The sequence below is a fragment of the Vanessa tameamea genome, chromosome W (genome assembly GCF_037043105.1).
Source record: "Vanessa tameamea isolate UH-Manoa-2023 chromosome W, ilVanTame1 primary haplotype, whole genome shotgun sequence".
Classification (NCBI taxonomy): domain Eukaryota; kingdom Metazoa; phylum Arthropoda; class Insecta; order Lepidoptera; family Nymphalidae; genus Vanessa; species Vanessa tameamea.
In genome coordinates, this window is record NC_087340.1 from 442522 (window position 1) to 514610 (window position 72089).

At 34.4% G+C, this 72089-nt stretch overlaps 1 long non-coding RNA gene across 1 annotated transcript; it reads left to right on the forward strand.

Annotated features, from left to right (window-relative positions):
- The first annotated feature begins 29572 nt into the window (after positions 1–29572).
- On the forward strand, positions 29573–34516 carry LOC135194615 (uncharacterized). The gene is made up of 2 exons (XR_010309855.1): positions 29573–29724; positions 34335–34516. It is a non-coding gene; the product is annotated as an uncharacterized LOC135194615 (long non-coding RNA).
- Positions 34517–72089: the final 37573 nt, after the last annotated feature.

Below are 72089 nucleotides of genomic sequence, written 5' to 3' on the forward strand. Positions count from 1 at the left end.
ATTAGGTCATGGTACGAAAAGGCTTCAGTTCAGTTCAGGCTTAGTTGTCCGTGAATTTCAACATGCTCCAAGGATGAAACAAAGGATAGGTCAAGTTGGCTTGGGATGCAGTTGGGAAAGTAATGAGTGGCATTGGATGGGAGAAAATTTAAATTGGAGCTATTAATTATGTTCAATAAGCGCTTGGCACGAGCGTCATTTTTGATAAGGCAGGTATTGAAGTCGCCCATAATAATAGCATGGTTAACATTAGGCAAGGAATTTTCCAATAGACTTTCGAACGTGTCGAAGTAGTCTATGTGGAGCGAAGGACTGTAAAAAACACCGAGTAGTACCTTAATGTGTCCAAATATAACCTCAATGAGTATGTGCTCGGCGGATTCAGAGTATTGGGAATCGGATTTATTCAGGATAGTGAAAGGAATGTGGTTACGTAAATAAATAGCAACTCCTCCGCCTCCTTTTCCAGTTCGATCATTGCGGATAAGATGAAAGTTAGGTAATGAGAAGGAGGAAGAAGGAAGAGATGGCTCGAGGAATGTTTCGGAGATAAGGATAGCGTGAATATTAGAGTTGCCAAAGGAAGATAAGAGATCAGGATAGTGAGCTGGAATACTCTGCGCATTCAAATGAACAACATTAAAATTTTTTGGGAAAAGAGAGAAGGTTGAATCAAGAGAAGAGGAAAGCGGGATGTAAGTACTATGAAAACTGTCAGCCGAAGAGGAAAGTGATACAAAAGTGTTATCATCGTCCGAGTCAATATTCAGATCGATATTATTAATACTCATACTAAATAAATATAAATATAAATATATATATATAATAAATATATTTAAAAATAATATATATGTATATTTAAACAAATGTATATAACCCGTAAAAGCTAATTTTATCAGACAAAAACTTACACTTACCAGCACTAACACAAGTTGGTCATAGTTAAATGCATGAAATAGAACAAAAACAGTGCAAACAGCAACACCAAAGCATAGCAAAAACATCAAAAAAAAAAAAAAAACATTTAGGCACAAAAATCAATCAAAGGATAGATAATAATTAAATCTCCTCGCTAAGTAGTTAGGTATATTCAGCGAATATTTAAACAATATGACATTTAAACATTTAAACACACTGACAAGTGCTTAAAATGAAAACAAATAGGTATTGATAAAAAACAAATAAATTAAGTTACATTAATTTACAAAATATATATCTATGTTTTATCAAGAAATAACAGTAGATATATGGTATCCATATTTCTGCTTAAAACGGAACGCTTTTGTTTATGGCTCAATATTTGTTTACTCTGTAATCTCATTTGTCAGTTTGACCTTTGAGTTTGACAATCATTATAATGAATGTCGGTATCGGTAAATAAATAAAAGAATTGTGTTCGATAAATTATATCGCGAGTCGAAGTACTGAGATTTAATTATTATTACTCTATAATTCGAATGAGATCTCACAACATGCACACACCGAACAATGTGATTGTGACAAGTAACTAAGATAAATAAATAAAGAGATAAGCGGATAGAATTATTGCAACCGTAATGAAACAGATAAACAAACACCGCAGAAGCAAAATTAATATAAAACTATGACACAAAGATAAGGGATAATTAATAACATAAAACAAAAGAAAAGAAAGTATTACTTTTTGACGGTTCTTTTTGGCCTGATGTTGGAGATTTTCAAGTCTTTTGATGCCAGGGTGCCGCAGCTAGTAGAAGCAGTAGGAGTAGTGTTTACCTCTGTGATGTCGGTGGATGAAGTTAAGGACTTTAATTCAGCCATCGTAGAAATCCTCTTTTAGTGCCATGTGACTCTAAAACTACCACAGTGCCGTTCCTAGTCCAGCACTTTGTGATCCCGAATCGCTGACGAGCCGCAACAGAAACCTCATGACGTTCTTTAGTGAGGAATTCAGATATAGTAATACCAGTATTCCTCAAATTGGTTTTACTGAACCAGACCTTATTTCTAAGGTCAATATCTCGGAATTTGATAAGAACGGCACGTGGCTTGTCAGAGCTGGAGCGGCCGAGACGGTGACAACGGCTTATATCTTCCACTTTCAATTCGGGGATTTTTAGATGTTCAGAAAGAATCTTAACGGTACCTGACACCAATTTTTCTGATTTGCTTTCCTGAATGCCGTGGACAAGAAGAATTTTTCTACGGGATTTCATTTCTAACTCATCATACTTGCCAGCCAAAAGCCCAAGTTGTAACTGAAGCCCCTCTAGAGCAACCATAACAAAACTTCTCAAGACACTGAATTGAGCCGCAATATTGGAAGTAGGACTTGTGGCCGGGATGGAAGCACTTTGAAGATTTTTTTGAAACTCGGCCATTTTATTATCAAAGTGATCTCTGAGTTCAAATATTGTGTGTTTCAAGGACTCCATTGTTCTGCTGCTGTTGTATTGTTTGAACAATTGGAAGAATTTTATGAAAATTTTTATTGTGAATGCGATAGGCGTTTAGTGTAGACTATAATTGTTGTCATTAAAGGAATGTAATACTGGTAAGTGACAAGACTTTCACAGCATATTTCTCATTAATTTAATTAAATAAAACGAGAGCATTAAAAAATATGAGTTCTCTTATTTTACACCTACCCGCCTAGATATATTTTTTTAATGAAATAATAACTGTAAAAAATAGCACAATCGATGAGAAGTTAGCAATTTTTAGAGATCTGGCTGAGTTAATGTTTTCAGATGATAACGAGCAACCATCTGTACAAAGTTCGAATTCATTTTGGTTTCTAGTTTCTTAGATATATTTTTTTAGTGAAATAATAACTGTAAAAAATAGCACAATCGATGAGAAGTTAGCAATTTTTAGAGATCTGGCTGAGTTAATGTTTTCAAATAAGAACTAGCAACCATCTGTACAAAGTTCGAATTCATTTTGGTTTCTAGTTTCTTAGATATATTTTTTTATTGAAATAATAACTGTAAAAAATAGCACAATCGATGAGAAGTTAGCAATTTTTAGAGATCTGGCTGAGTTAATGTTTTCAAATGATAACGAGCAACCATCTGTACAAAGTTAGAATTCAGTTTGGTTTCTAGTTTCTTAAATATTTTCTTTAAATTAAAAAATAACTGTAAAAAAAGCATAATCGATGAGAAGTTAGCAATTTTTAGAGATCGTGCTCAGTTAATGTTTTCAAATGAGAACTAGCAACCATCTGTACAAAGTTCGAATTCATTTTGCTTTCTAGTTTCTTAGATATTTTTTTTAAATGAAATAATAACTGTAAAAAATAGCATAATCGATGAGAAGTTATCATATTTTGAGAGATCTGGCTCAGTTAATGTTTTCAAATGATAACGAGCAACCATCTGTACAAAGTTCGAATTCATTTTGGTTTCTAGTTTCTTAGATATATTTTTTTAGTGAAATAATAACTGTAAAAAATAGCACAATCGATGAGAAGTTAGCAATTTTTAGAGATCTGGCTGAGTTAATGTTTTCAAATAAGAACTAGCAACCATCTGTACAAAGTTCGAATTCATTTTGGTTTCTAGTTTCTTAGATATATTTTTTTATTGAAATAATAACTGTAAAAAATAGCACAATCGATGAGAAGTTAGCAATTTTTAGAGATCTGGCTGAGTTAATGTTTTCAAATGATAACGAGCAACCATCTGTACAAAGTTAGAATTCAGTTTGGTTTCTAGTTTCTTAAATATTTTCTTTAAATTAAAAAATAACTGTAAAAAAAGCATAATCGATGAGAAGTTAGCAATTTTTAGAGATCGTGCTCAGTTAATGTTTTCAAATGAGAACTAGCAACCATCTGTACAAAGTTCGAATTCATTTTGCTTTCTAGTTTCTTAGATATTTTTTTTAAATGAAATAATAACTGTAAAAAATAGCATAATCGATGAGAAGTTATCATATTTTGAGAGATCTGGCTCAGTTAATGTTTTCAAATGAGAACTAGCAACCATCTGTACAAAGTTCGAATTCATTTTGCTTTCTAGTTTCTTAGATATTTTTTTTAAATGAAATAATAACTGTAAAAAATAGCATAATCGATGAGAAGTTATCATATTTTGAGAGATCTGGCTCAGTTAATGTTTTCAAATGATAACGAGCAACCATCTGTACAAAGTTCGAATTCATTTTGGTTTCTAGTTTCTTAGATATATTTTTTTAGTGAAATAATAACTGTAAAAAATAGCACAATCGATGAGAAGTTAGCAATTTTTAGAGATCTGGCCGAGTTAATGTTTTCAAATGATAACGAGCAACCATCTGTACAAAGTTCGAATTCATTTTGCTTTCTAGTTTCTTAGATTTTTTTATTTTTTTTTTATTTATAAACACTTTATTGCACACAAAAGACAAAAGATACAGTGTACATAACATTACAAGAACATATAACAAAAAAGAGAAGCGTGCAAACGCGGTCTTATTGCTTAAAGCAATCTCTTACAGACAACCCTTTAGAGTAAGAATTTGTCTGTGGGAAACGGGATGGTGCAAACAAGCATGTTTTATTCTTAAACAACTAAAAATTAATCTTTAAATAATACAAATAATATATAACAAAATACATATATATAAGTTTAATAAATACATATGTATTATATATACCAAATAATTATATAAATAAAATTATATATATAGCAGAAAGTTATACTAAACATATAGAATAAAAATAAAACTTACGTACATAAAATATAATACTTAATAAATAAATACTAATAGTATGATAATATAGGAAATAGTATTTACGCAGATTGAATAGATAAATAATACTTATGTCACCTATTTTTAAATATATAAATTGACTCAGATTGACGAATATCGGTAGGTAGCGTATTCCATAGCTTTGCAGCTGTCATCGTAAAGGATTCGCTATAGAAGTGGGTATGAGCGACCGGCAGTGACAGTTTGTTGTCAGTGCGTGACCGCAGTTCATGTGGATAGCTGACGTCAGTACCCACAAAACAGAACCGTTCCTTCAAATACGCGGGAAGAAGAGGATTATAGAGGATAGAGTAAAGAAGAGATAACATGTGCAAGTTGCGACGATGTCGAATAGTAAGCCACTTAAGTTGCGCCCGATATTCGGAGACGTGATCAAATTTCCGTAGACCAAAGATGAATTTGATGCAAACGTTCTGTAACCTTTCTAGCTTATTGAGTTGGTCCTCAGTAATGTTTGTGTAACAACAATCTGCGTAGTCCAAAATAGGAAGTAGAAGAGTTTGACATAACGTGATTTTAGTCTTAATGGGCAGAAAGTGTTTCCAACGTTTTAACAAATGAAATGTGGCGAAAACTTTTCTACTGACTTCAGCAACTTGCACAGTCCAGGATAATGTATTATCGATAAGAAGACCAAGGTTTTTAACGGAACTGCTAAGTGACAAAGGCGTATTGTTAAAGATGATCGCAGGTAGGTTGGCGTAATCAACTTTAGTAAGTAGTTTGGAGCTGCCAATAATAATGACCTGCGATTTATCTGGATTTACAAGAAGCCCGCACGTCTTGCTCCAAGTACAAATTTTATGCAATTCCTGGTTCAGCCTCTCAATAGCCCCTCCGATACCTGTTAAGGGAGCAGAAACGTAGACCTGCAAGTCGTCAGCATAAAGATGAAAGGAAGACGAGAGGAGATGGGATACAGTATTAATAAAAATGGAAAATAAAAGTGGAGAGAGGACACTGCCTTGAGGAACACCAGATGAGAGAGATTGGAGGCTGGATAATTTATTATTAATCCGTACACATTGCTGACGACCAAACAGGTAGCTACGAAACCACTCACATGCATCGGAAGAGATATTAATCGACCGAAGCACTGCCAGCAGGAGATCTAAATCAACCGTATTGAACGCATTACTGAAGTCCAATAATGCCAGGATACTAACATGTCTGTTGTCCATGTTAAAACGTATATCGTCGCATACTTTAAGTAGGGCAGTAGTAGTACTATGACCTCTCCGAAATCCTGATTGGAAATCAGAGAGTACATTGTACTCTGCTAGATACTTTGTTAATTTAAGATGGACAATACGTTCTAACACTTTAGACAGAAATGGAAGGATAGATATTGGACGAAAGTGAAAGAAAGATATGGGATTTTTGTTTTTGGGAATAGGAAGGATATAAGCTAAACGCCAAGTGGAAGGGAATTCATTATGGTCAAGGGAGAAATTGAAAATGTGAAATAATATAGGGAGAACATAATCTAACACAGCAAGTATCATTCTACGTTTGATTCCATCACATCCCGTGGCATCGGATCTTATTGCAAGGATGTTGGCCTTAACGTCACTAGCAGTAATTGGGGAAAAGTGAAAAGAGGGTCTGTTAGGAATAGGCAAGGATCTAAAATGATTTAAAGTACTAATTATATCACTGTTGTTCATTAGGACAGTACTAGCAAAAAATCCGTTCAGAGCATTGAGATCAACAGTATGAGGGATCCTGGATGCTTGTCGTCCAATACCTAGAGATTGTAGGAATTTCCATGTCTGAGAAGAATTGCTGTTCTCAATCTTATCTTGTATATATTTACGTTGAGCATCTCTACATACTTTACGGCACCGATTACGTAAACTCTTATATTTCACGAGGTTGTCAATAGTTGGGTTTAATTTAAATTTTGATTTAGCTCTGTCACGCTTCTTCATTAACTTCCGAATGTCCTGAGATAACCAAGGTGCAGGTAGGTGTTTGAGCTTGATGGGACGGAAAGGAGCATGTTTATCGAAGAGATCATTTAGAGAGGAGTTAAAAAGTTCAAGTTTCTCATCGATAGTAGAAGCGTTTAAAATTGAGTCCCAATTGATAGCACTAAGATCCTGCATAAATTTTTCGTTGTCAAAATGTTTGAAGCTTCGACGCATGACCACAGTGGGTTTAACTTTCGGCGGACGTACTTTGTACGACAGATATATTAGGTCATGGTACGAAAAGGCTTCAGTTCAGTTCAGGCTTAGTTGTCCGTGAATTTCAACATGCTCCAAGGATGAAACAAAGGATAGGTCAAGTTGGCTTGGGATGCAGTTGGGAAAGTAATGAGTGGCATTGGATGGGAGAAAATTTAAATTGGAGCTATTAATTATGTTCAATAAGCGCTTGGCACGAGCGTCATTTTTGATAAGGCAGGTATTGAAGTCGCCCATAATAATAGCATGGTTAACATTAGGCAAGGAATTTTCCAATAGACTTTCGAACGTGTCGAAGTAGTCTATGTGGAGCGAAGGACTGTAAAAAACACCGAGTAGTACCTTAATGTGTCCAAATATAACCTCAATGAGTATGTGCTCGGCGGATTCAGAGTATTGGGAATCGGATTTATTCAGGATAGTGAAAGGAATGTGGTTACGTAAATAAATAGCAACTCCTCCGCCTCCTTTTCCAGTTCGATCATTGCGGATAAGATGAAAGTTAGGTAATGAGAAGGAGGAAGAAGGAAGAGATGGCTCGAGGAATGTTTCGGAGATAAGGATAGCGTGAATATTAGAGTTGCCAAAGGAAGATAAGAGATCAGGATAGTGAGCTGGAATACTCTGCGCATTCAAATGAACAACATTAAAATTTTTTGGGAAAAGAGAGAAGGTTGAATCAAGAGAAGAGGAAAGCGGGATGTAAGTACTATGAAAACTGTCAGCCGAAGAGGAAAGTGATACAAAAGTGTTATCATCGTCCGAGTCAATATTCAGATCGATATTATTAATACTCATACTAAATAAATATAAATATAAATATATATATATAATAAATATATTTAAAAATAATATATATGTATATTTAAACAAATGTATATAACCCGTAAAAGCTAATTTTATCAGACAAAAACTTACACTTACCAGCACTAACACAAGTTGGTCATAGTTAAATGCATGAAATAGAACAAAAACAGTGCAAACAGCAACACCAAAGCATAGCAAAAACATCAAAAAAAAAAAAAAAACATTTAGGCACAAAAATCAATCAAAGGATAGATAATAATTAAATCTCCTCGCTAAGTAGTTAGGTATATTCAGCGAATATTTAAACAATATGACATTTAAACATTTAAACACACTGACAAGTGCTTAAAATGAAAACAAATAGGTATTGATAAAAAACAAATAAATTAAGTTACATTAATTTACAAAATATATATCTATGTTTTATCAAGAAATAACAGTAGATATATGGTATCCATATTTCTGCTTAAAACAGAACGCTTTTGTTTATGGCTCAATATTTGTTTACTCTGTAATCTCATTTGTCAGTTTGACCTTTGAGTTTGACAATCATTATAATGAATGTCGGTATCGGTAAATAAATAAAAGAATTGTGTTCGATAAATTATATCGCGAGTCGAAGTACTGAGATTTAATTATTATTACTCTATAATTCGAATGAGATCTCACAACATGCACACACCGAACAATGTGATTGTGACAAGTAACTAAGATAAATAACTAAAGAGATAAGCGGATAGAATTATTGCAACCGTAATGAAACAGATAAACAAACACCGCAGAAGCAAAATTAATATAAAACTATGACACAAAGATAAGGGATAATTAATAACATAAAACAAAAGAAAAGAAAGTATTACTTTTTGACGGTTCTTTTTGGCCTGATGTTGGAGATTTTCAAGTCTTTTGATGCCAGGGTGCCGCAGCTAGTAGAAGCAGTAGGAGTAGTGTTTACCTCTGTGATGTCGGTGGATGAAGTTAAGGACTTTAATTCAGCCATCGTAGAAATCCTCTTTTAGTGCCATGTGACTCTAAAACTACCACAGTGCCGTTCCTAGTCCAGCACTTTGTGATCCCGAATCGCTGACGAGCCGCAACAGAAACCTCATGACGTTCTTTAGTGAGGAATTCAGATATAGTAATACCAGTATTCCTCAAATTGGTTTTACTGAACCAGACCTTATTTCTAAGGTCAATATCTCGGAATTTGATAAGAACGGCACGTGGCTTGTCAGAGCTGGAGCGGCCGAGACGGTGACAACGGCTTATATCTTCCACTTTCAATTCGGGGATTTTTAGATGTTCAGAAAGAATCTTAACGGTACCTGACACCAATTTTTCTGATTTGCTTTCCTGAATGCCGTGGACAAGAAGAATTTTTCTACGGGATTTCATTTCTAACTCATCATACTTGCCAGCCAAAAGCCCAAGTTGTAACTGAAGCCCCTCTAGAGCAACCATAACAAAACTTCTCAAGACACTGAATTGAGCCGCAATATTGGAAGTAGGACTTGTGGCCGGGATGGAAGCACTTTGAAGATTTTTTTGAAACTCGGCCATTTTATTATCAAAGTGATCTCTGAGTTCAAATATTGTGTGTTTCAAGGACTCCATTGTTCTGCTGCTGTTGTATTGTTTGAACAATTGGAAGAATTTTATGAAAATTTTTATTGTGAATGCGATAGGCGTTTAGTGTAGACTATAATTGTTGTCATTAAAGGAATGTAATACTGGTAAGTGACAAGACTTTCACAGCATATTTCTCATTAATTTAATTAAATAAAACGAGAGCATTAAAAAATATGAGTTCTCTTATTTTACACCTACCCGCCTAGATATATTTTTTTAATGAAATAATAACTGTAAAAAATAGCACAATCGATGAGAAGTTAGCAATTTTTAGAGATCTGGCTGAGTTAATGTTTTCAGATGATAACGAGCAACCATCTGTACAAAGTTCGAATTCATTTTGGTTTCTAGTTTCTTAGATATATTTTTTTAGTGAAATAATAACTGTAAAAAATAGCACAATCGATGAGAAGTTAGCAATTTTTAGAGATCTGGCTGAGTTAATGTTTTCAAATAAGAACTAGCAACCATCTGTACAAAGTTCGAATTCATTTTGGTTTCTAGTTTCTTAGATATATTTTTTTATTGAAATAATAACTGTAAAAAATAGCACAATCGATGAGAAGTTAGCAATTTTTAGAGATCTGGCTGAGTTAATGTTTTCAAATGATAACGAGCAACCATCTGTACAAAGTTAGAATTCAGTTTGGTTTCTAGTTTCTTAAATATTTTCTTTAAATTAAAAAATAACTGTAAAAAAAGCATAATCGATGAGAAGTTAGCAATTTTTAGAGATCGTGCTCAGTTAATGTTTTCAAATGAGAACTAGCAACCATCTGTACAAAGTTCGAATTCATTTTGCTTTCTAGTTTCTTAGATATTTTTTTTAAATGAAATAATAACTGTAAAAAATAGCATAATCGATGAGAAGTTATCATATTTTGAGAGATCTGGCTCAGTTAATGTTTTCAAATGAGAACTAGCAACCATCTGTACAAAGTTCGAATTCATTTTGCTTTCTAGTTTCTTAGATATTTTTTTTAAATGAAATAATAACTGTAAAAAATAGCATAATCGATGAGAAGTTATCATATTTTGAGAGATCTGGCTCAGTTAATGTTTTCAAATGATAACGAGCAACCATCTGTACAAAGTTCGAATTCATTTTGGTTTCTAGTTTCTTAGATATATTTTTTTAGTGAAATAATAACTGTAAAAAATAGCACAATCGATGAGAAGTTAGCAATTTTTAGAGATCTGGCCGAGTTAATGTTTTCAAATGATAACGAGCAACCATCTGTACAAAGTTCGAATTCATTTTGCTTTCTAGTTTCTTAGATTTTTTTATTTTTTTTTTATTTATAAACACTTTATTGCACACAAAAGACAAAAGATACAGTGTACATAACATTACAAGAACATATAACAAAAAAGAGAAGCGTGCAAACGCGGTCTTATTGCTTAAAGCAATCTCTTACAGACAACCCTTTAGAGTAAGAATTTGTCTGTGGGAAACGGGATGGTGCAAACAAGCATGTTTTATTCTTAAACAACTAAAAATTAATCTTTAAATAATACAAATAATATATAACAAAATACATATATATAAGTTTAATAAATACATATGTATTATATATACCAAATAATTATATAAATAAAATTATATATATAGCAGAAAGTTATACTAAACATATAGAATAAAAATAAAACTTACGTACATAAAATATAATACTTAATAAATAAATACTAATAGTATGATAATATAGGAAATAGTATTTACGCAGATTGAATAGATAAATAATACTTATGTCACCTATTTTTAAATATATAAATTGACTCAGATTGACGAATATCGGTAGGTAGCGTATTCCATAGCTTTGCAGCTGTCATCGTAAAGGATTCGCTATAGAAGTGGGTATGAGCGACCGGCAGTGACAGTTTGTTGTCAGTGCGTGACCGCAGTTCATGTGGATAGCTGACGTCAGTACCCACAAAACAGAACCGTTCCTTCAAATACGCGGGAAGAAGAGGATTATAGAGGATAGAGTAAAGAAGAGATAACATGTGCAAGTTGCGACGATGTCGAATAGTAAGCCACTTAAGTTGCGCCCGATATTCGGAGACGTGATCAAATTTCCGTAGACCAAAGATGAATTTGATGCAAACGTTCTGTAACCTTTCTAGCTTATTGAGTTGGTCCTCAGTAATGTTTGTGTAACAACAATCTGCGTAGTCCAAAATAGGAAGTAGAAGAGTTTGACATAACGTGATTTTAGTCTTAATGGGCAGAAAGTGTTTCCAACGTTTTAACAAATGAAATGTGGCGAAAACTTTTCTACTGACTTCAGCAACTTGCACAGTCCAGGATAATGTATTATCGATAAGAAGACCAAGGTTTTTAACGGAACTGCTAAGTGACAAAGGCGTATTGTTAAAGATGATCGCAGGTAGGTTGGCGTAATCAACTTTAGTAAGTAGTTTGGAGCTGCCAATAATAATGACCTGCGATTTATCTGGATTTACAAGAAGCCCGCACGTCTTGCTCCAAGTACAAATTTTATGCAATTCCTGGTTCAGCCTCTCAATAGCCCCTCCGATACCTGTTAAGGGAGCAGAAACGTAGACCTGCAAGTCGTCAGCATAAAGATGAAAGGAAGACGAGAGGAGATGGGATACAGTATTAATAAAAATGGAAAATAAAAGTGGAGAGAGGACACTGCCTTGAGGAACACCAGATGAGAGAGATTGGAGGCTGGATAATTTATTATTAATCCGTACACATTGCTGACGACCAAACAGGTAGCTACGAAACCACTCACATGCATCGGAAGAGATATTAATCGACCGAAGCACTGCCAGCAGGAGATCTAAATCAACCGTATTGAACGCATTACTGAAGTCCAATAATGCCAGGATACTAACATGTCTGTTGTCCATGTTAAAACGTATATCGTCGCATACTTTAAGTAGGGCAGTAGTAGTACTATGACCTCTCCGAAATCCTGATTGGAAATCAGAGAGTACATTGTACTCTGCTAGATACTTTGTTAATTTAAGATGGACAATACGTTCTAACACTTTAGACAGAAATGGAAGGATAGATATTGGACGAAAGTGAAAGAAAGATATGGGATTTTTGTTTTTGGGAATAGGAAGGATATAAGCTAAACGCCAAGTGGAAGGGAATTCATTATGGTCAAGGGAGAAATTGAAAATGTGAAATAATATAGGGAGAACATAATCTAACACAGCAAGTATCATTCTACGTTTGATTCCATCACATCCCGTGGCATCGGATCTTATTGCAAGGATGTTGGCCTTAACGTCACTAGCAGTAATTGGGGAAAAGTGAAAAGAGGGTCTGTTAGGAATAGGCAAGGATCTAAAATGATTTAAAGTACTAATTATATCACTGTTGTTCATTAGGACAGTACTAGCAAAAAATCCGTTCAGAGCATTGAGATCAACAGTATGAGGGATCCTGGATGCTTGTCGTCCAATACCTAGAGATTGTAGGAATTTCCATGTCTGAGAAGAATTGCTGTTCTCAATCTTATCTTGTATATATTTACGTTGAGCATCTCTACATACTTTACGGCACCGATTACGTAAACTCTTATATTTCACGAGGTTGTCAATAGTTGGGTTTAATTTAAATTTTGATTTAGCTCTGTCACGCTTCTTCATTAACTTCCGAATGTCCTGAGATAACCAAGGTGCAGGTAGGTGTTTGAGCTTGATGGGACGGAAAGGAGCATGTTTATCGAAGAGATCATTTAGAGAGGAGTTAAAAAGTTCAAGTTTCTCATCGATAGTAGAAGCGTTTAAAATTGAGTCCCAATTGATAGCACTAAGATCCTGCATAAATTTTTCGTTGTCAAAATGTTTGAAGCTTCGACGCATGACCACAGTGGGTTTAACTTTCGGCGGACGTACTTTGTACGACAGATATATTAGGTCATGGTACGAAAAGGCTTCAGTTCAGTTCAGGCTTAGTTGTCCGTGAATTTCAACATGCTCCAAGGATGAAACAAAGGATAGGTCAAGTTGGCTTGGGATGCAGTTGGGAAAGTAATGAGTGGCATTGGATGGGAGAAAATTTAAATTGGAGCTATTAATTATGTTCAATAAGCGCTTGGCACGAGCGTCATTTTTGATAAGGCAGGTATTGAAGTCGCCCATAATAATAGCATGGTTAACATTAGGCAAGGAATTTTCCAATAGACTTTCGAACGTGTCGAAGTAGTCTATGTGGAGCGAAGGACTGTAAAAAACACCGAGTAGTACCTTAATGTGTCCAAATATAACCTCAATGAGTATGTGCTCGGCGGATTCAGAGTATTGGGAATCGGATTTATTCAGGATAGTGAAAGGAATGTGGTTACGTAAATAAATAGCAACTCCTCCGCCTCCTTTTCCAGTTCGATCATTGCGGATAAGATGAAAGTTAGGTAATGAGAAGGAGGAAGAAGGAAGAGATGGCTCGAGGAATGTTTCGGAGATAAGGATAGCGTGAATATTAGAGTTGCCAAAGGAAGATAAGAGATCAGGATAGTGAGCTGGAATACTCTGCGCATTCAAATGAACAACATTAAAATTTTTTGGGAAAAGAGAGAAGGTTGAATCAAGAGAAGAGGAAAGCGGGATGTAAGTACTATGAAAACTGTCAGCCGAAGAGGAAAGTGATACAAAAGTGTTATCATCGTCCGAGTCAATATTCAGATCGATATTATTAATACTCATACTAAATAAATATAAATATAAATATATATATATAATAAATATATTTAAAAATAATATATATGTATATTTAAACAAATGTATATAACCCGTAAAAGCTAATTTTATCAGACAAAAACTTACACTTACCAGCACTAACACAAGTTGGTCATAGTTAAATGCATGAAATAGAACAAAAACAGTGCAAACAGCAACACCAAAGCATAGCAAAAACATCAAAAAAAAAAAAAAAACATTTAGGCACAAAAATCAATCAAAGGATAGATAATAATTAAATCTCCTCGCTAAGTAGTTAGGTATATTCAGCGAATATTTAAACAATATGACATTTAAACATTTAAACACACTGACAAGTGCTTAAAATGAAAACAAATAGGTATTGATAAAAAACAAATAAATTAAGTTACATTAATTTACAAAATATATATCTATGTTTTATCAAGAAATAACAGTAGATATATGGTATCCATATTTCTGCTTAAAACGGAACGCTTTTGTTTATGGCTCAATATTTGTTTACTCTGTAATCTCATTTGTCAGTTTGACCTTTGAGTTTGACAATCATTATAATGAATGTCGGTATCGGTAAATAAATAAAAGAATTGTGTTCGATAAATTATATCGCGAGTCGAAGTACTGAGATTTAATTATTATTACTCTATAATTCGAATGAGATCTCACAACATGCACACACCGAACAATGTGATTGTGACAAGTAACTAAGATAAATAAATAAAGAGATAAGCGGATAGAATTATTGCAACCGTAATGAAACAGATAAACAAACACCGCAGAAGCAAAATTAATATAAAACTATGACACAAAGATAAGGGATAATTAATAACATAAAACAAAAGAAAAGAAAGTATTACTTTTTGACGGTTCTTTTTGGCCTGATGTTGGAGATTTTCAAGTCTTTTGATGCCAGGGTGCCGCAGCTAGTAGAAGCAGTAGGAGTAGTGTTTACCTCTGTGATGTCGGTGGATGAAGTTAAGGACTTTAATTCAGCCATCGTAGAAATCCTCTTTTAGTGCCATGTGACTCTAAAACTACCACAGTGCCGTTCCTAGTCCAGCACTTTGTGATCCCGAATCGCTGACGAGCCGCAACAGAAACCTCATGACGTTCTTTAGTGAGGAATTCAGATATAGTAATACCAGTATTCCTCAAATTGGTTTTACTGAACCAGACCTTATTTCTAAGGTCAATATCTCGGAATTTGATAAGAACGGCACGTGGCTTGTCAGAGCTGGAGCGGCCGAGACGGTGACAACGGCTTATATCTTCCACTTTCAATTCGGGGATTTTTAGATGTTCAGAAAGAATCTTAACGGTACCTGACACCAATTTTTCTGATTTGCTTTCCTGAATGCCGTGGACAAGAAGAATTTTTCTACGGGATTTCATTTCTAACTCATCATACTTGCCAGCCAAAAGCCCAAGTTGTAACTGAAGCCCCTCTAGAGCAACCATAACAAAACTTCTCAAGACACTGAATTGAGCCGCAATATTGGAAGTAGGACTTGTGGCCGGGATGGAAGCACTTTGAAGATTTTTTTGAAACTCGGCCATTTTATTATCAAAGTGATCTCTGAGTTCAAATATTGTGTGTTTCAAGGACTCCATTGTTCTGCTGCTGTTGTATTGTTTGAACAATTGGAAGAATTTTATGAAAATTTTTATTGTGAATGCGATAGGCGTTTAGTGTAGACTATAATTGTTGTCATTAAAGGAATGTAATACTGGTAAGTGACAAGACTTTCACAGCATATTTCTCATTAATTTAATTAAATAAAACGAGAGCATTAAAAAATATGAGTTCTCTTATTTTACACCTACCCGCCTAGATATATTTTTTTAATGAAATAATAACTGTAAAAAATAGCACAATCGATGAGAAGTTAGCAATTTTTAGAGATCTGGCTGAGTTAATGTTTTCAGATGATAACGAGCAACCATCTGTACAAAGTTCGAATTCATTTTGGTTTCTAGTTTCTTAGATATATTTTTTTAGTGAAATAATAACTGTAAAAAATAGCACAATCGATGAGAAGTTAGCAATTTTTAGAGATCTGGCTGAGTTAATGTTTTCAAATAAGAACTAGCAACCATCTGTACAAAGTTCGAATTCATTTTGGTTTCTAGTTTCTTAGATATATTTTTTTATTGAAATAATAACTGTAAAAAATAGCACAATCGATGAGAAGTTAGCAATTTTTAGAGATCTGGCTGAGTTAATGTTTTCAAATGATAACGAGCAACCATCTGTACAAAGTTAGAATTCAGTTTGGTTTCTAGTTTCTTAAATATTTTCTTTAAATTAAAAAATAACTGTAAAAAAAGCATAATCGATGAGAAGTTAGCAATTTTTAGAGATCGTGCTCAGTTAATGTTTTCAAATGAGAACTAGCAACCATCTGTACAAAGTTCGAATTCATTTTGCTTTCTAGTTTCTTAGATATTTTTTTTAAATGAAATAATAACTGTAAAAAATAGCATAATCGATGAGAAGTTATCATATTTTGAGAGATCTGGCTCAGTTAATGTTTTCAAATGAGAACTAGCAACCATCTGTACAAAGTTCGAATTCATTTTGCTTTCTAGTTTCTTAGATATTTTTTTTAAATGAAATAATAACTGTAAAAAATAGCATAATCGATGAGAAGTTATCATATTTTGAGAGATCTGGCTCAGTTAATGTTTTCAAATGATAACGAGCAACCATCTGTACAAAGTTCGAATTCATTTTGGTTTCTAGTTTCTTAGATATATTTTTTTAGTGAAATAATAACTGTAAAAAATAGCACAATCGATGAGAAGTTAGCAATTTTTAGAGATCTGGCCGAGTTAATGTTTTCAAATGATAACGAGCAACCATCTGTACAAAGTTCGAATTCATTTTGCTTTCTAGTTTCTTAGATTTTTTTATTTTTTTTTTATTTATAAACACTTTATTGCACACAAAAGACAAAAGATACAGTGTACATAACATTACAAGAACATATAACAAAAAAGAGAAGCGTGCAAACGCGGTCTTATTGCTTAAAGCAATCTCTTACAGACAACCCTTTAGAGTAAGAATTTGTCTGTGGGAAACGGGATGGTGCAAACAAGCATGTTTTATTCTTAAACAACTAAAAATTAATCTTTAAATAATACAAATAATATATAACAAAATACATATATATAAGTTTAATAAATACATATGTATTATATATACCAAATAATTATATAAATAAAATTATATATATAGCAGAAAGTTATACTAAACATATAGAATAAAAATAAAACTTACGTACATAAAATATAATACTTAATAAATAAATACTAATAGTATGATAATATAGGAAATAGTATTTACGCAGATTGAATAGATAAATAATACTTATGTCACCTATTTTTAAATATATAAATTGACTCAGATTGACGAATATCGGTAGGTAGCGTATTCCATAGCTTTGCAGCTGTCATCGTAAAGGATTCGCTATAGAAGTGGGTATGAGCGACCGGCAGTGACAGTTTGTTGTCAGAGCGTGACCGCAGTTCATGTGGATAGCTGACGTCAGTACCCACAAAACAGAACCGTTCCTTCAAATACGCGGGAAGAAGAGGATTATAGAGGATAGAGTAAAGAAGAGATAACATGTGCAAGTTGCGACGATGTCGAATAGTAAGCCACTTAAGTTGCGCCCGATATTCGGAGACGTGATCAAATTTCCGTAGACCAAAGATGAATTTGATGCAAACGTTCTGTAACCTTTCTAGCTTATTGAGTTGGTCCTCAGTAATGTTTGTGTAACAACAATCTGCGTAGTCCAAAATAGGAAGTAGAAGAGTTTGACATAACGTGATTTTAGTCTTAATGGGCAGAAAGTGTTTCCAACGTTTTAACAAATGAAATGTGGCGAAAACTTTTCTACTGACTTCAGCAACTTGCACAGTCCAGGATAATGTATTATCGATAAGAAGACCAAGGTTTTTAACGGAACTGCTAAGTGACAAAGGCGTATTGTTAAAGATGATCGCAGGTAGGTTGGCGTAATCAACTTTAGTAAGTAGTTTGGAGCTGCCAATAATAATGACCTGCGATTTATCTGGATTTACAAGAAGCCCGCACGTCTTGCTCCAAGTACAAATTTTATGCAATTCCTGGTTCAGCCTCTCAATAGCCCCTCCGATACCTGTTAAGGGAGCAGAAACGTAGACCTGCAAGTCGTCAGCATAAAGATGAAAGGAAGACGAGAGGAGATGGGATACAGTATTAATAAAAATGGAAAATAAAAGTGGAGAGAGGACACTGCCTTGAGGAACACCAGATGAGAGAGATTGGAGGCTGGATAATTTATTATTAATCCGTACACATTGCTGACGACCAAACAGGTAGCTACGAAACCACTCACATGCATCGGAAGAGATATTAATCGACCGAAGCACTGCCAGCAGGAGATCTAAATCAACCGTATTGAACGCATTACTGAAGTCCAATAATGCCAGGATACTAACATGTCTGTTGTCCATGTTAAAACGTATATCGTCGCATACTTTAAGTAGGGCAGTAGTAGTACTATGACCTCTCCGAAATCCTGATTGGAAATCAGAGAGTACATTGTACTCTGCTAGATACTTTGTTAATTGAAGATGGACAATACGTTCTAACACTTTAGACAGAAATGGAAGGATAGATATTGGACGAAAGTGAAAGAAAGATATGGGATTTTTGTTTTTGGGAATAGGAAGGATATAAGCTAAACGCCAAGTGGAAGGGAATTCATTATGGTCAAGGGAGAAATTGAAAATGTGAAATAATATAGGGAGAACATAATCTAACACAGCAAGTATCATTCTACGTTTGATTCCATCACATCCCGTGGCATCGGATCTTATTGCAAGGATGTTGGCCTTAACGTCACTAGCAGTAATTGGGGAAAAGTGAAAAGAGGGTCTGTTAGGAATAGGCAAGGATCTAAAATGATTTAAAGTACTAATTATATCACTGTTGTTCATAAGGACAGTACTAGCAAAAAATCCGTTCAGAGCATTGAGATCAACAGTATGAGGGATCCTGGATGCTTGTCGTCCAATACCTAGAGATTGTAGGAATTTCCATGTCCGAGAAGAATTGCTGTTCTCAATCTTATCTTGTATATATTTACGTTGAGCATCTCTACATACTTTACGGCACCGATTACGTAAACTCTTATATTTCACGAGGTTGTCAATAGTTGGGTTTAATTTAAATTTTGATTTAGCTCTGTCACGCTTCTTCATTAACTTCCGAATGTCCTGAGATAACCAAGGTGCAGGTAGGTGTTTGAGCTTGATGGGACGGAAAGGAGCATGTTTATCGAAGAGATCATTTAGAGAGGAGTTAAAAAGTTCAAGTTTCTCATCGATAGTAGAAGCGTTTAAAATTGAGTCCCAATTGATAGCACTAAGATCCTGCATAAATTTTTCGTTGTCAAAATGTTTGAAGCTTCGACGCATGACCACAGTGGGTTTAACTTTCGGCGGACGTACTTTGTACGACAGATATATTAGGTCATGGTACGAAAAGGCTTCAGTTCAGTTCAGGCTTAGTTGTCCGTGAATTTCAACATGCTCCAAGGATGAAACAAAGGATAGGTCAAGTTGGCTTGGGATGCAGTTGGGAAAGTAATGAGTGGCATTGGATGGGAGAAAATTTAAATTGGAGCTATTAATTATGTTCAATAAGCGCTTGGCACGAGCGTCATTTTTGATAAGGCAGGTATTGAAGTCGCCCATAATAATAGCATGGTTAACATTAGGCAAGGAATTTTCCAATAGACTTTCGAACGTGTCGAAGTAGTCTATGTGGAGCGAAGGACTGTAAAAAACACCGAGTAGTACCTTAATGTGTCCAAATATAACCTCAATGAGTATGTGCTCGGCGGATTCAGAGTATTGGGAATCGGATTTATTCAGGATAGTGAAAGGAATGTGGTTACGTAAATAAATAGCAACTCCTCCGCCTCCTTTTCCAGTTCGATCATTGCGGATAAGATGAAAGTTAGGTAATGAGAAGGAGGAAGAAGGAAGAGATGGCTCGAGGAATGTTTCGGAGATAAGGATAGCGTGAATATTAGAGTTGCCAAAGGAAGATAAGAGATCAGGATAGTGAGCTGGAATACTCTGCGCATTCAAATGAACAACATTAAAAATTTTTGGGAAAAGAGAGAAGGTTGAATCAAGAGAAGAGGAAAGCGGGATGTAAGTACTATGAAAACTGTCAGCCGAAGAGGAAAGTGATACAAAAGTGTTATCATCGTCTGAGTCAATATTCAGATCGATATTATTAATACTCATACTAAATAAATATAAATATATATATATAATAAATATATTTAAAAATAATATATATTTATATTTAAACAAATGTATATAACCCGTAAAAGCTAATTTTATCAGACAAAAACTTACACTTACCAGCACTAACACAAGTTGGTCATAGTTAAATGCATGAAATAGAACAAAAACAGTGCAAACAGCAACACCAAAGCATAGCAAAAACATCAAAAAAAAAAAAAAAAACATTTAGGCACAAAAATCAATCAAAGGATAGATAATAATGAAATCTCCTCGCTTAGTAGTTAGGTATATTCAGCGAATATTTAAACAATATGACATTTAAACATTTAAACACAATGACAAGTGCTTAAAATGAAAACAAATAGGTATTGATAAAAAACAAATAAATTAAGTTACATTAATTTACAAAATATATATCTATGTTTTATCAAGAAATAACAGTAGATATATGGTATCCATATTTCTGTTTAAAGCGGAACGCTTTTGTTTATGGCTCAATATTTGTTTACTCTGTAATCTCATTTGTCAGTTTGACCTTTGAGTTTGACAATCATTATAATGAATGTCGGTATCGGTAAATAAATAAAAGAATTGTGTTCGATAAATTATATCGCGAGTCGAAGTACTGAGATTTAATTATTATTACTCTATAATTCGAATGAGATCTCACAACATGCACACACCGAACAATGTGATTGTGACAAGTAACTAAGATAAATAAATAAAGAGATAAGCGGATAGAATTATTGCAACCGTAATGAAACAGATAAACAAACACCGCAGAAGCAAAATTAATATAAAACTATGACACAAAGATAAGGGATAATTAATAACATAAAACAAAAGAAAAGAAAGTATTACTTTTTGACGGTTCTTTTTGGCCTGATGTTGGAGATTTTCAAGTCTTTTGATGCCAGGGTGCCGCAGCTAGTAGAAGCAGTAGGAGTAGTGTTTACCTCTGTGATGTCGGTGGATGAAGTTAAGGACTTTAATTCAGCCATCGTAGAAATCCTCTTCTTAGTGCCATGTGACTCTAAAACTACCACAGTGCCGTTCCTAGTCCAGCACTTTGTGATCCCGAATCGCTGACGAGCCGCAACAGAAACCTCATGACGTTCTTTAATGAGGAATTCAGATATAGTAATACCAGTATTCCTCAAATTGGTTTTACTGAACCAGACCTTATTTCTAAGGTCAATATCTCGGAATTTGATAAGAACGGCACGTGGCTTGTCAGAGCTGGAGCGGCCGAGACGGTGACAACGGCTTATATCTTCCACTTTCAATTCGGGGATTTTTAGATGTTCAGAAAGAATCTTAACGGTACCTGACACCAATTTTTCTGATTTGCTTTCCTGAATGCCGTGGACAAGAAGAATTTTTCTACGGGATTTCATTTCTAACTCATCATACTTGCCAGCCAAAAGCCCAAGTCGTAACTGAAGCCCCTCTAGAGCACCCATAACAAAACTTCTGAAGACACTGAATTGAGCCGCAATATTGGAAGTAGGACTTGTGGCCGGGATGGAAGCACTTTGAAGATTTTTTTGAAACTCGGCCATTTTATTATCAAAGTGATCTCTGAGTTCAAATATTGTGTGTTTCAAGGACTCCATTGTTCTGCTGCTGTTGTATTGTTTGAACAATTGGAAGAATTTTATGAAAATTTTTATTGTGAATGCGATAGGTGTTTAGTGTAGACTATAATTGTTGTCATTAAAGGAATGTAATACTGGTAAGTGACAAGACTTTCACAGCATATTTCTCATTAATTTAATTAAATAAAACGAGAGCATTAAAAAACATGAGTTCACTTATTTTACACCTACCCGCCTAGATATATTTTTTGAATGAAATAATAACTGTAAAAAATAGCACAATCGATGAGAAGTTAGCAATTTTTAGAGATCTGGCTGAGTTAATGTTTTCAAATGATAACGAGCAACCATCTGTACAAAGTTCGAATTCATTTTGGTTTCTAGTTTCTTAGATATATTTTTTTAGTGAAATAATAACTGTAAAAAATAGCACAATCGATGAGAAGTTAGCAATTTTTAGAGATCTGGCTGAGTTAATGTTTTCAAATGATAACGAGCAACCATCTGTACAAAGTTAGAATTCAGTTTGGTTTCTAGTTTCTTAAATATTTTCTTTAAATTAAAAAATAACTGTAAAAAAAGCATAATCGATGAGAAGTTAGCAATTTTTAGAGATCGTGCTCAGTTAATGTTTTCAAATGAGAACTAGCAACCATCTGTACAAAGTTCGAATTCATTTTGCTTTCTAGTTTCTTAGATATTTTTTTTAAATGAAATAATAACTGTAAAAAATAGCACAATCGATGAGAAGTTAGCAATTTTTAGAGATCTGGCTCAGTTAATGTTTTCAAATGAGAACTAGCAACCATCTGTACAAAGTTGGATTTCATTTTAGTTTCTAGTTTCTTAGATATATTTTTTTAGTGAAATAATAACTGTAAAAAATAGCACAATCGATGAGAAGTTAGCAATTTTTAGAGATCTGGCTGAGTTAATGTTTTCAAATTATAACGAGCAACCATCTGTACAAAGTTCGAATTCATTTTGGTTTCTAGTTTCTTAGATATATTTTTTTAATGAAATAATAACTGTAAAAAATAGCACAATCGATGAGAAGTTAGCAATGTTTAGAGATCTGGCTGAGTTAATGTTTTCAAATGAGAACTAGCAACCATCTGTACAAAGTTCGAATTCATTTTGGTTTCTAGTTTCTTAGATATATTTTTTTAGTGAAATAATAACTGTATAAAATTGCACAATCGATGAGAAGTTAGCAATTTTTAGAGATCTGGCTGAGTTAATGTTTTCAAATGATAACGAGCAACCACCTGTACAAAGTTCGAATTCATTTTGGTTTCTAGTTTCTTAGATATATTTTTTTAGTGAAATAATAACTGTAAAAAATTGCACAATCGATGAGAAGTTAGCAATTTTTAGAGATCTGGCTGAGTTAATGTTTTCAAATGATAACGAGCAACCATCTGTACAAAGTTCGAATTCATTTTGGTTTCTAGTTTCTTAGATATATTTTTTTAATGAAATAATAACTGTAAAAAATAGCACAATCGATGAGAAGTTAGCAATTTTTAGAGATCTGGCTCAGTTAATGTTTTCAAATGAGAACTAGCAACCATCTGTACAAAGTTCGATTTCATTTTGGTTTCTAGTTTCTTAGATATATTTTTTTAGTGAAATAATAACTGTAAAAAATAGCACAATCGATGAGAAGTTAGCAATTTTTAGAGATCTGGCTGAGTTAATGTTTTCAAATGATAACGAGCAACCATCTGTACAAAGTTCGAATTCATTTTGGTTTCTAGTTTCTTAGATATATTTTTTTAATGAAATAATAACTGTAAAAAATAGCACAATCGATGAGAAGTTAGCAATTTTTAGAGATCTGGCTCAGTTAATGTTTTCAAATGAGAACTAGCAACCATCTGTACAAAGTTGGATTTCATTTTAGTTTCTAGTTTCTTAGATATATTTTTTTAGTGAAATAATAACTGTAAAAAATAGCACAATCGATGAGAAGTTAGCAATTTTTAGAGATCTGGCTGAGTTAATGTTTTCAAATTATAACGAGCAACCATCTGTACAAAGTTCGAATTCATTTTGGTTTCTAGTTTCTTAGATATATTTTTTTAATGAAATAATAACTGTAAAAAATAGCACAATCGATGAGAAGTTAGCAATGTTTAGAGATCTGGCTGAGTTAATGTTTTCAAATGAGAACTAGCAACCATCTGTACAAAGTTCGAATTCATTTTGGTTTCTAGTTTCTTAGATATATTTTTTTAGTGAAATAATAACTGTAAAAAATTGCACAATCGATGAGAAGTTAGCAATTTTTAGAGATCTGGCTGAGTTAATGTTTTCAAATGATAACGAGCAACCACCTGTACAAAGTTCGAATTCATTTTGGTTTCTAGTTTCTTAGATATATTTTTTTAGTGAAATAATAACTGTAAAAAATTGCACAATCGATGAGAAGTTAGCAATTTTTAGAGATCTGGCTGAGTTAATGTTTTCAAATGATAACGAGCAACCATCTGTACAAAGTTCGAATTCATTTTGGTTTCTAGTTTCTTAGATATATTTTTTTAATGAAATAATAACTGTAAAAAATAGCACAATCGATGAGAAGTTAGCAATTTTTAGAGATCTGGCTCAGTTAATGTTTTCAAATGAGAACTAGCAACCATCTGTACAAAGTTCGATTTCATTTTGGTTTCTAGTTTCTTAGATATATTTTTTTAGTGAAATAATAACTGTAAAAAATAGCACAATCGATGAGAAGTTAGCAATTTTTAGAGATCTGGCTGAGTTAATGTTTTCAAATGATAACGAGCAACCATCTGTACAAAGTTCGAATTCATTTTGGTTTCTAGTTTCTTAGATATATTTTTTTAATGAAATAATAACTGTAAAAAATAGCACAATCGATGAGAAGTTAGCAATTTTTAGAGATCTGGCTGAGTTAATGTTTTCAAATGAGAACTAGCAACCATCTGTACAAAGTTCGAATTCATTTTGGTTTCTAGTTTCTTAGATATATTTTTTTAGTGAAATAATAACTGTAAAAAATAGCACAATCGATGAGAAGTTAGCAATTTTTAGAGATCTGGCTGAGTTAATGTTTTCAAATGAGAACTAGCAACCATCTGTACAAAGTTCGAATTCATTTTGGTTTCTAGTTTCGTAGATATATTTTTTTAGTGAAATAATAACTGTAAAAAATAGCACAATCGATGAGAAGTTAGCAATTTTTAGAGATCTTGCTCAGTTAATGTTTTCAAATGAAAACTAGCAACCATCTGTACAAAGTTCGAATTCATTTTGGTTTCTAGTTTCTTAGATATATTTTTTTAGTGAAATAATAACTGTAAAAAATAGCACAATCGATGAGAAGTTAGCTATTTTTAGAGATCTGGCTGAGTTAATGTTTTCAAATGATAACGAGCAACCATCTGTACAAAGTTCGAATTCATTTTGGTTTCTAGTTTCTTAGATATATTTTTTTAGTGAAATAATAACTGTAAAAATAGCACAATCGATGAGAAGTTAGCAATTTTTAGAGATCTGGCTGAGTTAATGTTTTCAAATGATAACGAGCAACCATCTGTACAAAGTTCGAATTCATTTTGCTTTCTAGTTTCTTAGATTTTTTTAAATTTTTTTTTTTTTTTATTTATAAACACTTTATTGCACACAAAAGACAAAAGATACAGTGTACATAACATTACAAGAACATATAACAAAAAAGAGAAGCGTGCAAAGGCGGTCTTATTGCTTAAAGCAATCTCTTACAGACAACCCTTTAGAGTAAGAATTTGTCTGTGGGAAACGGGATGGTGCAAACAAGCATGTTTTATTCTTAAACAACTAAAAATTAATCTTTAAATAATACAAATAATATATAACAAAATACATATATATAAGTTTAATAAATACATATGTATTATATATACCAAATAATTATATAAATAAAATTATATATATAGCAGAAAGTTATACTAAACATATAGAATAAAAATAAAACTTTCGTACATAAAATATAATACTTAATAAATAAATACTAATAGTATGATAATATAGGAAATAGTATTTACGCAGATTGAATAGATAAATAATACTTATGTAACCTATTTTTAAATATATAAATTGACTCAGATTGACGAATATCGGTAGGGAGCGTATTCCATAGCTTTGCAGCTGTCATCGTAAAGGATTCGCTATAGAAGTGGGTATGAGCGACCGGCAGTGACAGTTTGTTGTCAGAGCGTGACCGCAGTTCACGTGGATAGCTGACGTCAGTACCCACAAAACAGAACCGTTCCTTCAAATACGCGGGAAGAAGAGGATTATAGAGGATAGAGTAAAGAAGAGATAACATGTGCAAGTTGCGACGATGTCGAATAGTAAGCCACTTAAGTTGCGCCCGATATTCGGAGACGTGATCAAATTTCCGTAGACCAAAGATGAATTTGATGCAAACGTTCTGTAACCTTTCTAGCTTATTGAGTTGGTCCTCAGTAATGTTTGTGTAACAACAATCTGCGTAGTCCAAAATAGGAAGTAGAAGAGTTTGACATAACGTGATTTTAGTCTTAATGGGCAGAAAGTGTTTCCAACGTTTTAACAAATGAAATGTGGCGAAAACTTTTCTACTGACTTCAGCAACTTGCACAGTCCAGGATAATGTATTATCGATAAGAAGACCAAGGTTTTTAACGGAACTGCTAAGTGACAAAGGCGTATTGTTAAAGATGATCGCAGGTAGGTTGGCGTAATCAACTTTAGTAAGTAGTTTGGAGCTGCCAATAATAATGACCTGCGATTTATCTGGATTTACAAGAAGCCCGCACGTCTTGCTCCAAGTACAAATTTTATGCAATTCCTGGTTCAGCCTGTTAAGGGAGCAGAAACGTAGACCTGCAAGTCGTCAGCATAAAGATGAAAGGAAGACGAGAGGAGATGGGATACAGTATTAATAAAAATGGAAAATAAAAGTGGAGAGAGGACACTGCCTTGAGGAACACCAGATGAGAGAGATTGGAGGCTGGATAATTTATTATTAATCCGTACACATTGCTGACGACCAAACAGGTAGCTACGAAACCACTCACATGCATCGGAAGAGATATTAATCGACCGAAGCACTGCCAGCAGGAGATCTAAATCAACCGTATTGAACGCATTACTGAAGTCCAATAATGCCAGGATACTAACATGTCTGTTGTCCATGTTAAAACGTATATCGTCGCATACTTTAAGTAGGGCAGTAGTAGTACTATGACCTCTCCGAAATCCTGATTGGAAATCAGAGAGTACATTGTACTCTGCTAGATACTTTGTTAATTGAAGATGGACAATACGTTCTAACACTTTAGACAGAAATGGAAGGATAGATATTGGACGAAAGTGAAAGAAAGATATGGGATTTTTGTTTTTGGGAATAGGAAGGATATAAGCTAAACGCCAAGTGGAAGGGAATTCATTATGGTCAAGGGAGAAATTGAAAATGTGAAATAATATAGGGAGAACATAATCTAACACAGCAAGTATCATTCTACGGTTGATTCCATCACATCCCGTGGCATCGGATCTTATTGCAAGGATGTTGGCCTTAACGTCACTAGCAGTAATTGGGGAAAAGTGAAAAGAGGGTCTGTTAGGAATAGGCAAGGATCTAAAATGATTTAAAGTACTAATTATATCACTGTTGTTCATTAGGACAGTACTAGCAAAAAATCCGTTCAGAGCATTGAGATCAACAGTATGAGGGATCCTGGATGCTTGTCGTCCAATACCTAGAGATTGTAGGAATTTCCATGTCTGAGAAGAATTGCTGTTCTCAATCTTATCTTGTATATATTTACGTTGAGCATCTCTACATACTTTACGGCACCGATTACGTAAACTCTTATATTTCACGAGGTTGTCAATAGTTGGGTTTAATTTAAATTTTGATTTAGCTCTGTCACGCTTCTTCATTAACTTCCGAATGTCCTGAGATAACCAAGGTGCAGGTAGGTGTTTGAGCTTGATGGGACGGAAAGGAGCATGTTTATCGAAGAGATCATTTAGAGAGGAGTTAAAAAGTTCAAGTTTCTCATCGATAGTAGAAGCGTTTAAAATTGAGTCCCAATTGATAGCACTAAGATCCTGCATAAATTTTTCGTTGTCAAAATGTTTGAAGCTTCGACGCATGACCACAGTGGGTTTAACTTTCGGCGGACGTACTTTGTACGACAGATATATTAGGTCATGGTACGAAAAGGCTTCAGTTCAGTTCAGGCTTAGTTGTCCGTGAATTTCAACATGCTCCAAGGATGAAACAAAGGATAGGTCAAGTTGGCTTGGGATGCAGTTGGGAAAGTAATGAGTGGCATTGGATGGGAGAAAATTTAAATTGGAGCTATTAATTATGTTCAATAAGCGCTTGGCACGAGCGTCATTTTTGATAAGGCAGGTATTGAAGTCGCCCATAATAATAGCATGGTTAACATTAGGCAAGGAATTTTCCAATAGACTTTCGAACGTGTCGAAGTAGTCTATGTGGAGCGAAGGACTGTAAAAAACACCGAGTAGTACCTTAATGTGTCCAAATATAACCTCAATGAGTATGTGCTCGGTGGATTCAGAGTATTGGGAATCGGATTTATTCAGGATAGTGAAAGGAATGTGGTTACGTAAATAAATAGCAACTCCTCCGCCTCCTTTTCCAGTTCGATCATTGCGGATAAGATGAAAGTTAGGTAATGAGAAGGAGGAAGAAGGAAGAGATGGCTCGAGGAATGTTTCGGAGATAAGGATAGCGTGAATATTAGAGTTGCCAAAGGAAGATAAGAGATCAGGATAGTGAGCTGGAATACTCTGCGCATTCAAATGAACAACATTAAAATTTTTTGGGAAAAGAGAGAAGATTGAATCAAGAGAAGAGGAAAGCGGGATGTAAGTACTATGAAAACTGTCAGCCGGAGAGGAAAGTGATACAAAAGTGTTATCATCGTCTGAGTCAATATTCAGATCGATATTATTAATACTCATACTAAATAAATATAAATATATATATATATATATAATAAATATATTTAAAAATAATATATATGTATATTTAAACAAATGTATATAACCCGTAAAAGCTAATTTTATCAGACAAAAACTTACACTTACCAGCACTAACACAAGTTGGTCATAGTTAAATGCATGAAATAGAACAAAAACAGTACAAACAGCAACACCAAGGCATAGCAAAAACATAAAAAAAAAAAAAAACATTTAGGCACAAAAATCAATCAAAGGATAGATAATAATGAAATCTCCTCGCTTAGTAGTTAGGTATATTCAGCGAATATTTAAACAATATGACATTTAAACATTTAAACACAATGACAAGTGCTTAAAATGAAAACAAATAGGTATTGATAAAAAACAAATAAATTAAGTTACATTAATTTACAAAATATATATCTATGTTTTATCAAGAAATAACAGTAGATATATGGTATCCATATTTCTGCTTAAAACGGAACGCTTTTGTTTATGGCTCAATATTTGTTTACTCTGTAATCTCATTTGTCAATTTGACCTTTGAGTTTGACAATTATTATAATGAATGTCGGTATCGGTAAATAAATAAAAGAATTGTGTTCGATAAATTATATCGCGCTTTTTTCGCTTGCGTTAGCGTTGGTTAACACACGTGTTAAGAGATTTTGAGTGTTTTCGTTTTGTTTTGTAGTATATTTTATTGTTAATAGTGCTTTAGTTGGTAGTTGGGTTAAGTGGTGTTAGTAATATTTGTAAATGTTGTGAGTATTTAACGTGTTTTAATATTTTTTAGCTTCTAAGTTTTATAATGGAGGTTGATCCTCCTCCTGATCCCCCTGATCCAGGTGGCTCAATAGAGCCTGTTCCCGATACTCTATCTCCTCCCTCTGTACCTGTTTCCCGAAAACGCCTCGGTAATGATTCCATTAATTCCGATTCCAATGTCAAAAAAACCATAATTAATCCTAGTTCAGCAAATCCCTCAATACAAACGATTTACACTCATCCATCCTTCTCTGAAGGCCCTAAAATGTATTCCGACGATGACAAGGGTCCTTTCATCGTTCATGTGTCCCGGGAAGTATCTGACCCAGCTTCAGGAACTACTATACGGGCAATTAAATTCGGACAATTCCTGCACACTCATAAAATTAAGAGTATTATTAACGATGGTGTTAAGAACATAGGCCGTAACAAAATTTCAATTGAATTTTCAACAGCTCAAGCAGCAAACACCTTTCTAGTTAATCCTATTGTTGAAATGTGCAAGTATAAAGCTACTGTACCGACTTTTAATGTAACTAGAATGGGATTGATTAAGGGTATTCCCGTGGACTGGTCGATGGAAGAACTGGCAATGTCACTTGAGCTTCCCACTGGATGTGGTGAAGTTATGAAAATAAGACGCCTGAATAGAAAGACAATTGCTGACAGTGTAACTACATGGGTTCCTACCCAATCTGTTGTAATTACATTGAGAGGTCAAATACTTCCTTCAAAAGTGTATTCCTACCATACGTCCCTTCCAGTAGAAACTTATAAACTTCCCACTATCCAATGCCTTAATTGCTGCCGTTATGGTCATATTAAAACTCAGTGTCGATCTCAACCTAGGTGTTTTAAGTGCTCCAAATCCCACACAGGTGAGTCTTGTAGTGTAAGTAAGGATAACGCCACTTGCTTACATTGCTCTGGTAACCATTTTACAACAGACAAGGATTGTCCAGAGTTTTCTCGCCAACAATCGATCAAAATTGTTATGTCTCAGGACAACATTTCATACATTGAAGCATCCTCTCGGTTCCCTCCTGTACGTAGATCCTATGCAGAGATTGCAAAGGAGATGTTTACCCCTCCCACATATTCTCCAATTCTCCCTAGTCAACCTATCCCTTCAACTACCAGGTCCTATCGGAAGACTGTTATCAGTACTCCTCGCCCAAGATCACCTCTTGGGAAAGGGTATGATAAACAGGCCCATCAATCGATCGTTAGTAATTGTCCCTCTACTGCTCCTAATGGTTGTGCTCTCAACCAAAACACTCCTAACCCTCTTAATAACAATCCCAACTTCTTAGAAATGCTAACTAAGATACTTCTTAGTATTATCTCAACATGTAATGATATCCCCTTACCGTCCAACGTTGCTCAAGACTTATGTCAGTTATTCTCCATCCTTCACAATGGCCCCAATCAGCTTCCTTCAATGGAACTGCAAAAGCGTCCGGCCTAAAAAACATGAACTCCTCTCTCTAATAAACCTCCATAAACCTGTCATTATTGCCATCTCTGAAACATGGTTGATCCCTGGATCCCGATTCCGGGTCCCAGGCTTCTCCTGTTTGAGGGATGACAGAAGTGATGGTTATGCTGGGAGTGCCATTTTCGTTCGGCACTCCCTTCCCTTCTCCCAAATTCCTTTATCCCTTCCCAGCCAGCATGTTAATGCTGTTGCTGTTAGAGCCCTTAACATCTCTTTTCTTTCCCTGTATATTCCTCATCCCAATCCAGCTTTAATTCCTGATATATCTGCCATCATTTCCTCTCTCCCTAGTCCTATCCTAGTCATGGGGGATTTTAACGCCCATCACACCGCCTGGGGTTCACATTTCTGTGACCCATTTGCTCTCTTGTTGATGGACATATTTGATGATGCAAACCTCTGCATCCTCAATAATGGCTCACCAACATTACGCCTTAATTCTGTTGACCCTTCCTCAAATACTCCTTCTGAGTGGCTTAACAATTTCGCTGATAAGCTTGCCCCCCCATTTGTCCCTTATGAGGACAGTTTTCTAAATTCTACGCCAGCATCCACATCCACTTTGGATGAAATGGATGCCCCCTTTTCTTTTTCCAAACTTCAATGTGCGTTAAATGGTTTATCTGATTCTACTCCTGGGGAAGACGGCGTTCCTTACTCTTTTATTTGTAAAAAAAATGTTTTTTAAACATAATTAACTCGGTTTTTATCAAAGGAATCGTCCCGCAATCTTGGAAGACACAAATTGTTATCCCGATCCTTAAACCGGGTAAGAACCCTTCGGATTGCAACTCATATAGACCGATAGCTTTATCATCAACTTTGGCAAAGATCACTGAACATCTGTTGAAGAACCGCCTGGAATGGTTAATGGAAAGCAGAAATATACTTGCTCCCTCCCAATTTGGCTTTCGGAAGGGGTTGAGCACCATTGATAATCTAAGCATACTCACAACAGACATTCGAATTGCCTTTGCTAAAGGAGAGTACCTTGTGGGAATCTTTCTAGATATATCTTCTGCATATGATAATGTACTTCTTCCGTTACTCAGGCAGAAAATGCAACAGCTGAGTATTCCACCGAGGATAGTTCATCTCATATGTAATCTGTTAACTTGCAGATCAATAACGGTTAGACACCAACATCTCTCTCTTCCCCCCAGACTTGTCTGGAAAGGTCTTCCTCAAGGCTCAGTACTCAGTCCTCTGCTTTACAGCATATACACCCATGATCTCGATTTGTCTGTTAACAATTTTTGTAACATTCTCCAGTATGCTGATGACACTGTTTTGTATTATAGATCTAGCTCCATTGAAAATTTAACATTTCGATTAAACTCTGCTTTGCATTACCTATCCCAATGGCTCTCTGACCATGGCTTATCGCTATCGATAGCCAAAAGTCAAGCAGTGGTATTTACTAAAAAAAGACGTATACCTACCTTTAATTTGTTTTATGAGGGTCAGCGCATTAACTTTGTAGACAAAACAAAATTTCTTGGTATTATTCTCGATCACCGACTGAACGGAATTTCACACTCTGACTATTTAGCCAAGAAATGTGAAAAATCAATTAATGCCCTTAGAGCAGTATCTGGAGTTTGGTGGGGAGCTCACCCTTATACATTGAAGCTGATCTATAACGCAATAGTTCGTAGTCATTTGGACTATGGACTGTTTGTTCTAGATCCATTCAATAAATCAGCTTCAGAAAAATTAAACAAAATTCAATTTAAATGTTTGCGCATAATCTTGGGTGCGATGAAATCCACTCCTACTAATGCTCTGCAGGTTGAGTGTGTTGACCCTCCTCTACATATAAGGAGGCAATACTTATGTGACCGCTTTATCATCAAATTGTTACAGCTATTTTCCCATCCTCTATTGGCCCGATTAAACAAATTATCCCACCTTTACAACCCAGACAGACCGAAATCTTCATTCCTATTAAACAGTTTCCTCAAGTATACCAACCTCCCTCATCCCCTTACCACTTTTCCCTCTAATCCTCTTTTTTCCACCTCCTTTAAAGCTCTTATTTATAATACCCCCGTTATTACAAACCTTGGTCTTATAAAAGGTTCCCCTGATACTAGTGTCCAATTTCAAAAAATGTTTCATCAAAATTGGCCAAATCACCTCCCTATATATACTGATGCCTCTAAACTCTCACCGACCGGCTGCGTTGGCGCAGCTTGTTGGATACCGAAATATAAAATAGCCCTTTTATTTAAATGCCCCCCTGAAACCTCTATATTTTCCGGTGAGGCCATTGCTTTACTGGAAGCTATTATGTATGCCCAGTCACACAACATACAACAATCAGTTATTTTATGTGACTCATTAAGCTGTCTGTTGGCCATTAAAGAAAATCCTTTTCGTAGCAAATTAAGACTTTCTATCGTTTTTAAGATCAGAGAGGCTCTGTTGTCCTGTCACCAACAAGGCCTTCAGGTTTAGCTGGTCTGGATTCCAAGTCATTCCGGTATTATTGGAAATGAGATGGCTGACTCGTATGCTAAGATTGCCATCCAATCTGGTTCATCTGAGCATTTTGTCAATTCCTCTCGAGACCTGCTCACTCTTGCGAAAGCTCAAATGGTTAAATCCTGGAATGCTTTTTGGATTTCATCAAAATCGGTTAAAGGTAAGTATTATTCGGCGTTACAACCTGAAATTCCGAGGCGACCTTGGTTTTCACTTCACAGGCACGCTGACCGTTGGGTCACATCCACTATCTGTCGGTTACGCCTCGGCCATTCTTGCACACCTACCCACCTAGCAAAGATAAGAGTTCGAGATCACTCGCTGTGTGAATGTGGCCTAGACGAAGGTTCCGCTACCCACATCCTGTTCCTTTGTCCTAAACTTCTTCATCCCATTTACGACGTTCTCCCTCCTAAAGTTCCTCGTCCTATAAATGTTGAATGTTTGTTGACGTTTGTGTTTAGTCCATTTTGTTCTTTTTTGTGTAAATATATTAAATGTAATAAAATTAAGTTGTGAATAGTCCAATTGAGTGATATATCTTATTATATATAGTTTAGAATACTAACAATTATTTGTAATTTATCCTATTATTAACCCTTAATGTTTGTGTTGTTCTAGGTTACGGATTAACAAGGAAATTACTACTACTATACTTGGCTTTAAAATTTAATTGAGTTTGTTATCTCACCCATACCGATCAATCTCATTCGTGTCTTCTCCATCCTACGTGACATTGGCGAAATAATCTGTGCCCTGTCGGCACAACTAAAAGCCATTAAACTAAGAATTGAATTGAATAACATAAAACAAAATAAAAGAAAGTATTACTTTTTGACGGTTCTTTTTGGCCTGATGTTGGAGATTTTCAAGTCTTTTGATGCCAGGGTGCCGCAGCTAGTAGAAGCAGTAGGAGTAGTGTTTACCTCTGTGATGTCGGTGGATGAAGTTAAGGATTTTAATTCAGCCATCGTAGAAATCCTCTTCTTAGTGCCATGTGACTCTAAAACTACCACAGTGCCGTTCCTAGTCCAGCACTTTGTGATCCCGAATCGCTGACGAGCCGCAACAGAAACCTCATGACGTTCTTTAGTGAGGAATTCAGATATAGTAATACCAGTATTCCTCAAATTGGTTTTACTGAACCAGACCTTATTTCTAAGGTCAATATCTCGGAATTTGATAAGAACGGCACGTGGCTTGTCAGAGCTGGAGCGGCCGAGACGGTGACAACGGCTTATATCTTCCACTTTCAATTCGGGGATTTTTAGATGTTCAGAAAGAATCTTAACGGTACCTGACACCAATTTTTCTGATTTGCTTTCCTGAATGCCGTGGACAAAAGAATTTTTCTACGGGATTTCATTTCTAACTCATCATACTTGCCAGCCAAAAGCCCAAGTTGTAACTGAAGCCCCTCTAGAGCACCCATAACAAAACTTCTGAAGACACTGAATTGAGCCGCAATATTGGAAGTAGGACTTGTGGCCGGGATGGAAGCACTTTGAAGATTTTTTTGAAACTCGGCCATTTTATTATCAAAGTGATCTCTGAGTTCAAATATTGTGTGTTTCAAGGACTCCATTGTTCTGCTGCTGTTGTATTGTTTGAACAATTGGAAGAATTTTATGAAAATTTTTATTGTGAATGCGATAGGCGTTTAGTGTAGACTATAATTGTTGTCATTAAAGGAATGTAATACTGGTAAGTGACAAGACTTTCACAGCATATTTCTCATTAATTTAATTAAATAAAACGAGAGCATTAAAAAACATGAGTTCACTTATTTTACACCTACCCGCCTAGATATATTTTTTTAATGAAATAATAACTGTAAAAAATAGCACAATCGATGAGAAGTTAGCAATTTTTAGAGATCTGGCTGAGTTAATGTTTTCAAATGATAACGAGCAACCATCTGTACAAAGTTCGAATTCATTTTGGTTTCTAGTTTCTTAGATATATTTTTTTAATGAAATAATAACTGTAAAAAATAGCACAATCGATGAGAAGTTAGCAATTTTTAGAGATCTGGCTCAGTTAATGTTTTCAAATGAGAACTAGCAACCATCTGTACAAAGTTCGAATTCATTTTGGTTTCTAGTTTCTTAGATATATTTTTTTAGTGAAATAATAACTGTAAAAAATAGCACAATCGATGAGAAGTTAGCTATTTTTAGAGATCTGGCTGACTTAATGTTTTCAAATGATAACGAGCAACCATCTGTACAAAGTTCGAATTCATTTTGGTTTCTAGTTTCTTAGATATATTTTTTTAGTGAAATAATAACTGTAAAAAATAGCACAATCGATGAGAAGTTAGCAATTTTTAGAGATCTGGCTCAGTTAATGTTTTCAAATGAGAACTAGCAACCATCTGTACAAAGTTCGAATTCATTTTGGTTTCTAGTTTCTTAGATATATTTTTTTAGTGAAATAATAACTGTAAAAAATAGCACAATCGATGAGAAGTTAGCAATTTTTAGAGATCTGGCCGAGTTAATGTTTTCAAATGATAACGAGCAACCATCTGTACAAAGTTCGAATTCATTTTGCTTTCTAGTTTCTTAGATTTTTTTATTTTTTTTTTATTTATAAACACTTTATTGCACACAAAAGACAAAAGATACAGTGTACATAACATTACAAGAACATATAACAAAAAAGAGAAGCGTGCAAACGCGGTCTTATTGCTTAAAGCAATCTCTTACAGACAACCCTTTAGAGTAAGAATTTGTCTGTGGGAAACGGGATGGTGCAAACAAGCATGTTTTATTCTTAAACAACTAAAAATTAATCTTTAAATAATACAAATAATATATAACAAAATACATATATATAAGTTTAATAAATACATATGTATTATATATACCAAATAATTATATAAATAAAATTATATATTTAGCAGAAAGTTATACTAAACATATAGAATAAAAATAAAACTTACGTACATAAAATATAATACTTAATAAATAAATACTAATAGTATGATAATATAGGAAATAGTATTTACGCAGATTGAATAGATAAATAATACTTATGTAACCTATTTTTAAATATATAAATTGACTCAGATTGACGAATATCGGTAGGTAGCGTATTCCATAGCTTTGCAGCTGTCATCGTAAAGGATTCGCTATAGAAGTGGGTATGAGCGACCGGCAGTGACAGTTTGTTGTCAGACCGTGACCGCAGTTCACGTGGATAGCTGACGTCAGTACCCACAAAACAGAACCGTTCCTTCAAATACGCGGGAAGAAGAGGATTATAGAGGATAGAGTAAAGAAGAGATAACATGTGCAAGTTGCGACGATGTCGAATAGTAAGCCACTTAAGTTGCGCCCGATATTCGGAGACGTGATCAAATTTCCGTAGACCAAAGATGAATTTGATGCAAACGTTCTGTAACCTTTCTAGCTTATTGAGTTGGTCCTCAGTAATGTTTGTGTAACTACAATCTGCGTAGTCCAAAATAGGAAGTAGAAGAGTTTGACACAACGTGATTTTAGTCTTAATGGGCAGAAAGTGTTTCCAACGTTTTAACAAATGAAATGTGGCGAAAACTTTTCTACTGACTTCAGCAACTTGCACAGTCCAGGATAATGTATTATCGATAAGAAGACCAAGGTTTTTAACGGAACTGCTAAGTGACAAAGGCGTATTGTTAAAGGTGATCGCAGGTAGGTTGGCGTAATCAACTTTAGTAAGTAGTTTGGAGCTGCCAATAATAATGACCTGCGATTTATCTGGATTTACAAGAAGCCCGCACGTCTTGCTCCAAGTACAAATTTTATGCAATTCCTGGTTCAGCCTCTCAATAGCCCCTCCGATACCTGTTAAGGGAGCAGAAACGTAGACCTGCAAGTCGTCAGCATAAAGATGAAAGGAAGACGAGAGGAGATGGGATACAGTATTAATAAAAATGGAAAATAAAAGTGGAGAGAGGACACTGCCTTGAGGAACACCAGATGAGAGAGATTGGAGGCTGGATAATTTATTATTAATCCGTACACATTGCTGACGACCAAACAGGTAGCTACGAAACCACTCACATGCATCGGAAGAGATATTAATCGACCGAAGCACTGCCAGCAGGAGATCTAAATCAACCGTATTGAACGCATTACTGAAGTCCAATAATGCCAGGATACTAACATGTCTGTTGTCCATGTTAAAACGTATATCGTCGCATACTTTAAGTAGGGCAGTAGTAGTACTATGACCTCTCCGAAATCCTGATTGGAAATCAGAGAGTACATTGTACTCTGCTAGATACTTTGTTAATTGAAGATGGACAATACGTTCTAACACTTTAGACAGAAATGGAAGGATAGATATTGGACGAAAGTGAAAGAAAGATATGGGATTTTTGTTTTTGGGAATAGGAAGGATATAAGCTAAACGCCAAGTGGAAGGGAATTCATTATGGTCAAGGGAGAAATTGAAAATGTGAAATAATATAGGGAGAACATAATCTAACACAGCAAGTATCATTCTACGTTTGATTCCATCACATCCCGTGGCATCGGATCTTATTGCAAGGATGTTGGCCTTAACGTCACTAGCAGTAATTGGGGAAAAGTGAAAAGAGGGTCTGTTAGGAATAGGCAAGGATCTAAAATGATTTAAAGTACTAATTATATCACTGTTGTTCATTAGGACAGTACTAGCAAAAAATCCGTTCAGAGCATTGAGATCAACAGTATGAGGGATCCTGGATGCTTGTCGTCCAATACCTAGAGATTGTAGGAATTTCCATGTCTGAGAAGAATTGCTGTTCTCAATCTTATCTTGTATATATTTACGTTGAGCATATCTACATACTTTACGGCACCGATTACGTAAACTCTTATATTTCACGAGGTTGTCAATAGTTGGGTTTAATTTAAATTTTGATTTAGCTCTGTCACGCTTCTTCATTAACTTCCGAATGTCCTGAGATAACCAAGGTGCAGGTAGGTGTTTGAGCTTGATGGGACGGAAAGGAGGCACTGGTTGAATAATCCTTTGAAGTAATGAAAGCTGTTAAAGTCATTTATTCTTACCATGAGTCTAAATGCATAAAACTGCATACACGATATTGTTTTAGATCTAGCAGCAGTATTCTGCTGTGGAATATTTATACAGTATCCGTCACTTCCAAAGGGGAACAGTAAAGGATATTGAAGTGGGTCGTACGATCTATGAGTTTCAGAAACTCGTTGAAGTCGGCCTTCTCTATTATTCAACACAATATCTCGGGAACCTTTATCTTCATCTATTAAAAGAACAGCTACTTCATCTACTATTGGCGCATTATACCGACCTCGATGCTCGTTAGGAGGTTTCACATCAGCATGAATAATAAGTTTCAAATCATGCGTTGATCTATTTTCGAGATTGTATTTAAAACTCTGAATATACGTATTATGATCGTGAAGATATGTTTGGAGAGCGTCGATAAGATCAATTTGCAAGGTTGGGTTTATGTTTGAGCGCAAGGATATCTGATCTGCATGAGACACAAAATATATTTGCAAAAATTCGGCTTGTGCACCTTCAGCTGGAAGTAAATTACCGATCAAATGATAAACTTGTCCCTGGATTTTGAAAGTAGGCATAAAGTTTCCCTCACGAATTTCTTTCGCACCAAATGAAGTCATTTGAAAAAGTGTATTATACTGCCTTGAGTGATTTAAGAAATGCTTTGAGGATGGATTTGAGCCTGATATCAGTTCTTTAAAAACTGACGTTGGTTCTGGAATTTTAGGTATATTCACTTTGCCACCACTACAACACCGTGCCCGACACGTCCTTTTAAGAGCTCCCCCCTCCCAAACAAATAGATAATATATATTCACTATCATAAAAAGTAATTGTTCTTTGTCATCAGTGTAAATCTTAAAGGTCGCCATAAAATTTAATAATTACCAACATCTGTGTTTTTATTGCTTATTGTTATACGGTCAATTATGACAACCCTTTTCTTAAACATAAAAGAAATATTGTACAATAGTGTACGATTGCGAATATTTTTTTTGTTAACAATTCGATGCAGGTGTATCGACATCTGGATGTAAGACAAAAGAAAAAGTCAATTGTAAATAAATAAATCACAAACAAAATTCATACTCTGCCAAAACAAACAAAACGTTCAACAGGAAATGTAATAGTAAATCTGAATGACTTTTCTTTGTCTTGGATTAGGAGAAAAGTTCATGAATTGTAATACCTGACGGTAGACATGTTTGCTTAAACACTCAATTTTGATTCCAATTTTCTGTCATTATATAGGACCACTATGTACGTATAGGGTTTAAAAAAACATCAAGAAGAAGTGTATTTATCGATAGACCAGATTTACAAATTTGGAGTATATCATATATTTACAAACCTACCTTGACTGACACCGCCTCCAAAAATAACAATAATTTTAACTATAATATATTATCGTAATAACTTTGCTGACTTTTAAATAGTCTAAATATTTTTAATTTCATTTTACATAGTATAAATCTAAAAAATATTGTGATCATTGTTTGTTATTCATAGGTTTGTGTTAAGTTAGATTTAAAGTGGGTAGGTACATACTTATCTCCTTGCGTGGAAACACAGAACGTACCTACATATTGGTAAGTAGAATAAGTTACTTGATTATTAAGTTGTAGAATAATAAGCAATTATTTTTTACTTTTTAGAGCATATTATTTTTTTTCTCTTTTGAAGTCGGTTTTTTTTTGTCAAAATTTTTGTTTCTAAAAGATTCGGCCGATTATCGCTAACGTGCTCCTTAGAATTGTTCCGTTCCCTTCCGTACCGTTACTTTGTCATGGATCCTATGCTCAGAACCTTACCAAACTTTCACCATAGTACCCTTGAAGTATATCCTTTATAATAAAAAAAGAATCATTAAAATTGGTTGGCACAATTTCGAGTTATTCACCTATTTATCGCGCACATACATAATGCACATTTAAGACTTATATCGTTTTCATAGGGATACCATCATCGTAACAGGATAAAATTAAAATGGGGCCCCACGGGAAGCACTACCTTTCAAACAAAAAAAAATTATCAAAATCCAGTGAAAAGTTATGAGGTAACAGACATATAAAAAAAAAAATACAGACGAATTGATAACCTCCTCCTTTTTGAAGTCGGTTGAAAACAAACAATATTAACTTAAACGTAATAAGATAAACAAACCGAACAATAAGAAGTTTAGATTGTTTCTCCTTTGGTGTTATTATTTCATAAGGTGATTATAGTACAACCGTGTTGAATATGCTTGAACGTAATAGAAATTACTTGAAATATTGAACTACTAATTTATTTGTGTAGTCATTTTAAACGATATTCACCTATTTGCTTATTTGCATAATTTATTTTCTCAGTGATGATTAATCTGCATCGGTGAAAGTATCGCTCGCCAATTTGAACTTTTTTACGTGTGTAATGTAATTTTTATACCTTATTTATACCGTGAAACGTTTGAATTGTTTACTTGCAAAGTACGAAGGAATGTTCATTGAAATTTTATCTTATATCGTAAGTTAAAACTACAGCAGATTATGATTTAAATGTAATCGATTTTAAACGATAAAAAATAATGAGCAAATAAGCTGATAACAAAACCTAATTTTGATAAATAATTTAACTATTAAGAATGTTAATTTTTTTAAGTCGTTATGTGCATTGCTACTTCGCAGAACTACACCCGCGGGTGAGAGTGGCGAGCGCGGCGGCGGGGCTGACCCGCCTCCCCCTCAGCCGCCGCCGCGCCCCGCCTGCTAGCACACTCTTAACAAAGAGACATATAGTGTCACGGACTTTTTTTTTATTATTAAAAGAGGAATATATCTTTCATACACATTTTTTGAGTAACTTAAAACGTTTATGCTGCGCACGCATCGAAAGTCCATAAATGTGAATATTTTTCCCCGTTTTTGCAACATTTATCACTGTCGCTGCGCTCCTATTGGTCGCAGCGTAATGTTATATAGCCTAAATCCTTCCTCTATAAATGAACTATTCAACAAAAAAATAATTTTTCAAATCGGACCAGTAGTTCCTGAGATTAGCGCGTTTAAACAAACAAACAAACAAACTCTTCCGCTTTATATATTAGTATAGATGTTTAGTATAACTTTCTGCTATATATATAATTTTATTTATATAATTATTTGGTATATATAATACATATGTATTTATTAAACTTATATATATGTATTTTGTTATATATTATTTGTATTATTTAAAGATTCATTTTTAGTTGTTTAAGAATAAAACATGCTTGTTTGCACCATCCCGTTTCCCACAGACAAATTCTTACTCTAAAGGGTTGTCTGTAAGAGATTGCTTTAAGCAATAAGACCGCCTTTGCACGCTTCTCTTTTTTGTTATATGTTCTTGTAATGTTATGTACACTGTATCTTTTGTCTTTTGTGTGCAATAGTGTTTATAAATAAAAAAAAATAAAAAAATCTAAGAAACTAGAAAGCAAAATGAATTCGAACTTTGTACAGATGGTTGCTCGTTATCATTTGAAAACATTAACTCAGCCAGATCTCTAAAAATTGCTAACTTCTCATCGATTGTGCGATTTTTTACAGTTATTATTTCACTAAAAAAATATATCTAAGAAACTAGAAACCAAAATGAATTCGAACTTTGTACAGATGGTTGCTCGTTATCATTTGAAAACATTAACTGAGCCAGATCTCTCAAAATATGATAACTTCTCATCGATTATGCTATTTTTACAGTTATTTTTTCATTTAAAGAAAATATTTAAGAAACTAGAAACCAAACTGAATTCGAACTTTGTACAGATGGTTGCTCGTTATCATTTGAAAACATTAACTCAGCCAGATTTCTAAAAATTGCTAACTTCTCATCGATTGTGCTATTTTTTACAGTTATTATTTCATTAAAAAAATATATCTAGGCGGGTAGGTGTAAAATAAGTGAACTCATGTTTTTTAATGCTCTCGTTTTATTTAATTAAATTAATGAGAAATATGCTGTGAAAGTCTTGTCACTTACCAGTATTACATTCCTTTAATGACAACAATTATAGTCTACACTAAACGCCTATCGCATTCACAATAAAAATTTTCATAAAATTCTTCCAATTGTTCAAACAATACAACAGCAGCAGAACAATGGAGTCCTTGAAACACACAATATTTGAACTCAGAGATCACTTTGATAATAAAATGGCCGAGTTTCAAAAAATCTTCAAAGTGCTTCCATCCCGGCCACAAGTCCTACTTCCAATATTGCGGCTCAATTCAGTGTCTTCAGAAGTTTTGTTATGGGTGCTCTAGAGGGGCTTCAGTTACAACTTGGGCTTTTGGCTGGCAAGTATGATGAGTTAGAAATGAAATCCCGTAGAAAAATTCTTCTTGTCCACGGCATTCAGGAAAGCAAATCAGAAAAATTGGTGTCAGGTACCGTTAAGATTCTTTCTGAACATCTAAAAATCCCCGAATTGAAAGTGGAAGATATAAGCCGTTGTCACCGTCTCGGCCGCTCCAGCTCTGACAAGCCACGTGCCGTTCTTATCAAATTCCGAGATATTGACCTTAGAAATAAGGTCTGGTTCAGTAAAACCAATTTGAGGAATACTGGTATTACTATATCTGAATTCCTCACTAAAGAACGTCATGAGGTTTCTGTTGCGGCTCGTCAGCGATTCGGGATCACAAAGTGCTGGACTAGGAACGGCACTGTGGTAGTTTTAGAGTCACATGGCACTAAGAAGAGGATTTCTACGATGGCTGAATTAAAATCCTTAACTTCATCCACCGACATCACAGAGGTAAACACTACTCCTACTGCTTCTACTAGCTGCGGCACCCTGGCATCAAAAGACTTGAAAATCTCCAACATCAGGCCAAAAAGAACCGTCAAAAAGTAATACTTTCTTTTCTTTTGTTTTATGTTATTAATTATCCCTTATCTTTGTGTCATAGTTTTATATTAATTTTGCTTCTGCGGTGTTTGTTTATCTGTTTCATTACGGTTGCAATAATTCTATCCGCTTATCTCTTTAATTCAATTCAATTCTTAGTTTAATGGCTTTTAGTTGTGCCGACAGGGCACAGATTATTTCGCCAATGTCACGTAGGATGGAGAAGACACGAATGAGATTGATCGGTATGGGTGAGATAACAAACTCAATTAAATTTTAAAGCCAAGTATAGTAGTAGTAATTTCCTTGTTAATCCGTAACCTAGAACAACACAAACATTAAGGGTTAATAATAGGATAAATTACAAATAATTGTTAGTATTCTAAACTATATATAATAAGATATATCACTCAATTGGACTATTCACAACTTAATTTTATTACATTTAATATATTTACACAAAAAAGAACAAAATGGACTAAACACAAACGTCAACAAACATTCAACATTTATAGGACGAGGAACTTTAGGAGGGAGAACGTCGTAAATGGGATGAAGAAGTTTAGGACAAAGGAACAGGATGTGGGTAGCGGAACCTTCGTCTAGGCCACATTCACACAGCGAGTGATCTCGAACTCTTATCTTTGCTAGGTGGGTAGGTGTGCAAGAATGGCCGAGGCGTAACCGACAGATAGTGGATGTGACCCAACGGTCAGCGTGCCTGTGAAGTGAAAACCAAGGTCGCCTCGGAATTTCAGGTTGTAACGCCGAATAATACTTACCTTTAACCGATTTTGATGAAATCCAAAAAGCATTCCAGGATTTAACCATTTGAGCTTTCGCAAGAGTGAGCAGGTCTCGAGAGGAATTGACAAAATGCTCAGATGAACCAGATTGGATGGCAATCTTAGCATATGAGTCAGCCATCTCATTTCCAATAATACCGGAATGACTTGGAATCCAGACCAGCTAAACCTGAAGGCCTTGTTGGTGACAGGACAACAGAGCCTCTCTGATCTTAAAAACGATAGAAAGTCTTAATTTGCTACGAAAAGGATTTTCTTTAATGGCCAACAGACAGCTTAATGAGTCACATAAAATAACTGATTATTGTATGTTGTGTAACTGGGCATACATAATAGCTTCCAGTAAAGCAATGGCCTCACCGGAAAATATAGAGGTTTCAGGGGGGCATTTAAATAAAAGGGCTATTTTATATTTAGGTATCCAACAAGCTGCGCCAACGCAGCCGGTCGGTGAGAGTTTAGAGGCATCAGTATATATAGGGAGGTGATTTGGCCAATTTTGATGAAACATTTTTTGAAATTGGACACTAGTATCAGGGGAACCTTTTATATGACCAAGGTTTGTAATAACGGGGGTATTATAAATAAGAGCTTTAAAGGAGGTGGAAAAAAGAGGATTAGAGGGAAAAGTGGTAAGGGGATGAGGGAGGTTGGTATACTTGAGGAAACTGTTTAATAGGAATGAGGATTTCGGTCTGTCTGGGTTGTAAAGGTGGGATAATTTGTTTAATCGGGCCAATAGAGGATGGGAAGATAGCTGTAACAATTTGATGATAAAGCGGTCACATAAGTATGCCTCCTTATATGTAGAGGAGGGTCAACACACTCAACCTGCAGAGCATTAGTAGGAGTGGATTTCATCGCACCCAAGATTATGCGCAAACATTTAAATTGAATTTTGTTTAATTTTTCTGAAGCTGATTTATTGAATGGATCTAGAACAAACAGTCCATAGTCCAAATGACTACGAACTATTGCGTTATAGATCAGCTTCAATGTATAAGGGTGAGCTCCCCACCAAACTCCAGATACTGCTCTAAGGGCATTAATTGATTTTTCACATTTCTTGGCTAAATAGTCAGAGTGTGAAATTCCGTTCAGTCGGTGATCGAGAATAATACCAAGAAATTTTGTTTTGTCTACAAAGTTAATGCACTGACCCTCATAAAACAAATTAAAGGTAGGTATATATGGGCGCTCGGCAGTGCTGCCATCTGTTGTCAATATATGTAACAAATCGAATAAAACTTATAATCTGTAAAGAGACATCTATCAGCTAATTTGGGACTTAATAATACAGGAAATATTATTATCTACTCTTAGCAATAAAGTAAGCAAAATGTAGAATAATAAATTGTAATTCATATTTTAGAATCAATCTTAGATAATACTAAGTTATATTTCTTATTTTGGAATGTAGAATGTATCAAGCAAGTAATTAACATTTGTTTTGTACCTATGGCGTTAAACCTATGATTTCCGGACAGATTTATTATAATAAGTAAGGAATTAAATAAATTAAGATTTAATAGAAGTTTTGGTTATGGCAATTATTAACTAATACTGTTTAAATAATTTAGAAATATAAATATGATCTATTTTTGTCATAAAATTTGTTTTAATAATTTTGAAATATAAATATGATTTGTTTTTGTCAAGAAAGGCGTAAATTTGATTTGTCCGGTATATTTTTAATATAGATAGTGATAAATAATTAAGCTAATTACAATATATTTGGATTTTTAATTAAGATCAAAAATAATTTTATATTATTTTTTTATTATTATAAGCCATTAATAGTTATTATGTTTGTAACAAAATAAATATGGTCTTGTTGTTGATATAAAAAAGGATGTCGTAGTTTAGTTAGTAGAAAAGGAAGTAAGTGCAGGCGGGCATTCCTCGGACAATTGTAGAACCAATCACTATACAATTATTACTATTAATAATAAATTTATTAATGCAAAACAAAAAGTGTTTTTCTGGATTTCTACATGAATCCCGGGGAGAATTCTGGCGAATCGCCGACAGCAGCGGTGGGATCACAGACCGGTGATTCCGGACTACCACGTCAACCAGAGCCGACTTTTACCATGGAAAAGGCCACGAGTCTTTTCAATTCTGATACGAAACGAACGGCTGCCAGCGCCGGACCATTGCCGCCACGTCACCGTCATGATTTTTACTTGCCGCTATTCGACCCCGACGAAAGATCTCATGATATCAGAGATTGGTGCGCCCACGTGGACGAGACGATGTCGAAATTCAACATACCTACATGCGAGGCTTTCATGAAAGCTATTTTACAACTAAGAGGAAGGGCAAAGACTTAGGCTGACACGTGGTCGCTCAGTGCTACCACGTGTGACAAAGTGAAATGTAAACTAATTCAAACTTTTGGCAGGGAGTTCCGGTACGCAGACAACGTTCAGCAGTGGAGAACCTTTACTTCTGATCACGCATCGAGTTATGCTGAATACGCCACATAAGCGTGGACGTTGTTCAAACGAGTCAGACCTGAGGCTTCGGATGCGGAGGTGGTTGTGGTTGATGCTGTGGTTACAGGTATTTATTATATCCAGAATATATTCGCTCAGACCTATTGCGTTATACGCCTGAATCATTGCATAAATTAATTTTCATTTTAAAAACTTAACGTAAACTAAAACTAGGACCGTCCGTAAAGTCAATTAACGATATTCATGATAATAAAAAAAAAAAAAAAGAAACCACGTGTTGCTGAATACAGTGTAACTAAAAGGGATTGTGTTATTAAATGCTATAATTGTAATAAGACTGGTCATATTTCTCGCGATTGTAAGGAAGTGAGGATTGCCCCTAAGGTCAATCCAGTATCAATGCAAACTACCAGTGATCACTCTAATAAATCAGTTCCATCTAGTAATTCGAATGGCTCTAAAAATGTTGAGTGTGTGTATTGCCATCGTCCAGGTCATGTTGAAAAGAATTGTTTTCACCGACAGAATGATGAGCGCTTCAAAATACTAAACAAATCCGTTAATTATTGTTAATTAGTTAATTATATTATTGCCAATCTTTAGAGCGCAGTCTGATCAGAGTAGATATAGGTAACAAGACTTATTCGTGCCTTTTCGACACGGGTGCCGATTGTCCATTAATGTAAAAGTGTAGATGTTACCTTTTCGGGTATTGGTGGGTCTCCAATAAAAGCAAATAAAAGTATAACCTTTATAGTAAAAATAGACAATATTTATGTAGAACTAGAACTTTATGTAGTCGCTGATACACAGACAAAAATTGACGTCCTAATCGGATTCGACCTTTTAAATGTACCAGGTCTTAGCGTTATATTAAAGAAAGATAGCATTTCTCTAAAGCGTGAGTCCGTTATTAATACGGCTCTTCTTAGTAGTGACCTGACCTTAAATCTTGATGCTGATATAAGCGATCCCCGAGAACTTAAAACATTACGGGAAATACTTTGTAAGTATAAAGACAATTTCACCAGTGGGAATCGTGTTTCACAGGTGACAACTGGTTCTTTAAAAATAAGATTAAAGAATCTAGACTAAACTAAAATTGTACAGTGACGACCCTACGGGTTTTCGCCTGTGGAACGTGAAATAGTTAAACGAGATAGTTCAAGATCTTAAGGTTAATGGCATCATACGAGCCAGTTCATCCCCTTTCAGTAGTCCCATTTTACTCGATTAACAAAAAAAAAGGGATTGGTCTGACAGACTAGATTTTCGCGAGCTAAATGCCAATATCGTTAAATCATTTTCCGTTTCCGCTTATAGCTGATCAGATTCATAAGTTGGAGAAAGCACGTTATTTCACTTGTTTAGATATGGCCGCGGGTTTTCATGGAATCTGCATTTCACCATATTCAATAGAAAAGACTGCTTATTTTTGAGTCCCCGACGGACAATTCGAATACTTGCACAAGCAGACTATTTCAGTCGTACCCCCATAGATATAAAAAAAAAAAAAAAAGACACTCGATCTGTCAATTTCATTCTACCACTAAAGTCGCGCTTGCGTAACCCTGGAAATTGCTAAATAACTCGCTTGACCACAATTAGTTACTCATTGAGCAGAAACGCGATCCAGTCCTAAGTAAAATCGTAGAGCAATTAAAAGGTGACTCTATTCCCAAAACTATTGCCGATACTTACATCATTACACAAAATAAATTATTGAGGCTTAGACTTCACATTGATAATAAAACTCACAAGCTCATTATTGTCTCTACCAAGTACAGATGGAATCTGATTAGTAACTATCACAACTCTCTTCAACATTTTAGCTGGGAGAAATTGATTGCTAAATTATATGAACAATACTGGCTCTCAAATATGCTTTTGTTTATATTGACGGGTACAGTAAATATGTTCACATGATCTATACTAACGATCGCACTACCGAAACTGCAATTAAGTGCTTTCAAAATTTAATATCTATTTTTGGCACCCCTACTCTGTTTATTACTGACCAAGATAAGAGTATAACAGCCGCAGAGTTCAAAAGTTTGGTTTAGTATTCAGCATCACGTGGTGGCAAAAGGCGCTAATAGAGCAAATGGACAGGTAGAGCGCCTTATGAAAGTAATTAAAGATAACATGTCAGTTGTAGAACTCGATAAGCCTTGGCATTCAGCTATTCAAGATTTACAATTAGCTATAAATTGTAGTATATCGAAAAGTACGGGCAAAAGTCCTTTAGAAATTTTACTTGGTAAAAAAATGCTCACCGCCGACTATTAAGTTGTTACAAGTTGATGACGATGTGCTAACGGACGATCTATATCCATTGCGAGCGGCTTGCAAGAATAGGATGGACGAGCGATCCCTTCAGGATAAGAGTCGATTTGACAAAGGCAAAGCTAAAATTAAGCCATATAAAGTTGGTGACTTTGTTTTACTACGGCACAATGAACGTCACACAACTAGACTCTAGAATTTTACAAATCTTACCCAATGACAGATATAGATTAAAGCATGTCAATCTCCGTGGTTGTTCTAAAAAAAAAAAAAAAAATTGCTACTCATGATTCCTTGCGGGCTGCTCCTCTTGCACAATGCGACCCATTTGAAAGTGATTCTGACTCCAATCAGTTGACCGTATGGGCGAATAACAATAAGATGCATAAGGAATGCCTGTCAAATTGCATTCCTCTACCACTGCATCCGATAATTGTGCAAACATTCCTGTTAATTTTGGAGCCTCTACTACTGATAATAAATCTATGCGTATGTTGTATTTATTTTTTATGATTTTTTATGATTTTTTTTGTTTTTAATATGTTCCTATCCAAAATCCTTCCTTAAGCGCTGGCTGGCCACCATGCGTATCCCTATCCAGGTCTTGGAGGCTAGATCCCAGGATGGGTGATGCCTGTTTTGATTTTGGCTAGATCCCAGGATGGGTGATGCCTGTGTTGTTGGTGGCTAGATCCCAGGAAGGGTGATGCCTTTGTTGTTGGTGGCTAGATCCCAGGATGGGTGATGCCTGTGTTGTTGGTGGCTAGATCCCAGATTGGGTGATTGCCCGTTTTGATTGTAAGGTAATAGCCGTTGCTGGTGTTGGCTTTACCTTAGAGTGGTAAAACTGTATGTGTCAAAGCATTTTGTTTTATTTTTGATTATGAAAGTTTTAGTAATGAGTCAATGTTGTAAAATTTTCTTTTATTATTTGTAAATATTTTATTGCATTACACAATTTCCTGATCATTTTTGAATCAAGATTATGGTTTAATAATTTTGTTTTGTTGTGACTGAATATTATTTAATTAGTGTTTGAATAATATTGAAATCTTGAGTTTATATGTTATTTAATTGTTCTAACTGAATATTATTTAATTGGTGTTTGAATAATATTGAAATCTTGAGTTTATATGTTATTTAATTGTTCTAACTGAATATTATTTAATTGGTGTTTGAATAATATTGAAATCTTGAGTTTATATGTTATTTAATTGTTCTAACTGAATATTATTTAATTGGTGTTTGAATAATATTGAAATCTTGAGTTTATATGTTATTTAATTGTTCTAACTGAATATTATTTAATTGGTGTTTAAATAATATTGAAATCTTGAGTTTATATGTTATTTAATTGTTGTGACTAAAAATTATTTAATTAGTGTGTTTAAATAATATTGAATTCTTGTTTAATTATTTGCCAATTCCGTTAATTATTTTGTAACTTAGTAAGCGCTGAGAGCGCGCTTGAGTCAGTATGGCCGTATGGGCGCTCGGCAGTGCTGCCATCTGTTGTCAATATATGTAACAAATCGAATAAAACTTATAATCTGTAAAGAGACATCTATCAGCTAATTTGGGACTTAATAATACAGGAAATATTATTATCTACTCTTAGCAATAAAGTAAGCAAAATGTAGAATAATAAATTGTAATTCATATTTTAGAATCAATCTTAGATAATACTAAGTTATATTTCTTATTTTGGAATGTAGAATGTATCAAGCAAGTAATTAACATTTGTTTTGTACCTATGGCGTTAAACCTATGATTTCCGGACAGATTTATTATAATAAGTAAGGAATTAAATAAATTAAGATTTAATAGAAGTTTTGGTTATGGCAATTATTAACTAATACTGTTTAAATAATTTAGAAATATAAATATGATCTATTTTTGTCATAAAATTTGTTTTAATAATTTTGAAATATAAATATGATTTGTTTTTGTCAAGAAAGGCGTAAATTTGATTTGTCCGGTATATTTTTAATATAGATAGTGATAAATAATTAAGCTAATTACAATATATTTGGATTTTTAATTAAGATCAAAAATAATTTTATATTATTTTTTTATTATTATAAGCCATTAATAGTTATTATGTTTGTAACAAAATAAATATGGTCTTGTTGTTGATATAAAAAAGGATGTCGTAGTTTAGTTAGTAGAAAAGGAAGTAAGTGCAGGCGGGCATTCCTCGGACAATTGTAGAACCAATCACTATACAATTATTACTATTAATAATAAATTTATTAATGCAAAACAAAAAGTGTTTTTCTGGATTTCTACATGAATCCCGGGGAGAATTCTGGCGAATCGCCGACATATACGTCTTTTTTTAGTAAATACCACTGCTTGACTTTTGGCTATCGATAGCGATAAGCCATGGTCAGAGAGCCATTGGGATAGGTAATGCAAAGCAGAGTTTAATCGAAATGTTAAATTTTCAATGGAGCTAGATCTATAATACAAAACAGTGTCATCAGCATACTGGAGAATGTTACAAAAATTGTTAACAGACAAATCGAGATCATAGGTGTATATGCTGTAAAGCAGAGGACTGAGTACTGAGCCTTGAGGAAGACCTTTCCAGACAAGTCTGGGGGGAAGAGAGAGATGTTGGTGTCTAACCGTTATTGATCTGCAAGTTAACAGATTACATATGAGATGAACTATCCTCGGTGGAATACTCAGCTGTTGCATTTTCTGCCTGAGTAACGGAAGAAGTACATTATCATATGCAGAAGATATATCTAGAAAGATTCCCACAAGGTACTCTCCTTTAGCAAAGGCAATTCGAATGTCTGTTGTGAGTATGCTTAGATTATCAATGGTGCTCAACCCCTTCCGAAAGCCAAATTGGGAGGGAGCAAGTATATTTCTGCTTTCCATTAACCATTCCAGGCGGTTCTTCAACAGATGTTCAGTGATCTTTGCCAAAGTTGATGATAAAGCTATCGGTCTATATGAGTTGCAATCCGAAGGGTTCTTACCCGGTTTAAGGATCGGGATAACAATTTGTGTCTTCCAAGATTGCGGGACGATTCCTTTGATAAAAATCGAGTTAATTATGTTTAAAAAACATTTTTTCGCTTTATCATTTAATTTACAAATAAAAGAGTAAGGAACGCCGTCTTCCCCAGGAGTACAATCTGATAAACCATTTAACGCACATTGAAGTTCGGAAAAAGAAAAGGGGGCATCCATTTCATCCAAAGTGGATGTGGATGCTGGCGTAGAATTTAGAAAACTGTCCTCATAAGGAACAAATGGGGGGGGCAAGCTTATCAGCGAAATTGTTAAGCCACTCAGAAGGAGTATTTGAGGAAGGGTCAACAGAATTAAGGCATCGGCGGAATTTTTTAAGTTGGGACCAGACTACAGAGGAAGAGGAACGAGGACTCAGGGATTCACAGAAATGAATCCAACTAACTTTTTTCTTTTTAGAAATTAATTGTTTAAATTTGGCGTCGATTTTCTGATACTTACAAAAGTTATCCAAAGACATACACAATGAGTATAATGCTTCAGCCTCTAGTCTCTGTTCAGATAATCGTTTGCATTCCTCATCCCACCAGGGGGTGGAAAGCAAATGATTTTTTGAGGTGTGTTTTTTAGGGAAGTGGAGATTAGCTGCAGTTAAAATACCATTAAGGAAAAGATCATAGCAAAGAATTACATTTCCATAGTCTTGTGAAACAAAGAGGGTGTCGATCATGGAATCAACAGACTCAGCATATGCAGACCAGTTAGCATTTTTTAATTTGAATTTTAATAAGGGATTTGGATTGATATGGGCAATGGATCGGTGATTTAAAGAAAGGAGGATAGGAAAGTGATCACTGCCAAAAGAGGATGAGAGGACATTCCAGGATATTTGAGAAGCAAGGACTGGAGAAGTTAAGGATAAGTCTACAGCGGATTTTGGGTTTTGGTTAGGATATACTCTACGTGTTGGTGAGCCATTATTGAGAATGCAGAGGTTTGCATCATTAAATATGTCCATCAACAAGAGAGCAAATGGGTCACAGAAATGTGAACCCCAGGCGGTGTGATGGGCGTTAAAATCCCCCATGACTAGGATAGGACTAGGGAGAGAGGAAATGATGGCAGATATATCAGGAATTAAAGCTGGATTAGGATGAGGAATATACAGGGAAAGAAAAGAGATGTTAAGGGCTCTAACAGCAACAGCATTAATATGCTGGCTGGGAAGGGATAAAGGAATTTGGGAGAAGGGAAGAAAGTGCCGAACGAAAATGGCACTCCCAGCATAACCATCACTTCTGTCATCCCTCAAACAGGAGAAGCCTGGGACCCGGAATCGGGATCCAGGGATCAACCATGTTTCAGAGATGGCAATAATGACAGGTTTATGGAGGTTTATTAGAGAGAGGAGTTCATGTTTTTTAGGCCGGACGCTTTTGCAGTTCCATTGAAGGAAGCTGATTGGGGCCATTGTGAAGGATGGAGAATAACTGACATAAGTCTTGAGCAACGTTGGACGGTAAGGGGATATCATTACATGTTGAGATAATACTAAGAAGTATCTTAGTTAGCATTTCTAAGAAGTTGGGATTGTTATTAAGAGGGTTAGGAGTGTTTTGGTTGAGAGCACAACCATTAGGAGCAGTAGAGGGACAATTACTAACGATCGATTGATGGGCCTGTTTATCATACCCTTTCCCAAGAGGTGATCTTGGGCGAGGAGTACTGATAACAGTCTTCCGATAGGACCTGGTAGTTGAAGGGATAGGTTGACTAGGGAGAATTGGAGAATATGTGGGAGGGGTAAACATCTCCTTTGCAATCTCTGCATAGGATCTACGTACAGGAGGGAACCGAGAGGATGCTTCAATGTATGAAATGTTGTCCTGAGACATAACAATTTTGATCGATTGTTGGCGAGAAAACTCTGGACAATCCTTGTCTGTTGTAAAATGGTTACCAGAGCAATGTAAGCAAGTGGCGTTATCCTTACTTACACTACAAGACTCACCTGTGTGGGATTTGGAGCACTTAAAACACCTAGGTTGAGATCGACACTGAGTTTTAATATGACCATAACGGCAGCAATTAAGGCATTGGATAGTGGGAAGTTTATAAGTTTCTACTGGAAGGGACGTATGGTAGGAATACACTTTTGAAGGAAGTATTTGACCTCTCAATGTAATTACAACAGATTGGGTAGGAACCCATGTAGTTACACTGTCAGCAATTGTCTTTCTATTCAGGCGTCTTATTTTCATAACTTCACCACATCCAGTGGGAAGCTCAAGTGACATTGCCAGTTCTTCCATCGACCAGTCCACGGGAATACCCTTAATCAATCCCATTCTAGTTACATTAAAAGTCGGTACAGTAGCTTTATACTTGCACATTTCAACAATAGGATTAACTAGAAAGGTGTTTGCTGCTTGAGCTGTTGAAAATTCAATTGAAATTTTGTTACGGCCTATGTTCTTAACACCATCGTTAATAATACTCTTAATTTTATGAGTGTGCAGGAATTGTCCGAATTTAATTGCCCGTATAGTAGTTCCTGAAGCTGGGTCAGATACTTCCCGGGACACATGAACGATGAAAGGACCCTTGTCATCGTCGGAATACATTTTAGGGCCTTCAGAGAAGGATGGATGAGTGTAAATCGTTTGTATTGAGGGATTTGCTGAACTAGGATTAATTATGGTTTTTTTGACATTGGAATCGGAATTAATGGAATCATTACCGAGGCGTTTTCGGGAAACAGGTACAGAGGGAGGAGATAGAGTATCGGGAACAGGCTCTATTGAGCCACCTGGATCAGGGGGATCAGGAGGAGGATCAACCTCCATTATAAAACTTAGAAGCTAAAAAATATTAAAACACGTTAAATACTCACAACATTTACAAATATTACTAACACCACTTAACCCAACTACCAACTAAAGCACTATTAACAATAAAATATACTACAAAACAAAACGAAAACACTCAAAATCTCTTAACACGTGTGTTAACCAACGCTAACGCAAGCGAAAAAAGCGCGATATAATTTATCGAACACAATTCTTTTATTTATTTACCGATACCGACATTCATTATAATAATTGTCAAACTCAAAGGTCAAATTGACAAATGAGATTACAGAGTAAACAAATATTGAGCCATAAACAAAAGCGTTCCGTTTTAAGCAGAAATATGGATACCATATATCTACTGTTATTTCTTGATAAAACATAGATATATATTTTGTAAATTAATGTAACTTAATTTATTTGTTTTTTATCAATACCTATTTGTTTTCATTTTAAGCACTTGTCATTGTGTTTAAATGTTTAAATGTCATATTGTTTAAATATTCGCTGAATATACCTAACTACTAAGCGAGGAGATTTCATTATTATCTATCCTTTGATTGATTTTTGTGCCTAAATGTTTTTTTTTTTTTTTATGTTTTTGCTATGCCTTGGTGTTGCTGTTTGTACTGTTTTTGTTCTATTTCATGCATTTAACTATGACCAACTTGTGTTAGTGCTGGTAAGTGTAAGTTTTTGTCTGATAAAATTAGCTTTTACGGGTTATATACATTTGTTTAAATATACATATATATTATTTTTAAATATATTTATTATATATATATATATATATTTATATTTATTTAGTATGAGTATTAATAATATCGATCTGAATATTGACTCAGACGATGATAACACTTTTGTATCACTTTCCTCTCCGGCTGACAGTTTTCATAGTACTTACATCCCGCTTTCCTCTTCTCTTGATTCAATCTTCTCTCTTTTCCCAAAAAATTTTAATGTTGTTCATTTGAATGCGCAGAGTATTCCAGCTCACTATCCTGATCTCTTATCTTCCTTTGGCAACTCTAATATTCACGCTATCCTTATCTCCGAAACATTCCTCAAGCCATCTCTTCCTTCTTCCTCAATCATCGCAATGATCGAACTGGAAAAGGAGGCGGAGGAGTTGCTATTTATTTACGTAACCACATTCCTTTCACTATCCTGAATAAATCCGATTCCCAATACTCTGAATCCGCCGAGCACATACTCATTGAGGTTATATTTGGACACATTAAGGTACTACTCGGTGTTTTTTACAGTCCTTCGCTCCACATAGACTACTTCGACACGTTCGAAAGTCTATTGGAAAATTCCTTGCCTAATGTTAACCATGCTATTATTATGGGCGACTTCAATACCTGCCTTATCAAAAATGACGCTCGTGCCAAGCGCTTATTGAACATAATTAATAGCTCCAATTTAAATTTTCTCCCATCCAATGCCACTCATTACTTTCCCAACTGCATCCCAAGCCAACTTGACCTATCCTTTGTTTCATCCTTGGAGCATGTTGAAATTCACGGACAACTAAGCCTGAACTGAACTGAAGCCTTTTCGTACCATGACCTAATATATCTGTCGTACAAAGTACGTCCGCCGAAAGTTAAACCCACTGTGGTCATGCGTCGAAGCTTCAAACATTTTGACAACGAAAAATTTATGCAGGATCTTAGTGCTATCAATTGGGACTCAATTTTAAACGCTTCTACTATCGATGAGAAACTTGAACTTTTTAACTCCTCTCTAAATGATCTCTTCGATAAACATGCTCCTTTCCGTCCCATCAAGCTCAAACACCTACCTGCACCTTGGTTATCTCAGGACATTCGGAAGTTAATGAAGAAGCGTGACAGAGCTAAATCAAAATTTAAATTAAACCCAACTATTGACAACCTCGTGAAATATAAGAGTTTACGTAATCGGTGCCGTAAAGTATGTAGAGATGCTCAACGTAAATATATACAAGATAAGATTGAGAACAGCAATTCTTCTCAGACATGGAAATTCCTACAATCTCTAGGTATTGGACGACAAGCATCCAGGATCCCTCATACTGTTGATCTCAATGCTCTGAACGGATTTTTTGCTAGTACTGTCCTAATGAACAACAGTGATATAATTAGTACTTTAAATCATTTTAGATCCTTGCCTATTCCTAACAGACCCTCTTTTCACTTTTCCCCAATTACTGCTAGTGACGTTAAGGCCAACATCCTTGCAATAAGATCCGATGCCACGGGATGTGATGGAATCAACCGTAGAATGATACTTGCTGTGTTAGATTATGTTCTCCCTATATTATTTCACATTTTCAATTTCTCCCTTGACCATAATGAATTCCCTTCCACTTGGCGTTTAGCTTATATCCTTCCTATTCCCAAAAACAAAAATCCCATATCTTTCTTTCACTTTCGTCCAATATCTATCCTTCCATTTCTGTCTAAAGTGTTAGAACGTATTGTCCATCTTCAATTAACAAAGTATCTAGCAGAGTACAATGTACTCTCTGATTTCCAATCAGGATTTCGGAGAGGTCATAGTACTACTACTGCCCTACTTAAAGTATGCGACGATATACGTTTTAACATGGACAACAGACATGTTAGTATCCTGGCATTATTGGACTTCAGTAATGCGTTCAATACGGTTGATTTAGATCTCCTGCTGGCAGTGCTTCGGTCGATTAATATCTCTTCCGATGCATGTGAGTGGTTTCGTAGCTACCTGTTTGGTCGTCAGCAATGTGTACGGATTAATAATAAATTATCCAGCCTCCAATCTCTCTCATCTGGTGTTCCTCAAGGCAGTGTCCTCTCTCCACTTTTATTTTCCATTTTTATTAATACTGTATCCCATCTCCTCTCGTCTTCCTTTCATCTTTATGCTGACGACTTGCAGGTCTACGTTTCTGCTCCCTTAACAGGTATCGGAGGGGCTATTGAGAGGCTGAACCAGGAATTGCATAAAATTTGTACTTGGAGCAAGACGTGCGGGCTTCTTGTAAATCCAGATAAATCGCAGGTCATTATTATTGGCAGCTCCAAACTACTTACTAAAGTTGATTACGCCAACCTACCTGCGATCATCTTTAACAATACGCCTTTGTCACTTAGCAGTTCCGTTAAAAACCTTGGTCTTCTTATCGATAATACATTATCCTGGACTGTGCAAGTTGCTGAAGTCAGTAGAAAAGTTTTCGCCACATTTCATTTGTTAAAACGTTGGAAACACTTTCTGCCCATTAAGACTAAAATCACGTTATGTCAAACTCTTCTACTTCCTATTTTGGACTACGCAGATTGTTGTTACACAAACATTACTGAGGACCAACTCAATAAGCTAGAAAGGTTACAGAACGTTTGCATCAAACTCATCTTTGGTCTACGGAAATTTGATCACGTCTCCGAATATCGGGCGCAACTTAAGTGGCTTACTATTCGACATCGTCGCAACTTGCACATGTTATCTCTTCTTTACTCTATCCTCTATAATCCTCTTCTTCCCGCGTATTTGAAGGAACGGTTCTGTTTTGTGGGTACTGACGTCAGCTATCCACATGAACTGCGGTCACGCTCTGACAACAAACTGTCACTGCCGGTCGCTCATACCCACTTCTATAGCGAATCCTTTACGATGACAGCTGCAAAGCTATGGAATACGCTCCCTACCGATATTCGTCAATCTGAGTCAATTTATATATTTAAAAATAGGTTACATAAGTATTATTTATCTATTCAATCTGCGTAAATACTATTTCCTATATTATCATACTATTAGTATTTATTTATTAAGTATTATATTTTATGTACGAAAGTTTTATTTTTATTCTATATGTTTAGTATAACTTTCTGCTATATATATAATTTTATTTATATAATTATTTGGTATATATAATACATATGTATTTATTAAACTTATATATATGTATTTTGTTATATATTATTTGTATTATTTAAAGATTAATTTTTAGTTGTTTAAGAATAAAACATGCTTGTTTGCACCATCCCGTTTCCCACAGACAAATTCTTACTCTAAAGGGTTGTCTGTAAGAGATTGCTTTAAGCAATAAGACCGCGTTTGCACGCTTCTCTTTTTTGTTATATGTTCTTGTAATGTTATGTACACTGTATCTTTTGTCTTTTGTGTGCAATAAAGTGTTTATAAATAAAAAAAAAAAAAAATTAAAAAAAATCTAAGAAACTAGAAAGCAAAATGAATTCGAACTTTGTACAGATGGTTGCTCGTTATCATTTGAAAACATTAACTCAGCCAGATCTCTAAAAATTGCTAACTTCTCATCGATTGTGCTATTTTTTACAGTTATTATTTCACTAAAAAAATATATCTAAGAAACTAGAAACCAAAATGAATTCGAACTTTGTACAGATGGTTGCTCGTTATCATTTGAAAACATTAACTCAGCCAGATCTCTAAAAATAGCTAACTTCTCATCGATTGTGCTATTTTTTACAGTTATTATTTCACTAAAAAAATATATCTAAGAAACTAGAAACCAAAATGAATTCGAACTTTGTACAGATGGTTGCTAGTTTTCATTTGAAAACATTAACTGAGCAAGATCTCTAAAAATTGCTAACTTCTCATCGATTGTGCTATTTTTTACAGTTATTATTTCACTAAAAAAATATATCTAAGAAACTAGAAACCAAAATGAATTCGAACTTTGTACAGATGGTTGCTAGTTCTCATTTGAAAACATTAACTCAGCCAGATCTCTAAAAATTGCTAACTTCTCATCGATTGTGCTATTTTTTACAGTTATTATTTCACTAAAAAAATATATCTAAGAAACTAGAAACCAAAATGAATTCGAACTTTGTACAGATGGTTGCTCGTTATCATTTGAAAACATTAACTCAGCCAGATCTCTAAAAATAGCTAACTTCTCATCGATTGTGCTATTTTTTACAGTTATTATTTCACTAAAAAAATATATCTAAGAAACTAGAAACCAAAATGAATTCGAACTTTGTACAGATGGTTGCTAGTTTTCATTTGAAAACATTAACTGAGCAAGATCTCTAAAAATTGCTAACTTCTCATCGATTGTGCTATTTTTTACAGTTATTATTTCACTAAAAAAATATATCTAAGAAACTAGAAACCAAAATGAATTCGAACTTTGTACAGATGGTTGCTAGTTCTCATTTGAAAACATTAACTCAGCCAGATCTCTAAAAATTGCTAACTTCTCATCGATTGTGCTATTTTTTACAGTTATTATTTCATTAAAAAAATATATCTAAGAAACTAGAAACCAAAATGAATTCGAACTTTGTACAGATGGTTGCTCGTTATCATTTGAAAACATTAACTCAGCCAGATCTCTAAAAATTGCTAACTTCTCATCGATTGTGCTATTTTTTACAGTTATTATTTCACTAAAAAAATATATCTAAGAAACTAGAAACCAAAATGAAATCGAACTTTGTACAGATGGTTGCTAGTTCTCATTTGAAAACATTAACTGAGCCAGATCTCTAAAAATTGCTAACTTCTCATCGATTGTGCTATTTTTTACAGTTATTATTTCATTAAAAAAATATATCTAAGAAACTAGAAACCAAAATGAATTCGAACTTTGTACAGATGGTTGCTCGTTATCATTTGAAAACATTAACTCAGCCAGATCTCTAAAAATTGCTAACTTCTCATCGATTGTGCAATTTTTTACAGTTATTATTTCACTAAAAAAATATATCTAAGAAACTAGAAACCAAAATGAATTCGAACTTTGTACAGGTGGTTGCTCGTTATCATTTGAAAACATTAACTGAGCAAGATCTCTAAAAATTGCTAACTTCTCATCGATTGTGCTATTTTTTACAGTTATTATTTCACTAAAAAAATATATCTAAGAAACTAGAAACCAAAATGAATTCGAACTTTGTACAGATGGTTGCTAGTTCTCATTTGAAAACATTAACTCAGCCAGATCTCTAAAAATTGCTAACTTCTCATCGATTGTGCTATTTTTTACAGTTATTATTTCACTAAAAAAATATATCTAAGAAACTAGAAACCAAAATGAATTCGAACTTTGTACAGATGGTTGCTCGTTATCATTTGAAAACATTAACTCAGCCAGATCTCTAAAAATAGCTAACTTCTCATCGATTGTGCTATTTTTTACAGTTATTATTTCACTAAAAAAATATATCTAAGAAACTAGAAACCAAAATGAATTCGAACTTTGTACAGATGGTTGCTAGTTTTCATTTGAAAACATTAACTGAGCAAGATCTCTAAAAATTGCTAACTTCTCATCGATTGTGCTATTTTTTACAGTTATTATTTCACTAAAAAAATATATCTAAGAAACTAGAAACCAAAATGAATTCGAACTTTGTACAGATGGTTGCTAGTTCTCATTTGAAAACATTAACTCAGCCAGATCTCTAAAAATTGCTAACTTCTCATCGATTGTGCTATTTTTTACAGTTATTATTTCATTAAAAAAATATATCTAAGAAACTAGAAACCAAAATGAATTCGAACTTTGTACAGATGGTTGCTCGTTATCATTTGAAAACATTAACTCAGCCAGATCTCTAAAAATTGCTAACTTCTCATCGATTGTGCTATTTTTTACAGTTATTATTTCACTAAAAAAATATATCTAAGAAACTAGAAACCAAAATGAAATCGAACTTTGTACAGATGGTTGCTAGTTCTCATTTGAAAACATTAACTGAGCCAGATCTCTAAAAATTGCTAACTTCTCATCGATTGTGCTATTTTTTACAGTTATTATTTCATTAAAAAAATATATCTAAGAAACTAGAAACCAAAATGAATTCGAACTTTGTACAGATGGTTGCTCGTTATCATTTGAAAACATTAACTCAGCCAGATCTCTAAAAATTGCTAACTTCTCATCGATTGTGCAATTTTTTACAGTTATTATTTCACTAAAAAAATATATCTAAGAAACTAGAAACCAAAATGAATTCGAACTTTGTACAGGTGGTTGCTCGTTATCATTTGAAAACATTAACTCAGCCAGATCTCTAAAAATTGCTAACTTCTCATCGATTGTGCTATTTTTTACAGTTATTATTTCACTAAAAAAATATATCTAAGAAACTAGAAACCAAAATGAATTCGAACTTTGTACAGATGGTTGCTCGTTATCATTTGAAAACATTAACTCAGCCAGATCTCTAAAAATAGCTAACTTCTCATCGATTGTGCTATTTTTTACAGTTATTATTTCACTAAAAAAATATATCTAAGAAACTAGAAACCAAAATGAATTCGAACTTTGTACAGATGGTTGCTAGTTTTCATTTGAAAACATTAACTGAGCAAGATCTCTAAAAATTGCTAACTTCTCATCGATTGTGCTATTTTTTACAGTTATTATTTCACTAAAAAAATATATCTAAGAAACTAGAAACCAAAATGAATTCGAACTTTGTACAGATGGTTGCTAGTTCTCATTTGAAAACATTAACTCAGCCAGATCTCTAAAAATTGCTAACTTCTCATCGATTGTGCTATTTTTTACAGTTATTATTTCATTAAAAAAATATATCTAAGAAACTAGAAACCAAAATGAATTCGAACTTTGTACAGATGGTTGCTCGTTATCATTTGAAAACATTAACTCAGCCAGATCTCTAAAAATTGCTAACTTCTCATCGATTGTGCTATTTTTTACAGTTATTATTTCACTAAAAAAATATATCTAAGAAACTAGAAACCAAAATGAAATCGAACTTTGTACAGATGGTTGCTAGTTCTCATTTGAAAACATTAACTGAGCCAGATCTCTAAAAATTGCTAACTTCTCATCGATTGTGCTATTTTTTACAGTTATTATTTCATTAAAAAAATATATCTAAGAAACTAGAAACCAAAATGAATTCGAACTTTGTACAGATGGTTGCTCGTTATCATTTGAAAACATTAACTCAGCCAGATCTCTAAAAATTGCTAACTTCTCATCGATTGTGCAATTTTTTACAGTTATTATTTCACTAAAAAAATATATCTAAGAAACTAGAAACCAAAATGAATTCGAACTTTGTACAGGTGGTTGCTCGTTATCATTTGAAAACATTAACTCAGCCAGATCTCTAAAAATTGCTAACTTCTCATCGATTGTGCTATTTTTTACAGTTATTATTTCACTAAAAAAATATATCTAAGAAACTAGAAACCAAAATGAATTCGAACTTTGTACAGATGGTTGCTAGTTCTCATTTGAAAACATTAACTCAGCCAGATCTCTAAACATTGCTAACTTCTCATCGATTGTGCTATTTTTTACAGTTATTATTTCATTAAAAAAATATATCTAAGAAACTAGAAACCAAAATGAATTCGAACTTTGTACAGATGGTTGCTCGTTATAATTTGAAAACATTAACTCAGCCAGATCTCTAAAAATTGCTAACTTCTCATCGATTGTGCTATTTTTTACAGTTATTATTTCACTAAAAAAATATATCTAAGAAACTAGAAACTAAAATGAAATCGAACTTTGTACAGATGGTTGCTAGTTCTCATTTGAAAACATTAACTGAGCCAGATCTCTAAAAATTGCTAACTTCTCATCGATTGTGCTATTTTTTACAGTTATTATTTCATTAAAAAAATATATCTAAGAAACTAGAAACCAAAATGAATTCGAACTTTGTACAGATGGTTGCTCGTTATCATTTGAAAACATTAACTCAGCCAGATCTCTAAAAATTGCTAACTTCTCATCGATTGTGCTATTTTTTACAGTTATTATTTCACTAAAAAAATATATCTAAGAAACTAGAAACCAAAATGAATTCGAACTTTGTACAGATGGTTGCTCGTTATCATTTGAAAACATTAACTCAGCCAGATCTCTAAAAATAGCTAACTTCTCATCGATTGTGCTATTTTTTACAGTTATTATTTCACTAAAAAAATATATCTAAGAAACTAGAAACCAAAATGAATTCGAACTTTGTACAGATGGTTGCTAGTTTTCATTTGAAAACATTAACTGAGCAAGATCTCTAAAAATTGCTAACTTCTCATCGATTGTGCTATTTTTTACAGTTATTATTTCACTAAAAAAATATATCTAAGAAACTAGAAACCAAAATGAATTCGAACTTTGTACAGATGGTTGCTAGTTCTCATTTGAAAACATTAACTCAGCCAGATCTCTAAAAATTGCTAACTTCTCATCGATTGTGCTATTTTTTACAGTTATTATTTCACTAAAAAAATATATCTAAGAAACTAGAAACCAAAATGAATTCGAACTTTGTACAGATGGTTGCTCGTTATCATTTGAAAACATTAACTCAGCCAGATCTCTAAAAATAGCTAACTTCTCATCGATTGTGCTATTTTTTACAGTTATTATTTCACTAAAAAAATATATCTAAGAAACTAGAAACCAAAATGAATTCGAACTTTGTACAGATGGTTGCTAGTTTTCATTTGAAAACATTAACTGAGCAAGATCTCTAAAAATTGCTAACTTCTCATCGATTGTGCTATTTTTTACAGTTATTATTTCATTAAAAAAATATATCTAAGAAACTAGAAACCAAAATGAATTCGAACTTTGTACAGATGGTTGCTCGTTATCATTTGAAAACATTAACTCAGCCAGATCTCTAAAAATTGCTAACTTCTCATCGATTGTGCTATTTTTTACAGTTATTATTTCACTAAAAAAATATATCTAAGAAACTAGAAACCAAAATGAAATCGAACTTTGTACAGATGGTTGCTAGTTCTCATTTGAAAACATTAACTGAGCCAGATCTCTAAAAATTGCTAACTTCTCATCGATTGTGCTATTTTTTACAGTTATTATTTCACTAAAAAAATATATCTAAGAAACTAGAAACCAAAATGAATTCGAACTTTGTACAGATGGTTGCTCGTTATCATTTGAAAACATTAACTGAGCCAGATCTCTCAAAATATGATAACTTCTCATCGATTATGCTATTTTTTACAGTTATTATTTCATTTAAAAAAAATATCTAAGAAACTAGAAACCAAAATGAATTCGAACTTTGTACAGATGGTTGCTAGTTCTTATTTGAAAACATTAACTCAGCCAGATCTCTAAAAATTGCTAACTTCTCATCGATTGTGCTATTTTTTACAGTTATTATTTCACTAAAAAAATATATCTAAGAAACTAGAAACCAAAATGAATTCGAACTTTGTACAGATGGTTGCTCGTTATCATCTGAAAACATTAACTCAGCCAGATCTCTAAAAATTGCTAACTTCTCATCGATTGTGCTATTTTTTACAGTTATTATTTCATTCAAAAAATATATCTAGGCGGGTAGGTGTAAAATAAGTGAACTCATGTTTTTTAATGCTCTCGTTTTATTTAATTAAATTAATGAGAAATATGCTGTGAAAGTCTTGTCACTTACCAGTATTACATTCCTTTAATGACAACAATTATAGTCTACACTAAACGCCTATCGCATTCACAATAAAAATTTTCATAAAATTCTTCCAATTGTTCAAACAATACAACAGCAGCAGAACAATGGAGTCCTTGAAACACACAATATTTGAACTCAGAGATCACTTTGATAATAAAATGGCCGAGTTTCAAAAAAATCTTCAAAGTGCTTCCATCCCGGCCACAAGTCCTACTTCCAATATTGCGGCTCAATTCAGTGTCTTCAGAAGTTTTGTTATGGGTGCTCTAGAGGGGCTTCAGTTACGACTTGGGCTTTTGGCTGGCAAGTATGATGAGTTAGAAATGAAATCCCGTAGAAAAATTCTTCTTGTCCACGGCATTCAGGAAAGCAAATCAGAAAAATTGGTGTCAGGTACCGTTAAGATTCTTTCTGAACATCTAAAAATCCCCGAATTGAAAGTGGAAGATATAAGCCGTTGTCACCGTCTCGGCCGCTCCAGCTCTGACAAGCCACGTGCCGTTCTTATCAAATTCCGAGATATTGACCTTAGAAATAAGGTCTGGTTCAGTAAAACCAATTTGAGGAATACTGGTATTACTATATCTGAATTCCTCACTAAAGAACGTCATGAGGTTTCTGTTGCGGCTCGTCAGCGATTCGGGATCACAAAGTGCTGGACTAGGAACGGCACTGTGGTAGTTTTAGAGTCACATGGCACTAAGAAGAGGATTTCTACGATGGCTGAATTAAAGTCCTTAACTTCATCCACCGACATCACAGAGGTAAACACTACTCCTACTGCTTCTACTAGCTGCGGCACCCTGGCATCAAAAGACTTGAAAATCTCCAACATCAGGCCAAAAAGAACCGTCAAAAAGTAATACTTTCTTTTCTTTTGTTTTATGTTATTAATTATCCCTTATCTTTGTGTCATAGTTTTATATTAATTTTGCTTCTGCGGTGTTTGTTTATCTGTTTCATTACGGTTGCAATAATTCTATCCGCTTATCTCTTTATTTATTTATCTTAGTTACTTGTCACAATCACATTGTTCGGTGTGTGCATGTTGTGAGATCTCATTCGAATTATAGAGTAATAATAATTAAATCTCAGTACTTCGACTCGCGATATAATTTATCGAACACAATTCTTTTATTTATTTACCGATACCGACATTCATTATAATGATTGTCAAACTCAAAGGTCAAACTGACAAATGAGATTACAGAGTAAACAAATATTGAGCCATAAACAAAAGCGTTCCGCTTTAAACAGAAATATGGATACCATATATCTACTGTTATTTCTTGATAAAACATAGATATATATTTTGTAAATTAATGTAACTTAATTTATTTGTTTTTTATCAATACCTATTTGTTTTCATTTTAAGCACTTGTCATTGTGTTTAAATGTTTAAATGTCATATTGTTTAAATATTCGCTGAATATACCTAACTACTAAGCGAGGAGATTTAATTATTATCTATCCTTTGATTGATTTTTGTGCCTAAATGTTTTTTTTTTTTTTTTTGACGTTTTTGCTATGCTTTGGTGTTGCTGTTTGCACTGTTTTTGTTCTATTTCATGCATTTAACTATGACCAACTTGTGTTAGTGCTGGTAAGTGTAAGTTTTTGTCTGATAAAATTAGCTTTTACGGGTTATATACATTTGTTTAAATATAAATATATATTATTTTTAAATATATTTATTATATATATATATTTATATTTATTTAGTATGAGTATTAATAATATCGATCTGAATATTGACTCAGACGATGATAACACTTTTGTATCACTTTCCTCTTCGGCTGACAGTTTTCATAGTACTTACATCCCGCTTTCCTCTTCTCTTGATTCAACCTTCTCTCTTTTCCCAAAAATTTTTAATGTTGTTCATTTGAATGCGCAGAGTATTCCAGCTCACTATCCTGATCTCTTATCTTCCTTTGGCAACTCTAATATTCACGCTATCCTTATCTCCGAAACATTCCTCGAGCCATCTCTTCCTTCTTCCTCCTTCTCATTACCTAACTTTCATCTTATCCGCAATGATCGAACTGGAAAAGGAGGCGGAGGAGTTGCTATTTATTTACGTAACCACATTCCTTTCACTATCCTGAATAAATCCGATTCCCAATACTCTGAATCCGCCGAGCACATACTCATTGAGGTTATATTTGGACACATTAAGGTACTACTCGGTGTTTTTTACAGTCCTTCGCTCCACATAGACTACTTCGACACGTTCGAAAGTCTATTGGAAAATTCCTTGCCTAATGTTAACCATGCTATTATTATGGGCGACTTCAATACCTGCCTTATCAAAAATGACGCTCGTGCCAAGCGCTTATTGAACATAATTAATAGCTCCAATTTAAATTTTCTCCCATCCAATGCCACTCATTACTTTCCCAACTGCATCCCAAGCCAACTTGACCTATCCTTTGTTTCATCCTTGGAGCATGTTGAAATTCACGGACAACTAAGCCAGAACTGAACTGAAGCCTTTTCGTACCATGACCTAATATATCTGTCGTACAAAGTACGTCCGCCGAAAGTTAAACCCACTGTGGTCATGCGTCGAAGCTTCAAACATTTTGACAACGAAAAATTTATGCAGGATCTTAGTGCTATCAATTGGGACTCAATTTTAAACGCTTCTACTATCGATGAGAAACTTGAACTTTTTAACTCCTCTCTAAATGATCTCTTCGATAAACATGCTCCTTTCCGTCCCATCAAGCTCAAACACCTACCTGCACCTTGGTTATCTCAGGACATTCGGAAGTTAATGAAGAAGCGTGACAGAGCTAAATCAAAATTTAAATTAAACCCAACTATTGACAACCTCGTGAAATATAAGAGTTTACGTAATCGGTGCCGTAAAGTATGTAGAGATGCTCAACGTAAATATATACAAGATAAGATTGAGAACAGCAATTCTTCTCGGACATGGAAATTCCTACAATCTCTAGGTATTGGACGACAAGCATCCAGGATCCCTCATACTGTTGATCTCAATGCTCTGAACGGATTTTTTGCTAGTACTGTCCTTATGAACAACAGTGATATAATTAGTACTTTAAATCATTTTAGATCCTTGCCTATTCCTAACAGACCCTCTTTTCACTTTTCCCCAATTACTGCTAGTGACGTTAAGGCCAACATCCTTGCAATAAGATCCGATGCCACGGGATGTGATGGAATCAAACGTAGAATGATACTTGCTGTGTTAGATTATGTTCTCCCTATATTATTTCACATTTTCAATTTCTCCCTTGACCATAATGAATTCCCTTCCACTTGGCGTTTAGCTTATATCCTTCCTATTCCCAAAAACAAAAATCCCATATCTTTCTTTCACTTTCGTCCAATATCTATCCTTCCATTTCTGTCTAAAGTGTTAGAACGTATTGTCCATCTTCAATTAACAAAGTATCTAGCAGAGTACAATGTACTCTCTGATTTCCAATCAGGATTTCGGAGAGGTCATAGTACTACTACTGCCCTACTTAAAGTATGCGACGATATACGTTTTAACATGGACAACAGACATGTTAGTATCCTGGCATTATTGGACTTCAGTAATGCGTTCAATACGGTTGATTTAGATCTCCTGCTGGCAGTGCTTCGGTCGATTAATATCTCTTCCGATGCATGTGAGTGGTTTCGTAGCTACCTGTTTGGTCGTCAGCAATGTGTACGGATTAATAATAAATTATCCAGCCTCCAATCTCTCTCATCTGGTGTTCCTCAAGGCAGTGTCCTCTCTCCACTTTTATTTTCCATTTTTATTAATACTGTATCCCATCTCCTCTCGTCTTCCTTTCATCTTTATGCTGACGACTTGCAGGTCTACGTTTCTGCTCCCTTAACAGGTATCGGAGGGGCTATTGAGAGGCTGAACCAGGAATTGCATAAAATTTGTACTTGGAGCAAGACGTGCGGGCTTCTTGTAAATCCAGATAAATCGCAGGTCATTATTATTGGCAGCTCCAAACTACTTACTAAAGTTGATTACGCCAACCTACCTGCGATCATCTTTAACAATACGCCTTTGTCACTTAGCAGTTCCGTTAAAAACCTTGGTCTTCTTATCGATAATACATTATCCTGGACTGTGCAAGTTGCTGAAGTCAGTAGAAAAGTTTTCGCCACATTTCATTTGTTAAAACGTTGGAAACACTTTCTGCCCATTAAGACTAAAATCACGTTATGTCAAACTCTTCTACTTCCTATTTTGGACTACGCAGATTGTTGTTACACAAACATTACTGAGGACCAACTCAATAAGCTAGAAAGGTTACAGAACGTTTGCATCAAATTCATCTTTGGTCTACGGAAATTTGATCACGTCTCCGAATATCGGGCGCAACTTAAGTGGCTTACTATTCGACATCGTCGCAACTTGCACATGTTATCTCTTCTTTACTCTATCCTCTATAATCCTCTTCTTCCCGCGTATTTGAAGGAACGGTTCTGTTTTGTGGGTACTGACGTCAGCTATCCACATGAACTGCGGTCACGCTCTGACAACAAACTGTCACTGCCGGTCGCTCATACCCACTTCTATAGTGAATCCTTTACGATGACAGCTGCAAAGCTATGGAATACGCTACCTACCGATATTCGTCAATCTGAGTCAATTTATATATTTAAAAATAGGTGACATAAGTATTATTTATCTATTCAATCTGCGTAAATACTATTTCCTATATTATCATACTATTAGTATTTATTTATTAAGTATTATATTTTATGTACGTAAGTTTTATTTTTATTCTATACTAGCTGTGCCCGCGACTTCGTTCGCGTAGTTGTCGGAAACACTATCATGATTATCGTTTGATTGCTCACGTTGGTTTTAAGATTTTTAAAAGATTTAAGATTTCAGGTTGATCAATAAGATTTAATAATATGTTTTACAGTACTTCACCGTAGATTATATTTTTAGTTTTATTTTCTTGTGGTAGAAGAACATACTGATTTTGCCCGCAACCCGATCTTGACAACGCGACATATAGTTGGCCGTGTGAAAAGCAGTCTTGACGTAAATCGATTCCTACGTGTTTAAATGTTTGGCCCTGTGATTTATTAATGGTTACGGCAAAAGATAACTTAATGGGAAATTGAATTCTTTTAAAATCAAAAGGTAAATCATTTGGAATCATTGGGATGCGAGGTATAAGCACTGTTTGACCAACTGCCGGACCAGTCAAAACTGTTGCAACGATCACGTTATTGCGAAGGAATTTTACTTGAAGGCGGGTCCCGTTACATAAATTTGGTGGTTTAAGATTTCTGAGTAAAATTATCGCAGCACCTATTTTTAACTTCAGGGAATGTGGTGGAAGGCCGCTCGGGTTTAAAGAATTGAGAAACTCCTTTTCTTAAACATAAAAGAAATATTGTACAATAGTGTACGAATGCGAATATTTTTTTTGTTAACAATTCGATGCAGGTGTATCGACATCTGGATGTAAGACAAAAGAAAAAGTCAATTGTAAATAAATAAATTACAAACAAAATTCATACTCTGCCAAAACAAACAAAACATTCAACAGGAAATGTAATAGTAAATCTGAATGACTTTTCTTTGTCTTGGATTAGGAGAAAAGTTCATGAATTGTAATACCTGACGGTAGACATGTTTGCTTAAACACTCAATTTTGATTCCAATTTTCTGTCATTATATAGGACCACTATGTACGTATAGGGTTTAAAAAAACATCAAGAAGAAGTGTATTTATCGATAGACCAGATTTACAAATTTGGAGTATATCATATATTTACAAACCTACCTTGGCTGACACCGCCTCCAAAAATAACAATAATTTTAACTATAATATATTATCGTAATAACTTTGCTGACTTTTAAATAGTCTAAATATTTTTAATTTCATTTTACATAGTATAAATCTAAAAAATATTGTGATCATTGTTTGTTATTCATAGGTTTGTGTTAAGTTAGATTTAAAGTGGATAGGTAATAATAATAATAATAATAATAATAACTCTTTATTGTACATACACGAGAGAAAAGAAAAACTTACATTCAATAACACATTATTAAAAAAAATAAAGAAATGTACAACAGGCGGTCTTATCGCTTAAGAGCGATTTCTTCCAGACAACCAGCATGGAGGAGTTAATGTGAAAAAGCGGAAAGCGCGTGTACAGCACAGAAGTTAAATACTATATGAAATTATATTTATACACAAATTATTACACTAAACAAGATAAATATACTACACAAATACATATATATCAAAACATATAAAACATACATACATACATATACAGATATACACGTAGATACATAACAATAAACATACATACATACATATATAGATATACACGTACATATATAAAAAAAAAATACACATACATACATACATATATATATAGACAGCATGTCATAAACTTATGTACGAGTACAATCGAATACAAATATGAATAGCTAGTGATAATGTAATTGACAGCAAACTTAAAGTCTTAAATAGTATTCCTTAACTTTATTTTTAAAAGATTCAAGTGGTTTCGCATGTCTGATGTGTAACGGAAGGTTATTCCACAAGCGCGCTGCTTCAATACAAAAAGACTTGCTGTAATAAGTAGTGGAGTGATTGCGAATTTTCAATGTGAGACGTTCACTGGAACGAAGCGATT